Here is a 71444-nt window from a genome sequence, read left to right on the forward strand (position 1 = left end):
CGCAGGGGGAAGGGGGCTCATTTGTTTTTATGTTCTGTTTCTGTGCTACTCAGTTCCCAGGGAACACAAACTGCCTTCAGAGTCATCAGGGCCTGGTGGTGTAGAAGTGTTCTATAGACCAAGCGCATAAAGTCTTTACCGAAGCTGCCACGGTTCACTACTTGGAGCCAAGCCTGAGATCGATAACCTCAAAATCATGTAAAAGAGCTGGGTTAATCACAGAACTCCTAGATGGGAGGCTGAGGCAGGAGAACTGCACAGACCCCTTCTGGCCGGCTACCCTGGAGTACACTGCCGGGCAGAAATGAGAGATCCAGACACACAAAGGCAGCAAGGGAACCAGCTTGTGAAAGTTGTCCTCTGACTCTCACACAAGCACATGGCATGTGCTGTGCGCACACACACACACACACACACACACACACACACACACACTCACACGTGTGTACGTTAAAAAAGAATGAAATGAATAAGAACAAGCCTGTGGTGGTGCTCTTGTGTGTCAACTTGGTTAAGCCACAGTCTCTGTATAGGCTGCCATGCAGGTGCTTTTGAGATATGACTAACTGAGATCAATACATTTCCAGTAAAGCAGCTCATTCTGCGATGTGTGGGCTCATCCAGTGAGCTGCAGATCTCTAAAAGTGAGTCCCCTGAGGAAGAAGGGGACAGCCTGCATAGCAGCTCTGGACTCAGCATGAATAGATACGTGCACACCATAGATCCGCTAACCTCCACCCACACGAGCCAGTTCCTTAAGCCAGTCTCTGTCTCTCTGTCTTTCCATCTCTCTCTCTGCCTGTGTCTGTCTCTCAGTCTATCCCTGTGGATCTCTGTCTCTCTACATCTTTCTCTCTCTAACGGTTGTCTCTCTGTCTCTGTCAGGCTTTCTCTCAGTCTCTCTGTCTCTCTCCATGTATCTCTGTCTTTCTATCTCTCTCTGCATGCACATGCATGTGTGCTGTCTCCTTTCTCCATTTGCTTCTCTGTGGAGAACCTGGAGTCAGTTTTTTAAACAGACAACATACTCAAGCACACAGCAAGGCTGTAGATGGCAGATAGGTGCCTGGGAAGACGCTCGGCATCAGCTGTCATTTGCATTGGGGGAAACACCAGTGGCAGCTGCAGTCAGCGGAGCGAGGAGCTGCCCTGTCAACAAGACCAAAGGTGGAACGATCTTTCAGAGAGGAAGTCCACCAGGAATGTGAAGAATAATGAGGAGGTTGGTGGAGGGATGGGTTATAGATAGTCATGAACAAACTTCCAGAATGGTGGACATGTTCTCTGCCCTGACTGTGGCAAGGCTTTTACAGGTACAGACTTAGGTAAAGTTATGGAATCTCATTTCTTAGTCGGTGTCACTTACTATATATGCCACTGCACACCTAATGTCTAAGATCCCAAAGACTAAACAAACTCAACAATTGGTGAAGATGTGGATGGGGCATGTCGGACACCTTAGGTAGGCAGCGGGACTGTAAAAATATGGAACAATAGCCGTAGAATACAGTTCAGCCATTTCTTAAAATATTAAATATACACTTACCAAATAACCCCACCATTTCATCCCAGGTTTGGGTATTTTCCAAAAGAAATGAAATGCCTATAAAACATTTGATATGGACAACGAGGTACAGTACTGGCACATTCAACGTGCTAGCATTTGCAGCCTTGATAAATAGGCCTTGTGGGCAATGGAACTGTGACAGAGAACCCAGATGACTAATGGACACCCTAGGCAAGGCTCCAAACACAAACGTTTACTGAAAATATCCTCAAAATGCAATAAAAAACCATCTTCACATTAACAAATTAAAATGTATAGTCATACAAAGGCTCGCTCATGTACACGGCATCTTTGTTTGTAACACCATTTGGCAGTAAAAAGGAAATGTTAATGCTTGTAACAATATGGATGACTCACAAGAAAACCCTAAGGAGAGGATGCTATGGAGAGGCATGGCAATGAAAAAGGAATGGCAGTAAAATTCATTGACATAGAATGACAAGATAAGCAAACTCAGCCAAAGAACAGAACACAGATTGTTGGTTGACCGGGAACTGGAGGAGTAGTAAGGTGATTGGTGGAAGGTAAATAGTCATAAAGAAACTTCTAGGAGGAATAGAGAGGCAAAGATTAAAACAGACACAGAAGGAACACCCATTCAGAGCCTGCCCCACATGTGGCCCATACATATACAGCCATCCAATTAGACAAGATGGATGAAGCAAAGAAGTGCAGACCGACAGGAGCCGGATGTAGATCGCTCCTGAGAGACAACAGCCAGAATACAGCAAATACAGAGGCGAATGCCAACAGCAAACCACTGAACTGAGAACAGGACCCCGTTGAAGAAATCAGAGAAAGGACTGGAAGAGCTTGAAGGGGCTCGAGGCCCCATATGAACAACAATGCCAAGCAACCAGAGCTTCCAGGGACTAAGCCACTACCTAAAGACTATACATGGACTGACCCTGGACTCTGACCTCATAGGTAGCAATGAATAGCCTAGTAAGAGCACCAGTGGAAGGGGAAGCCCTTGGTCCTGCCAAGACTGAACCCCCAGTGAACTAGATTGTTGGGGGGAGGGCGGCAATGGGGGGAGGATGGGGAGGGGAACACCCATAAAGAAGGGGAGGGGGAGGGATTAGGGGGATGTTTGCCCAGAAACCGGGAAAGGGAATAACACTCGAAATGTAAATAAGAAATACTCAAGTTAATAAAAAAAAAAAGAAAGAAAGAAACTTCTAGGGAGCTGGAGAGATGGCTCAGCGGTTAAGAGCACTGACTGCTCTTCCTGAGGCCCTGAGTTCAAATCCCAGCAACCACATGGTGGCTCAGAACCTTCTGCAATGAGATTTGATGCCCTCTTCTTGTGTGTCTGAGGACAGCTATAGTATACTTATATATAATAAATAAATAAATCTTAAAAAAAAAAAGAAACTTCTAGAATGGTGGACATGTTCTGTCCTGACTGTGGCAATGCAGTCAGACTTAGAAAAAGATATAGAATATCACTCCTTAATGTATTGCCATGTATTATATGTAGACTACACTTAAGACCCTTCTGAAAACACGATACTTCAATTACTCATCCCATGTCTAACGGTTTGTGCTTGCACATTAACCAGTGCCTAAAGCTCATCATGAACTGTACGTGTCTGTTGAAACAACTGTCTTCTCTGAAAAAAATCATCCCACCCTCAGTTTTGTTGACACAACAGCTCCCCACCCCCTCCTCAACCCTTCCTTCAGTGACTGCATCATCTGCACATCAGAGCTTCCCTCTGGCCTGTTCCCTCCATTGCATGTGTGACATTCTGCAAGTCACATTCTTCACCTGAAACAAGGCCATTCAACATGGTTGCTATGTTGATTAAACGAACTAATATCTGGTCAACATTTCAAACAAGGGCCAGCAAGATGGTTCAGTGGGTAAAGGGGCTTGCTGCCAAGCCTTACAACCTGAGCTTGATATCTGAGACCCACTTGGTGGAAGGAGAGAACAAACTCCCACAAGTTGTTCTCTGACCTCAACACATAAACTGTCTCATACACATACACACACGCACATGCACACACACGCACACACACACACACGTGTGCACACACACTAAATAAAATATAATACATTTATAATAAAATATAAAATAAAACCAGGTCTCATTACTTATATTTGGGGGTTAATAACATTTTATTTGGGAGCTAGCGTTTGCATTTTTGAATCTTTGACAAAACATGTAAGGCTGTAGCCCCCTTCTTAACTGTGCCAACCAAAACTGTCTCCAGACAAGCCCAGTTATTCCCTAGACGGCTAAGTAATTAGGAACAATGACAACATTTGTTAACTTTCCAGTCTGTGGTTCTGAGACTCTTTCTCCCCAGCAGCCATCAGTGGCCACTGCACCACACCGAAACTATGTAAGCAAACCACTTCCCTCCCTACAGAACACCACTTGTCCTTGGACTCGGGTCAGTCTCTCTCCATGCCACTGCACCTCAGCACTTCCTGTCCCATTGTCACTTGGTTCTCAGGCCTCAAATGAACAGGCTGTCTTCACATCAGTGGGGTCTCCCACACGTCACCCAGAGTTGCCATATGAGCACCATTGGCCCCGCCTGTGTTCTGGTCTGTAGATGCCTTCTGGTGCTGTCTCCCACTCAAGGCCTTGGTCTCTATCCCTGGGATCCTGCAACAGTCAGCTCCTTTGGGATCATGTTCAGCAGTTAAAGAGCTTGTAGAAACCTGTGCTGACTGGCACACTTCATGGTAAGGATTAGAATGGATTTCCTCAATGATGGAACCTTTCTCCACAAATGAAAACATTTAGTTTTGCTCAACAAAAGTGGGAATTTAAAAAAAAAAAAAAAGGTGAAACTAAGAGGTTTTTTTTTATTTAATCCTGGATTTTTTTTTTTTTTTAACAATATAAAAATCCTAGCAGCCTGTGTATCCACTGAAGGTCTGACCTTGACAAATGTCAATGTTACCTTGTAGGTAAATGTTTGAAGTCTTTTGATAAGGTTTTGTGACATGTATAGAAATCACCTTGGGGGCTGGGGATTTAGCTCAGTGGTAGAGCGCTTACCTAGGAAGCGCAAGGCCCTGGGTTCGGTCCCCAGCTCCGGGGAAAAAAAAAAAAAAAAAGAAAAAAGAAATCACCTGAGGGGCTGGCTCAGCAGTTAAGAGCCCTCTTCTAGTGTGTCTGAAGACAGCTTCAGTGTACATATACATTAAATAAATAAATAAATAAATAAGTCGTGTGAGATCAAATTCTCACAAGGAATCAGAAGGCTCTGTTTTCTTGATCTGTATAAACTTGAGGGTCTCCACTATATTTTAAGAAAGACTATTACAGAGTCATCTGACCAGAAGGGATGTTCAGTGATTTACAGAACCAGCCAAGGTCAGAGCTCATATGGTTCAAGCTTCCAGGTCAATTCCACAAGCCACATCCACCGTCACAAGAAAATCACCTTTGCCTTGAAATAAAAGAAGATTCTATATGGAGGGAGAAAAGCAAGGGTCATTTGCTCTTGACAGCAAGACAGAGAGACAGGGTGGGAGGTTCGAGGACCAAAAAAAAAAAAAAAAAAAAGCTAAGCCAGGAACTGAAGAGCTGGCTCAGCAGGGAAGGGCCCTTGCTGCTCTTCCAAAGGACCCAAGTTTGAGTCCCACTTCCTGTCAGGCTAGGCAGGTCACAGCTTCCTCCTCAGGCACATGAGAACGCAGAGGCAGGCACTCACACATACATAGGACAATCTCCAATGTGTAAAGAAAAAGGCTAAGTTACGATTAAAGGCGGATGCTGCACTGGGGGAGTGTTTGGAAGAAGAAATGATGGACTCCTAAATATATCAATATGTTTTTATACACTTTAAAAAGATACTCTACTTCTATAACAGAAAATAAAGACAAAACATTCATGAAGAATGACAATTATACACAGATGTGTTTTTAAAAAAGCCAAACCTAGTTTATAAGTGACGAAATAGACAAAATTGAAGAAAAAAAAACCTATCTCCTCTTGAACTGCCAAAAATTATTTCGAATGTTTTCTAGCATTGCTCATGGAAGGACAGGAGCTGTGTTCCCTTGCACAGTGCTCGTCAAAATTAACACCAAATAACAGATATAAATGCCAAATCGCAGTCTATAATCCCAGGATGATTACAGTACCAGGGAGCCTTGGGCCTTCAAAAATAGAGACACTAAAATCAAGGCTATAATAGGAAAAGGGAGGAATAGAATAGAGTTTCAAATTGTCGCTTCAGAGTTATTTTCACTGCAGGGATTTCATAAAGGTACTTTTTATTCATCTAAGTACATGTTGTTGTTTCAAGCTACAAGTAACAAGTTTATTCAATAACTGTCATAAAAAATTACCTGCATAAAGATTATGCATGGGAAGCCTAATGCAGCTCTGTTATAAGGAAGAGAGAAAGGGGGAGCAGATTCAGAAAACCTACACACCCAAACACCCAAATACGATCTACCAAATAATGTTCATCCTAAGGGGACTGTTTGAGCTCAAACAAAATAAAATACTACTAGAAAAGTCTTAGATAGGTGTGGTTGCAAATTTATATATACAATATGTTTTTATGTGTGATGTGTGTGCACTGTGTATGTGTGTGGCTTATGCACATACATGTGTGCAGGTGCACATACTTAGGTACACAAGTGCACAGGCCAAAGAAGGATGCCGTCTTGCATCCTGCTCTACCACTCTCTGCCTTATTCCCAGGAGTCGAAGTCTCTCACTGACCCTAGAGCTAGGCTGTCAGCCAGCAAGCCCCAACGAGCATGCTCCTGCCCCAGAGTGCTGGGGTTACAGTGTTTGCAGACACATCTAACTCGTTTATGTAGGTGCTGGGGATCCGAACTCAGGACCTCGTGTTTATGCAGCTAGTTCTCTTAGCCACTAAGCTACCTTTACTTCACTGTCACAAATAATTTTTAAGTGAAATACTTTGACAATTTTAAAAATCATAAGCCAGGCATGGTAGTATATAACTTTAATCCCATCATTCAGGAGGCCGAGGCAGGTGCATCTCTGTGAGTTTGAAGCCAAGCTGGTCTCTCTCTCTCTCTCTCTCTCTCTCTCTCTCTCTCTCTCTCTCTCTCTCTCTCTCTCCCTCCCTCCCTCACTCCCTCCCTCCCTCTCTCTCTCTCTATATATGTATGTATGTATGTATAAATATATGTGTGTGTGTGTGTATGTATGTATGTATGTATGTATGTATGTATGTATGTATGTATGTATGTATTGTGGGCTAGAGAACTGTTAACTAAAAAACGCTTGCTGCTCTTGCCGAGGACCTGAGTTTGCTGCTTAGTGACATCAGGTGGTTCCCAACTACCTTATAACTCACACTCCGTGGGACCTGGCGCCCTCTTCTGGCCTCTGTATGCACCTGCACTCACATGACACAACCATACAGATAACACATAAATAAAAATAAAATAAATGTCAAAAACAATCATGAGGGACTGGAGAGATGGTACGAGCTCGATGGTACGAGCACTGGGGCTGATCTTTTAGGGGACTCGGGTTTGATTCCGGCATCTATGTGGCAGCTTATGACTGCCTAGAACTCCTGGGGGAACCTGACATCCTCGGACCTGCTCAGGCACCCGGCACACACATCTCACTCAGATATTCACATTCAGGCAAACTGAATGAACTGAATAAAAAGCTAAACCGTTTTTTAATTACAGTGAACAGAGATTTGGGGGGATATGTTTTATATGTTTCAGCCATGCAATATTATGTTTCAATGTTAAAAAAAAATACTTGTAGGTGGCAAGAGAGATGGCTTAGTGGTTGAGAGCACAAGCTACTCTTCCAAAAGATCCAAGTTCAACTCCCACATGGCAGCTCACAACAATCTGTAACTGCAGTTTCTGGAGAGCCAGGACTCGCTTCCAGCCTCCACAGGCACTGGGTGTACACGTGGTGCACAGACATGCATGCAGGCAAAATATCCACACGTATGAAAAGTATTTTAAATAAATACCCTCTCTTCTATAAAAGGAAGAGCAGGTCTAAAATGTAAGCATGTGGGTAAACATCGAAAGCCTGGAGATGCCAATCAGTCCCCAGGACCCACAGGGTGGAAAGAAATTGCAGTAAACTGTCCTCCAACCTTCACACTCACACCATGACATGCACATACACACACACACACACACACACACACACACACACACACACACACACGAAAAGAAAAAGAAAAGTTACATGCACCGGGAGTATCCTTGGAATGCCAGCCTTCTGAGGTGAACTTTTTTTTTTTTAAGATTTATTCATTTATTATATATAAGTACACTGTAGCTGTCTTCAGATACACCAGAGGAGAGCATCAGATCTCTTTACAGATGGTTGTGAGCCACCATGTGGTTGCTGGGAATTGAACTCAGGACCTCTGGAAGAGCAGTCGGGTGCTCTTAACCGCTGAGCCATCTCTCCAGCCCCTGAGGTGAACTTTTGCATGAATATTTTAATTTTTAAAAGTCAATCCTTTCCTTTACAGAAAACGCCCTCCCCCCTGGTGTTTTCATTGTTACCACCTCCCACCAATGACCTCTGGATGACAGCTGTAGAAAACCACCGTCCACCCTCTCACCACAGCTGTCCAGGCCCCACTTCTGCTTTTCTTGCTGATCAACAAGAGGCTATGTTTTCATAAACTGAGTTAAATCCATAAACAATAATGCATAAAAGGCCAACTTAAGGGGCTGAAGAGATGTCTCCACATACTTGAGAGCACGGTAGGCTCTTCCAGAGGACCCAGGTTCAAATTTCAGCACCCACGGGCCAGCTCACACCTATCTGTAACTCCAAGATCTGCCATCCTCACACAGGCATAACACATGCAGACAAAACACCAATGCATGTAAAATAAACAAATGGAAAACTCTTCATTAAAAGACAGCTTAAGGGGGTTGGGGATTTAGCTCAGTGGTAGAGCGCTTGCCTAGCAAGCGCAAGGCCCTGGGTTTGGTCCCCAGCTCCGGAAAAAAAAAAAAAAAAAAAAAGAATAAAAAAAAGACAGCTTAAAATTTCCATTACTCATTCACACTCCTGCAGCCGCTGCCCCCACAGCCCTCTGCCCCTTTATACCCTCAAGTCTGAGTTTTTCCATCTTCGCTTTGTATTAACTCTGAGGAGACTAATAGGAAGCAAATTACTAATATCAAAACAGGTCTTCAGGGTCTGGAGATAGAGGTCAGTCAGTAAAGTGCCTGTCGTGCAAAGGGAAGGACGGGAGAACGTCAGGATGCCGGGCACCTGTAATCCCAGGGCTGGGAAGACAGAGGCCTGTTGACCTTTGCGGCTCACTGGGCAGCCAGCCTAGCAACTCGGGAAGCTCCAGGTTCAGTGAGAGACCTTGTCAAAAAAGTAAGTGGAGAGCAACTGAGGAAGGCATCTGATGTCATCCTCTGGCCTCAACATGCGTGTGACATATCCAATGCATGTGTGCATGCGTGCACGCACATGCACACACACACACTCACACAGACACGTGTACACACACACATATGCTCACATAAACACCGTAACTCTGAGGACTCCCAATGTAGACTAGTCAGTATCCTGAATCACACAGCAAGCCCTGGTGTGTTTGGCTGGAATGACATGGCACTTAAGTCTGGATACCCAAGTGAGACGCTTTAGAGCTTAAAATTGACCAAAATGGCCACCATTCTCTTATTCGCCCTCATGTAGAGGTTTTGTTCCCTTTTATCTATAAGGACTTGACAGAATCACAGCTATAACAGGCTAGACCCACCCACCGTCTCAGCAAACACATACTCTCCAGCAGAATCTGGGGTCTTCCTTCACCACGCTCCATCGGCAGATGTCCTGATGGTCTCTAGAATATGTCATACCCTGTGCTACTTAAGACTACTGTTTTCTGTGCTGCCACCTTCTTCATGGCTTCCTTAGCCCCACACCAGGAGCCATTACCTCTGCACTGTAGCACGATGTCACCAGAATCTTTAGTTGGTGAACACAGTGAGGCTGGAGGCCTGAGCACTCTACTTCTAGGACCAACAAAGTTAGACTCTGTTAGATTCTCCAACAAACATAAATTAAAACTGTTGATATGAACAGTTAAAAACCAAAAGTGAGTCCTCAGCCGTATTTTCTTACTATCTACTAAATAATACTCCATAATGCTTATGTATACTAACCATTTAGCCATTTAAGAAGTCCAAGTTATGGGGCTGGGGATTTAGCTCAGTGGTAGAGCGCTTACCTAGGAAGCGCAAGGCCCTGGGTTCGGTCCCCAGCTCCGAAAAAAAGAACCAAAAAAAAAAAAAAAAAAGAAGTCCAAGTTATATATTTCCCAAAGCCCAGGGAATTCTTCCACATGAACGTAGAATGATTTACCAGCAGCCTACAAGCACCCAATTCCCAAGTCTTTGTTACTCAGTATATAAAAAAATTCATGGTATGTTTGTCTAAAATGCTATTTGCCACAGAAAACATTTATGTATGCTCTTCGAACCATCATAAAATTTAAGATTTAATCAAAATCAAACTAGTTGTTTTTAGCTTTCAGTTAGCATTGGAGACACCAAGATATTTTAGCCCTACCCTTCACCTCCCCACCCCTTAACTGTGTCCTTCCCCGGTACCGGCTTCAAAAAAAAAAAAAAGAAAAACAGTGTCAAAATATCAAAGGCATTATGGCTGAAGGTCATGACTTCAGAATGTCAAGACAACAGAAACAAAGTTTAAATCACTGGGAATTCTACCACCCCTGGAAAGACTCAACAGGTTCAACCGACATGCGGAAGACCCGGACGAAGAAATCGCAGCTACTTGCTTCCCACACTAATCTCATCTCACTCAACTAGACCACGATGAAGATGCTTTCCAAATCCTTTCATGCTGTAGCGTACAGAAATAATGACGGAATACCAAGCGCGCTGGGAGGAGAGTGACACACGGACATGACGTGACGTGGTGTTGCACTCAACTCCCAGCAACTGTGGTTACCAGCGACAGACCTGCACAAGGCAGTCCCTGCAATATTCCATCACGAATGGGGAGGGGCTCCGAGGCTCCGCCCCTAGCTGGGGAACCATGGCAGTTAAGAACCGTGGGGAGGGGAAGCCATATTTTTTCCGTTCTTTAGCCTCTGGTATCTCATGCCACAGTAAATCCCCGTGTAGCTCATGAGAGCAACCATGTTAAATTTGGTGGGTCACAAAAGAGCAACAAAGAAAGGAAAATAGGAGGGAATTGTTGAGGGGAGGGGTTCTGTCCCGGGTGGGAGTGGGATGAGCAAGGGTAATAGACGTGAAATATGACCGAACTGTATTATATTCACATATGAAGTTTATCAAGGAAGTGAGTAATTTTTAAAAGCATAGCTGGGTGTAGTGGCATATATGTTTAATCCTAGCACTCAGGAGGGGAAGACAGGCCATGAGATCCAGGGGCCAGCCTGGTCTACATAGTAAGTTCCAGACCAGCCAGGGCTACACAGTTGAGATTCTGTAGATAAACAGACAGACTAGATAGATGATAGATAGATAGATAGATAGATAGATAGATAGATAGATAGATAGATAGATAGGCAGACAGATAGATCAGACAGGCAGGCAGACAGGAGTCCCTAATTCCAACCTGCAGACTGACATGTAAACAATAAATCTATGGTTTTTTAGCTGGTTTAAAGTACACTGAACAAAAAACTCAGGATTGGAATTTCCACAGAATTAAAACCCATTCCACTTAAAGTACCTGTCCTTTCTTTCTGAACCTACATCCTCTGTTTTAAAATAAACCTATGAAACGGCAGTGGCAGCAGACAGTGTAACATCCTTCTTGGCAAAGTAGAGGCTGTGTTCTCTAAAGAATACCCAGATGCTGCACTTCTGCCTCCAGTAAGACCCAAAGCTGCATAAAACAAATACTGAAGACGAATGGGGGGGGGGGGGGGCGGCAGTGGCCCTAGGCCCAGAAGGACACCCAATCTTTGGAAGCTTGCATTTCCATCCTTCCATCCTTCCCCGTGTGCTCATGTCCCTACCAGTGGTTGCCAGCTCTCTCAAAGTTTCTGCTGGTTCTGAGTTACGTAGGTAAGATGATTGGCTACCCCATGAACTTATTTCACAGATCTTGCAAACAGAGTAATTAGGTAGAATTAGGTAGCCAAGTATCATTGAGCATCTAAGAAGAAAAAGAATATATAGAAAAAAGTGACCGAACAAAGTACAATGTGAAAGTATGACACAGGGGGTGGGAAGGGACTTAGTGGGTTGGGTGCTCACTGCGTGTGCAAGACTGTGGCCATGTGTGACTGTCCCCCACCCCCCCCCCCGTCATTGTGAGGGGTGGAACCAGGAGGACCCCTGGGGCTTGCTGACTGCCAGCCTAGCTCCAGATTCAGTGACAGATCCTGCATCAAGCCAATAAGGCAGAGAGTGACTGATAAAACAAGACACTGGCTGACATCGGTTGGCTTCTGCACATATTCATGGGCACTAACACAAACTACATACACGCACACACACCACACACACACACACACACACACACACACACACACACACCATATACTTTTTTTAAAAAGATACTCAACATTATACAAACCTGTAAGTAGACTGTTTCACATTTGTAGGCCACTCAAATGGAATTTATCTGAACTGCCCAGTACACAACTCAGAAGTCAGAGGCATCTCCTTCTCCACTCCAGTGGGTGAGAATGTTGGGTTCTCTTGAAGACGGAGCTTGATTAACCGTCCCTCATCTCATTAATAAAACATCGACTCCTTAGACCACACTGACACACACACACACACACACACACACACACACACACACACACTAACTTACCTGCTGCTTGATCCTCGTAAGATCAAAAGGAAGTAACTCTTCCTAAGAACACAGGCCAGGGCCCCCAGGTTCAATCCTGCAAGCTGCTTCCATTGCATAGTGGGCTAAGACATGGATCGTTCTGGAAGCGATTCGTAATGAATTATGCACGTTTGATGTGGGCGAGTGTAATGAAAGCCACAGCAACAAGAACATATTCCTAGAGTTCTACAACCCAAGTCATGTATGTGACCTGGATCCCATGAATCCTGCGGGTTACTCACAGGACGTTCGTTCGTGCTCAATTCCCCAATTCCTAGCGTGTGTTCTCCTGAGATGCCCTCGTTTGCTGTGTCCTAATCTAACAAACCCATGTGCAAAACTAAGCTCACTCAATAATCCAGACTATGACTGAGCAATACCTCAGATACTCCACTTCCAACTGCCCGGCTGAGTCAGCCTGCTTTCTAGTAGAAAACAGATATAAATCCTTACCTCTGCAGGGACTTTAGAAGACATCTTTGTCTACATCTTTACTGGTCTTACGTTTTAAAATGAAAGGCTCTGTTTAAATATCTACGATTCAATCTTCCTAAAAGATGCACGGCATAGAGCGATAAATCCATAACCCAATTGCTTTTGCCTTCATCAACGGATACAGAATAAAATATCTTTCCTTGCCATCGATCTGTTCCTTATGGCTTATCGATTTCTCTGCTGTCTCTACTGCTTTTTAGTTTTTGAAAACCGGGGGCTATCTGGATGAACCTGGGACACTCGTGCACAACCACGAGCGTGATCACAAGTGTGACCTATACTTAGTGTGACTGGCTATTACCTTTCCCTTTACAGCGTACACAGATAGGACCAGTTTTGCTGGGCTGAAGGGATGGCCCACTGGTTAAGAGCACCGACTGCTCTTCCAGAGGTCCTGAGTTCAATTCCCAGCAACCACATGGTGGCTCACAACCATCTGTAATGATGTCCTCTTCTGGTGTGTCTGAAGACAGATACAGTGTACTTATATATAATAAATAAATAAATCTTTTAAAAAAAAAAAAAAAGAGGGCTGGAGAGATGGCTCAGCGGTTAAGAGCACCCGACTGCTCTTCCAGAGGTCATGAGTTCAATTCCCAGCAACCACATGGTGGCTCACAACCATCTGTAAAGAGATCTGATGCCCTCTTCTGGTGTATCTGAAGACAGCTACAGTGTACTTATATATAATAAATAAATAAATCTAAAAAAAAAAAAAAAAAAAAAGACCAGTTTTGCTGGGCCTGATAGCTGGCAGACATCTTTAATCCCATCACTTGGGATGTAGATGAGGGCCAATCTATGAGCTCAAGGCCAGCTTGGTTTACACAGTAAGTTCCATGACAGCCAGGGTCATATAGTAAGACCCTGTCTTTAAAAAAGAAGAAGAAGAAAATGGTCAAAGATCTGTTTCTCTCTGTGTTTGTCAGCTTTTTTTCTGGTTGGTTTTGGTTTTTGAACAATACTGTTTTGTAGATGAGACCACTCAGGCATCTTACCTCTGTTAATTGCTGTTGGGGAAAGGTGGGTCTTTCTTGCTACACAGTACCATGGCTTCGGTGCTAGAGCAGACTACCCCTTGGTGCTGCTTCGGTCACCTCCTGAGTCGTCTTTAGGGGAAGTCCATCTAGTGATCCCAGGAATATAGCTTGAAGGAGAATCAGTACCTGGACCACCCACCAGTGAGAGGCCCCAAGAGCAGCAGACCCTGTGTGGCACACGTGCTGAGGTTCTTGAGCTGAAGTTACATTTAAACCAATGCTCACCTCACAGATTATTCTAAACCTTCACAGCCGGCACAGTACAGGGAACTCTTCTTAAGAGGAGCACAATACAATGTAACTAGTGGAGTCGGAACTGTCCGGCCTTTCTGCAGACTCACCTCAGGCCTGGCCATTCCACTAAATGTAATATGGGCTTTACAGCAGGATGACAGGCTCTATTAAACAAGATACAGAACAAAGGGCTAAGTCAGGAAGGTAGCCATTTGTTGACAAAGACAAGGCAGAGGACCAGAGTTTGGTTTTCAGCACCCTGTTGGACCCAAGGGATCTGCTGCCCTCTTCTGGATTCTGAGGGCACTGCACTCAGACACACATGAAAGGTGGCCTAGATTAGTTCTCACCCCTTTCACCTACCAGATATCCTGCATCAGATGATCACATTATGATTTGTAACTGTAGCAGAATTGCAGTTAGAATGTAGCAACGAAAATAATTTTATGACTGGGGCTCACCATGACATGACAAACTGCGTTAAGGGTCGGCAGTGTTGGGAAGGTTGAGAACCCCAGGATTAGATGAGACCTTAAGTCCACAGCTGTATGTGCCCACGGTTATTTCTGTTCTCTGACATGGCTTAGGCCAACACCCATGTTTTAGAAGACCAGACGAGGTGATACAGTTTGGAATAGGACTTCCATCTCAAACACTCGATTTGAGTCCAAGCTCCTGGTGTAGTGGCAAGTTCTCTCACCTGAACCTCGACTTTCAGCATCTGTGAAGTGAAGTTGATGATACCTGACTCAAAGAACTGTTAGAATGAACTTGAATGCCGTGGTCAGCGCACCAAGCTGTGTGCCTGAGGCACAGTAAGTAATGACGGCCACCTAGTACTACCGAGAGAGGCGGTTAACATCTACAATTTGGGAAGACGGTCTTCGCTGGTACTTGAGTCCTCAGGAAGGCTACAAATTCTAACGCAACAGTGGGTGCCAAGACATTGGGATTTGTAGACCGATACTAATGCCACACACACTGTCTGTCCACCCACAGTGACCGTGTGCTTTTCCCATCAGTTTGACTATTTGAACCATGCATACCATTAAGTAACAAGCAGTGGTTCTCAACCTGGCTAGTGCCATGAGTTCGTGTCCTGGTGAGCCCGAACCGGAAATGTATTTTTCTCGCTACTTTATAACTGTAGTTTTTTTCTATTGTTACGAATCATAAACATCTGACACGCAGGATTATCTGGTATTCGGCCTCTGTGAAAGGTTAAAAAAAAAAACAAAAAAACGACAATCTAGTCAAACTTTGCGTGCCTGTCTCTGTGCAGTGCCTTCAGGGTCCAGAAGAGGGCACCAGATCCCTTGGAGCTGGAACAATTGGTTGTGAGGTACCCAGCAAGGGTGCTAGAGAGCAAGCTCAGTCCTCTCTGCAGAGCAGTGTGCGCTGTTTATCGTTGAGCCATTTCTAGCCCCTTTACGTAGTCAGACATTTTTAGACTTATTCTTACGTGTTTGAGTGTTTGCCTGGACGCATGTCTGTGCACTACACACATGCAACAGCCAGAGGCCAGAAGAGGGTGTTGGATTCCCTGAGATTGGAGGTTGCCGGGATGGTTGTAAGCCACCATATATGGGTACTGGGAATCGAGCCCAGGTACTCTGGAAGAGGAGCCAGTGTGCTTCACCTCTGAGCCGTCTCTCCAGCCCCTCAGGCTTTTTATAAGATGTGAGAACCTGAAACTGACTTTGTGGCAGAAGTGCCACCAAAAACCTCCATGTATCTCCCTGAAAATGTCTAGGGAATACCACTCGGCCCACGTTCAAGTGTTCCTCAGATGAAGATACTGGATTACTCAAGTACACTACCTAGGGCTCTCTGCATGGGTAACTAGCAGACATTAGGACCATTCTAGTCTACGCATGCAATATAACTTGAGACCATTATGAAGGTCTCTCTCTCTCTCCCTCTCCCTCTCCCTCTCCCTCTCCCTCTCTCTCTCTCTCTCTCTCTCTCTCTCTCTCTCTCTCTCTCTCTCTCTGGTGGCTCTCAATGAGAGGCAGGCCACCCTTTCCCAGTTCTAAACAGCTTTTAGGAAATGTTTGTCAGAATGGCATGCCATCCAGGGGTCCTGACTAGCTAGACTGTGGAGTTAACATATTCACGCTGAAATCTCTTCTTGGCTACTTACCTAAGGGAATAGGCTAGTCTGGGCCTATAAACACGGCACAGAGACAGCCTGGTACATATTCTCTAGCCACTAGAGGCTGGGCACCGCCTACAGACCCGTGTGCTTACCTGAACTTCCTGAATGTGGTAGAGAGTGGTCTATCTCAGAGCTGCTAACTGGGTAGTGATGAGCCCAAATCTTACAAGCTAGGTCCTCACTCTACTCTCGTAAAGCAAAAGGAAAAAAAAAGTAAGTTTGCTCCCTGTTCGAAACACAGTTTAGTTCATCAACTGCACTTTGAGGAGTTAAGCCTTAGCCATACTACTTAAAAAACACCTTTCCCCAACAACTGAATGAATCAAAGAGAAGACGGTACCAAAAGGGTTGCATTTCAATAGAACTAGCTTTATTTATTATTCAAACAAAAGGAATGGCCTATAAGCAAGTGCAGATACGGACTGAGGGGGGTGGGCGTGGCCTGAAGCTTACAAAGGCGCCGCCGTCTCGCGACGGAAACAGCAGACTAGAAGGAACGGAATAGTGATGTCTCGTCTGCTGGAGGAGTCTGAAGATGCAAAGTTAACTGGAAAAAAGAATTTTTTTTTTCTTTAGAAAAGGTGCCGTGCCGAGTGGTCGGCGGGAGAGAGAGAGAGAGACGCTAAAGTGGCTTCTGAGAGCCAGGCTCTGCGGCTTGAGAACTGGCATCAACTCACGGGCTTCTCATTTTCCCCATTTTCTATAATTTTCCTCTTCTTTTCATCTGTCTTTTTCTTGAAGATGTTATTTCGGTAAAACTGAAGCTCTTTGATGCTTTCGCTAATGTCATCCAGTGCCCTACAAGCAAACACACCACACTGAAAAAAAAAAATGTCCCAAACCCCAGAGATGGAAAATCGTGACTTGTTACAAGTCACCCAGGGGCCAGGCAGCGGCCACAAGCTGGTGTGGAGAGGAGTGGATGCTGCTTGTTTTACGTTGTAAAAGTAGATCTGAGTGCAGAGGGCTGCGGTGGGTGGAAGATGGAGGGGATTTTAGCCACTTCCTTTCTAATGCTCTCTGCAAACCATTACTTAGCGTGTACTACGAATTCCTAAGAATATCTTGTACTAGACATATAATATTTCTCCAATGCAACCAACCGCATTCACGGAATACTTACCAGCAGCAGCCCAGGACCCAAAGTCTGGGAACCACTATGCAATAGTTGGGGACGCCCCCAAGCAGAATATACCTACATACACACCACAGCTCCTGACTCAGTCATCCTAATGAACGCCAATTACCCAGATCATACAGTACCTAGCCGTAAAGCAGGCTCTGCCTCCTCTCTTGTGGTAATCTGTGCTAGGACCAGTGGCAGCCTGCCTCCGCCTAACTGCCTTTCTTCTCCCACATGCTGTTTCTCAGCCGCTGAAGCCTGAGAAATCGGGTAACCGTGATTATCAAAAACGGTGTGCAAGTAAGTCAATACGCAGTGGTGGGCTAAGGGCCTCTTCTAGAGAATTCACTGCACAAACGTCAGTGCTGGAGTTAAGGTATTTTTAGGACCCACGGTAGGCAAAGCCTAGCCCAATCTTGGCATAAGTTTACCTGCAATGTGTCTACCATCTTGTGTGAGTGGCCACACTTCTTTGTGTAGAAATGTCTGCCTATTGTATTACGGAGGTTAAGTCTTCTTCAAATCTACTTAGGGACATAATGATAGGACAAATGTAGGTGACTGTCAGTCTCCTAAACTGGAAAGAAGCTGGTGAGATGGGTCAGTGGATAGACACCTCTGCCAAGCCTGACAACCGGGGTTCAACCCCCAGGCCCAGGACTGACTCCTACAAGTTGTTCTCTGTATCTTCACACATGTACCATGTATGTATACACACACACACACACACACACACACACACACACACACACACACCTTGTTTCTGATAAAGGCCCTAGAGCTGGCTTAGTATGCTACTGTTTGGGTCCACCCCTGTAAATACAGTAGGCCATTCTAGCTCAGGGACTGGCCTTTCTGTGATGTCTCAAACTGTACACTCCAGAGTAATAAACTAAGCAAATTGGTATTCAGTGTTATCAGCTAGGTAAATCAGGAAACCAAATGCTTCCCTCAGGCTGCCCTTACCAGTCAGCTCTTCTTTCTGAATGGCTGCAGATTTTAAGAGACGTGATATTTGCCTGGGGCTGCAAGCACAGACACACCGGAAGAGCAAAGTATCCAGGCAGGAAAAGAGTTTACAGAGTTCTAACTTCAGGTGGCCACGCCTGCCCGCGCTCCTCTGGGAGAAGAGAACCAACAGTGCTAGTCTTTCGACAAAGGTCACAAACTGTCTCACCTTACTTCCAAACCAAGTTTCAAGAACGTAGCGGACTATATGACTAAAGGTAAAACGACAAAAACCAAAAGGTCAAAGACTGAGAACAGATTCGAGAATTCTGACCAGCAATCTTGGGACTCAGTGTAAGAAAGTTTTCCTTCCTTCCACTACTCAGACTTATCCTTTGCCCAGTAAGGAAGACCAGAGAAGAGAGGTCATTGTTTGGAAGTCAGAATGGGCAGGGTTGAGTGTGTGTCACACTGGCGGACCCCTGGCAGGCCCCAATCTTACCTGTGAGAAGCAGCCTTCTTCGGTGCAAATTCATAATCTTCCGGATACCAGCGTCTACGCACAGTAAAAATTATAAACTCTCAAAGGAAGCCATCTCAAGCACGCCAAACAACCACCTTCAAGTCACTTATCTAACGGTTTCTGTTCGTTTGAGACAGGGTCTCAGGTAGCTCAGGCTGGCCCCCTGATCCTCAGCTCCACCACCACAGTACCCTAACGGGCATCTCGCCTGGTTCATGAGGGGCGGATAATGGACTACACCACTAAGCAGGCACTTAACCAACTGAGCTACATTCCCCAGCCTCTTCCAAAGCATTGACAACGGAGAAAGGCTCTTTCTCTCTTCACCCTAGGTACCTTCTTTAAACAAGCCTGCCAGTGTAGAGAATTCCTGAGTCTAACACCAACCCAGCCTTCACAGTTTCTGTCCTAGGGATCTAACTACTGGGCATCCCCACCCGAGCCTCTAGACACTTACAAGTGAATACCTGTATCGCTATCTGTATCTGACCACACATCCTCCACTCCCATCCGTGGGTGCAGCTCTCACTCTTAGCCTCTCCTCTTCTTTGGAAGAAGAACCTGAGCTGCTTCAGCTGGACAGACCCCCATCCACTGTCTCTTTCCTCCCTCGCCCAAGCATCAGGCGTCATGCCTGTCGACCTTATACATATCCCTCCCAAGAACCCAACGGCCATTTCTCCCACTAACAGTTCCATCCTGAGGTGATACATGAGCCTCTTTTCCTCCTCCCACTTTACTTGTCACCTTCTAAGCGGGACGATAACAACCTTCTCTCCCTCTTCCATTAAAACGCTCTCACGGGAGTTGCATCCTTATTGGACGCAATCAAACACCTTGAGCAGGCACACAAGCCCTTTATGGTCCAGCCTTGGTCTCACCTTTGCCAACCTCAAGCTTTCCACCTCAACATTAACAAACGACATGGAATTTTCTTTTTCTTAAAGAAGGGGTCTCATATAGCCCAGATGGCTTCCCAATCTTCCTGTCTCCATCTTCCCCAGGGTTGGAGTTACAGATGTGTACTGCTAGGCCCTTTATATGCAGTGCTAGGGCTCCTGCAGGCTAGGCACACACACTAGCTGTGTTCTATGCCAGCATCCCTGCACCTGCTTTGTCTTAGCTTTCGATTTCGTAGCACCCTCCTATCTCTGCTTGCATTCAGGAATGCTCATTCCTCATTCAAACCTCATTCAAAAGGCCGTGTACCAGATAAAACTTTCTGACTCCCCGTTCTGCTCCGGCCCACTAAGCTCCTCCTGGCCCCCTCCTATTCTGCATGAGTTCCCATTCCACAAGTCTTCGGGCAGTTTATTTTTAAGGTGTTTTTTACACCTCTGTCAACTCACTAGACCCTGAGCTACTCAAAGGAGTTTTTCATCCGGCAGGCGGGCCAACATACACATTCTCTGCTTTAACGAAATCTGTGTGGAAGACTTCTGACATTCTCCCAAACCTCGCCACACAGAATGCATACACAGCCGTAGAAAAGAGACTGGAATGAGGAAGACAAACACCCACTCGGCACCCTCAATGCTAGTTTGACTGTTTTCTGCAAGTTCTCGACTGAAACATGCTACGTGAGGCGACATAACGGATCCTAAATATAGCCCTTACCTGCACAGCTCTTTAACAGTGCTCACATCAATTATCCTATAGTGAAGATGTTTCATGAACTGGGGCATGTGTTTGTCAAGAAACTTCTTATCTGCATGAACTGAGTTCCCTAGAAAGACACGAAGCATACCGCGTCTGTGCATTTCTAACAGAACGATACAGACATTCATAGAGCACACTTGAAACGGAAGTCAACTCTTTCTTCCCCCCAAACAGTTCCTAAAAAGCATCTCTAGATGTCTCCATCAAGTCTGAGGACTTCGGGGTAGTTACAAATATGGATTCCCCCAGCAGGTTCTCAGTCTAGCTCACAGCAAACCCGGAAGCAGCCTCTCGTGGGCAGAATGAGTGTCTAGCACTCTGTGCACTGCAAGAGTTTAAATCTGTTGCTTTTCAAGTTCTTACTGGATGTGCAAACTTGGTCTCAGTATCACAGAATCCACACTGCTAGCGCTAAAAAGTTTACTGAACCATACAGTAGATAAACCTTTATTTTACATTCCAATATTTTTTGACAAGTCACATCTGCATTCATGCTTTCATACAGTGATTTATATTAGAAACACTGGGTTTTTTAAGTGAGAACTTTAAAATAGACATCAGCCGCATTGGCTAAGGAGGAAAAAAAAAAAACCCATACAATATATGCTCTCGTGTGTAATGCCAAAACTTTTCCTTGTAAAAGGTTAGTTACCACATTAATTTCCATACAGAGATGCGAGCACATCCCATAGAACATCCCCTTCCCTCTGACAACATCAACCCTTTAAAAATCCCACTGTAATAGATCTGGTCTCTTTAGAAAGTCAGTGTCATGGGAAGGGGCAAAAAAAAAAAAAGGTAGGTGAATGACTTTAGACTAACTAACCCGAGACGAAATAACCGGATAAAATATATATGAGCAGCGACTAACTTTGGGCTCAAAAACAGACACTTTAGGGTGCTCCAAACGTGGGCTGGGCCCCACACATATTCTTAAATGGGATTAACCATTTCCTATGCAGTAATAATGTGTATCATGTAAGAAAACGCCCTTACTCTCCGGAGCTGCTTGAGACGGACTTTAGGGAGGAGTTTGTTTTCAAGTGTCCAAAAGCAGCAAGAAAAATATAAGGGGACACCAAGGCGGCAGAGATTAACAATGACCAAACTCAACCTCTCTGTGCATCTGGCATTTTTTTTGTTTTGTTTTGTTTTGTTTTTTCCATAATAAAAACATGGGGGGTGGGGGGCTGAGTTCATATGTGTTTCTCAGATCGAGTTCCGAGCCTTGTCACCGATATACAAAAGCGGACGAGTATTCCGAATCAGGTGAGTGGAAGGCAAGGATGGCCTCGGCTGGTCTCTCTGGAACTTCAGTTTCTTGAACCACTACTATAGAAGGTTATCTACGAGATAGACATAGGATTGGATTTTACCTGCAAGTGGACAGAGCCCCGGAGGAGTCTGCTGTCGTACAAAGGACAGAAATTCATACTCTGCCTGCTGCAGTGTAACTGTACTCTCCTTCACGGCCTTGGTAAGACCAGACTGCAAGAGAGAATCCCCGGCCCCCACCACAAACACATGAAGTCAGTTTTCAAAGGTATCCAGAAATGAAACTTCATTTCTAAAACAGGTAAATGTTAACCACAGCTGGGCTGCTCTTGCGGGGGGGTGGGGTGGGGGAGGGGGCTCGAGTTTGAACTGAAACTGCCATCTTGGACACCACAATTTTGTGTCTTAAAGAAGCCAAACCGAATTAGGTTATGTTCCTGATTCATTAATATCATTTCCACAGTCAGGAAAGATGGCGCTCAAGAGTCCAAGGATAGAACCTCGGGCAAGAAACAGCTCCCAACAGGAGGGCGGTAGTCCCCCTTCTCTGAGGGTCGAGGTCTAACCTTATCCAAAAGACTGACTTGAGTAACACTCGGAACTCCACAATGCGCTCGCGACAGACTGAATGTAGAAGACAGGAAAAAAGAGGGCATTCAGGAGAAGGTGATCTCGAGAGGTCCCAGAGTGAAAAGAGAACAAGCAAGCGGCTGGCCTAAGCCACCGTCCTCTAACCCTTTTATAACACCATCCACCAAGGCCACAGGAGTCAAATGTGGAAGCAACAAGCTTGTGACTGATCCCCAAAGCAGCAATCTTGTTATTTGGTAATGTTACCTTCCCGTGATGCTCCTTGCACCAATCTGACATGCTGTCCAGCAACTCATCCGGCTGTTTGATAATCAGGTTGGGACCCTGTGGGTGGGAAAAGCCATTAAGTCATCGAGAACCAACAGAAGCTCGGCATGGTGGTGTACACCTTTAATCACTGCCCTCGAGAAGCTGAGCCCAATACGGATCTCTTTGAAGTTGAGGGCAGTCAACATAGCAAGCTCCAGGCCAGCCAGAGCTCCAGAGTGCGACCCTGTCTCAAAAAAGTCAACAGAAATAACCCTACTTTCAAATTGTGTTTATTCATGAGTGTACGGGGAGAGGGCATCTGTGCACATGCGTGTGAGCTCAGAGGACAACCTTCTGCAATGTTCTTCCTCAGGAGCCATCCGCCTGGGAACGAGGGCTTGCCGACTGGGCTAGCTAGCCCCCAAAGAGTCATCCATTTCTACTTCTCTGGGACTGGGATTACACAGGCACACTGACAGGCTGGCTTCTGGTTTAGGTGTGATGATCTTAACTCGGTCGGGGCTCTCGGCTCATACGGCAAGCACTTACTATGCTATCGCCGAGACACGTCGTTTTAAACACCCGTTTGTATCTGTATACAAAGTGTGAAGGAAACACAGAAGCTCTGAAGAAGAGAAGGCTGAGGAGGGGGATCAAAGAATCGCAGCAGACTGCTATATGCATGTGGCATATAAACTTACACTGTTGTTTTTAGTAGCTTTATATTTTAAAAGGAAATGTTTTTACGGAAATAATAGTAATAAGAGAAGATGGCCTTCTAATTTTCAGTTCAATTTACTTATTTCTTTTTTTTTTTTTTTTTTTTTTGTTCTTTTTTTCGGAGCTGGGGACCGAACCCAGGGCCTTGCGCTTCCTAGGCAAGCGCTCTACCACTGAGCTAAATCCCCAACCCCTACTTATTTCTTTAAAAAAAAAAAAACAAACAACTTTTTATTTTTAGATATGTATATTCTTGTGTGCCTGTGTACATGCGTGCTGGTGTCCTTGAAGGCCACAGAGCACGGACGGATGGAGTTACAGACAGCCGTGGAGCTGCCCGACATGTGTGCTGGGAACTGAACTCTGGTCCCTCTATAAGAGCAGTATACTACCTTAACTACTGAGCCATCTCTCTAGCCCTTAAATTTTATCTGTGCACCCCCTCCCCCAACCCCGCAGCCCAAGGCCTCTCGTACACAGTAACAGAACAGCTGTGGGAGTCAGCTCTTTCCATCCACCAAGCAGGTTCTGATACAAATCTCAGGCCATCAGTGTTGGTGGCAAGGGCCTCTCTGCCCACTGAGCCAGCTGCCCAGCCCTCTGGCCCAGGTAAGAAAACTATGAGTCTGTGAGGGAGCCTAACGAGTGGAGTTAAGCAAATGATTCTTGTTTCACCTTAAAAGGCAGAGGCCACAAGAAAGTCTACCTTTCCTTATCATGTGCTGACAGGATGCGAGAAATTAGTCGCCTGAACTCTCTACAGGGAGTACCTGCGACTTACTGCCAGGAATTACGACTGGTAAGGTGGCAAACACAGACTCCAATCAGTGAAAGGAATGCAAGCCTATAGATAATCAACACATCTTATATCTGTTCCTAAACTTTATTGTTCTTATTTATATGTAAGAATGTAAGTGCAACACACTGTGCTCTCTCTCGCTCTCTCTCTCTCTCTCTCTCTCTCTCTCTCTCTCTCTCTGTGTGTGTGTGTGTGTGTGTGTGTGTGTGTGTGTGTGTGTGTGTGTGCGCGCGCGCGCGCGCGCATGCGCAGGTCAGAGAACAACCTTTGGGAATCGGTCCTCTCCTCTCACCACGTAGCTCCTAAGGATCAAGTTGTCAGGCTTGGCAGTCAGTAAGCGCCTCTGCCTATCCCACTGAGCCGCTACAGCGTAAACTCTACAGCCAGTCTAGAACTGTACTAGAACAGGACAGCTGTCTAACACTGAATTGTAGCCAAGTACAAAATCAGACGTCCACAATCTTGGTGCAGAAATAAAAGCTACGTCTAAAAGAAAAAAAATCAAAGAACAGAACCACACACTATGAATCTACTGACCTCTTCTAGACTGCCCTTTAGCAAACTAAGACTCCGAATTAAGTTTGCCAAGCAGGATGCTTCTACCAGCAAACAACACCTTCCTCAGACTCTCCCATGAGAACAAAACATACTTCCCGTGCCCCTGACATCCCTTAAGTATTTTTCTTAACGCCCTTATCCTCACGTGACTTAAGCCTTTACACAAATACCCTATTCATGAGCAACTGTACGGACATACCCAAGTTCCCCGGGCACATATCAACCAACTGATCCTTTAAGCCGCATGTTGGGTCGTCCAGAGTCTAAAGGAAAACACTTCCTTGGCCAAGAGTAAGCAGGACTGATAAAACAAAGACACTTGACCGTTCTTCACCAAAAACTCCCAAGTCAGAAAAATAAGTAGGTAAACTGAAAGCTCGGGGCTTGATTTCCACGGGAAACTGTTGTAAGAAATAGTCTCACGGTTCTCAAGCGGATGAGAAGCCTGATGCTACCACAAGATGGGAATTCATCTCTAATTTTTTTTTCTTTTTTTTTTTTTTTTTAGGTTTTGCTGCTGTTTTGAGACAGAGTCTCACTGTATAGCCCCAAGATGACCCGGAACTTACTCTGCCAACTGACCTGGACTCAAAACTCACACTGATCACCCTGCTTCTACCTTCTAAAGAACTAAGATGCAAGGTGCATTACATCGTGTCCAGCTAAAAAACGCCTTATCCGGGGCTTAAAAGGTCCTTTTGCTTACCCGGGGACTAAAAAGAAGTCCTAACTGTAAACAGGAAATGTCTGCTGCTGCAGTGTCCACCAAGCTTATGCTCTGAGAACCTAATTTGTTAACTAGACTCTCCTCTCCACAGGCACACCTGCTCCATCTCTACAGGTTTTGCTGTTGTTTCTTTTGATTTCTATGTGTATGCGTGTGTCTGACACGGCAGACACATGGAGGCCAGGAGCCGTCAAGTCCTTTAGAGCTGGCGGTTTGGGGGCTTGTGAGACCTGGGTAGGAGGACACAAACTCTTTGACTTCATGACTGAATAGTACATGTGTCCACTGCTGAGCCATCTATCTCTCCATCCCACCATGTCACTCCGGCTGGCCTGGAACGAGCCATATAGACCAAGCTGGTCTCCCAAGCGCTAGGATCAAAGATGTGTGCCTGGCCTATTTTGTTTTTTAATGACTTCGGATACCCAGGATGCTATCAAGGTTAGGGATTGCATCTTTTGTATCTGATTTTGCATCTGATTGTATCAAGGTCAGGAAGGTCCTCTTTTAAAATGTTTCAGGAGCGCTTAAATGCAAACGCCAAAGGGTCTATTGTACTTTGTTCTGCTACCGTTAAAGGCAGCTTACACAGAGGGTTATCGTGGCTGATAAAAATCACCACGAGAACACATTCTAAAAGTGTGTTTATGGACGTTCTACAACCCTCACGCCAATGTGCAGGAACCACACGGTCTAGCTGAAAAGGCCATCAGCCACCTGGAACAATGGGTGTCATCTGTGAGGAGTGGACCAGCTCAGGCGGAAGCATCATCGGTCTGTAAGGAACACATGCAGATACTTTTTTTTTTTTCTTTAGCATTCCCTCAGCATTCCCTGATGTAAACACTGCTTCCACGCACGGGAATGACAACGGCAATCTAGAGGTGATTCAAAATACATGAGAAGCACTGCATCCCGTTCGAGGACACAGGTCAATGAGATTTTGGTCCCTACAGAGGAATCCTGGAACTAATCCCCTATGGCGTGGTGAAGGGGTGACTTATATATGGAATTAAAGCCGAAGTTGGGACATAAAGATGGGAAACTCTGGCAGAGGACACCAAGCATGATGGGGACACAGCTGGCTGAATACTGGTGGGACCGCTTGAGACTGCCTGGGCTTAGAGAGTAGTTTAACCCAGCTTCCCCAGTGCCTAGCCAAATGCTCTTGAGCAAGTCCCCCGAATCTCTTGTAACCCAACATCTTCAGGTATAAAATGATCATCATTAACGGAGCCTACCTATCATCAGGAGGACTAAGAATACATGTAAACCCTCCAAAACTATTGTAGCCCTGGGTGCGTGCATGTGTGTGCGTGCATGTGTGTGTGTGTATGTGTGTGTGTGTGTAAATTTCAACTGAAAACTTAACCCAGTTATGAAGTGGATTATGTTGATTCCAGTACCAACTCTAACGTATTATATTACATTGACCTGGTATATCTGGGTGGAGGTCAAGAGAGAAGACACATGGATGGCTCCACCCAGATGGCCTTAATCTACATGGTCCTCAATCTGCTAAATCTCTCAATTAGATTGGAAGAAGGCACCTTTAGATCCCCACTGCCCTTTAAGTGGTATGAATGTATTTACAAGGCATCACCTACTTCAGCCAAAATGTTAAGGTCAGAGTCAGTTATCAGACAAGCCATCTCAATAATCTGATCCTTCTCAATGTCCAATCCTGTCATCTGCAAAACACAAATAAACAGGCACATAGTACATGAAATGATCTTTTTCTTTTTTAACCTCTTCTGCCCAAGTTTATTTAATAAGAGATTCCTTTGTGCATACCCAGCTTACATTCTCTGATCAGTAATGGTGTTTCTGGACAGTACTCAGAGTACTAAGTTCTGAGTGCTCGGAAACTTCTAAAGGCACTTACTGCCAGCCTGCTACTGTCAAACACTATGTTTGTCCCGGGAACAGATGCAAAGTAAGCAGGACGAATACAGACAGCACTTGATTCCATAAAAGTAGGCTCACTAACGTTAGTTACCTCTCTGAGGTTTACAAAGGTTTCCTAAGTTTTCCCAATAAAAAAAGTTAACAACTAAACTCAGTTCATAAGGAGAAAACTGGGGCACAAGAGAGGCCTAGGTATGATTGCGTTAAAACTAAAAAGGCTTCTGTTCCCGGTGGACTTTGAGTAACTTGAATCTTCCAATGGGGCCTCAATTTTCTCTTTTATGGAATGAGGGGTAAGGCTGAGTCATCTCCTGAGTCCTCCCTTAAGCAACCTAGTCTTTTAAGGCTAGGAGGTGGGGACGGAGCAGGGCTCAGAGTCGCTGCCCCCACTCCCATCCACGATCCTGAACTCAGAGACACTAAAGCGTTACACAGATTCACATATGGGTAGAGGTCGAGGCTAGGGAGAGGGAAGACACATGGATGGCTCCACCCAGATGGAAAGAAACCCCACAGTCCAGCACAGTCCCAGAACCTCGCACAACTCCTAGCTCGGGGCTCCTGGGGCCGTGCTCACCTGTCGCACCTGACACCCAGATCCCTGCTGCTTCCCGGACAGGGGAGTCCCTCGGTCCCACGCGCGAATCTGCGCCCGCCTCCCCGCACCCTCCCCGCCCGGCCACACTCTCTCACCTCCAGGTCCACCCAGACCATTCGCTGAGCCATGCTCTCCCCTGCCGCCATGGCTGCGCTACCTTCGCTGACACCTCGCGCCCCGAACTGCCCGCGCCTACCACCCACGCCCCGCAACAGCCTGGCGCCCAGGGATACGCCTAGCATCACCCGGCACGAGCCGCCACGGCCCCAGCCCCGCCGGCCCAGCGCGCGCAGGCGCCACAGTCGCTAAACGTCGCAAACCCACGGGGAGGTGCCGGGAGAAGACTACAATCCCCGGCATGCTAGGTGTCAGCTCGCCCTCCACAGCTACGCTTGGCTACCGAAAGGGCTGATGGGAGTGGGAGTCCTTGGTTCAGCCTTCAGCTCCCCTCCCCCGCCACGTGTTTTCGGATGTTAAGGGACTCGCTTGTATTCCACGACTAAAGTTTGTCTGTTTCCAGGAGATTTCATTCCTGAGTTTTTATTAGTTCTAAGCCGCGAAGTTGAAGAGTTTTACTTTGAAAAAATATGGTTATATGTTTTAGAATTTTTTTAATGTACCTTTTTCTTATTGCTACCTTCTTCCCTTTTTTTTTTAACCTGCCCCTCCCTTCCACGTATTGAGTATATTTTTTATTTACTTGGAATCCGAGTAACGTGCTATTTTGAGCTACAAGGCCAATTCCGCCATCCTCGTCTGGAGTCCTTAAATGGTCTCTTGTCTGAAAGATGACTTCTTACATATCAGGTGTTCCATACATAAATGTTCCTTTCCCAGTATTGGCAGAAGCCTTGTCTCATATTCTAGGATGCCAGAACGTATAGACTGTGTTTCGGTTATTAGATCCTATACGTAGAGTGCTTGCCTAGGAAGCGCAAGGCCCTGGGTTCGGTCCCCAGCTCCGAAAAAAAGAACCAAAAAAAAAAAAAAAAAAAGATCCTATACTATACTATTCTACCTTTAAAACTTCTCAAGTTAAATCATGTCGTTGTATAATTTCTGCAGTCCACTAAAGCGAATTGGAATAGTTCTGCCTGTTCTATTCTCCACTCTGCTTTTGTCATTCACTCTGGTTTTAATAAACTGGTCCTTAATCTCCCACAATAGATATGGTTTTCATCACCTACGCTCCAAGGGGCCTCTGCATGGATCTTATATTTTAGCTCAGTAGCAAACACCTCTGCAAAGGGTAATTTTGTCACGAACGTGCTCAGTCTTGAATCATATACTCTGTGTCTTTTTCTGAAAGCTGTGTTGCCAGTAATTACAGAGCTTGTGGTTGGTGGCGTGGTTATTCCCACCGGGTGAGCTGGTTCTGTGAGACATTGTTGCCTAATCAGAGCTTTAGAGGCTGCTGCAACCTACAAGTGGATTTCAGCTATTCCACCGGCGACCTGCCAAGCTTGGCCAGAGAAACGGAAAGATCTTGGAAACGTGTGTCAAATTATATGTACAATCTTACTGCAGAATAGATATGTATATTATAACGGCATTACCTAATGGATCATACTGTGTTTAGTTTGTAATCATTTGTGGCCCTATTCATAGAAAGGAGAACTCTATTGGAGTATAGAAACTTCTTCTTCTTCTTTTTTTTTTTTTTCAAGACAATGAGACTACAGAACCAAGCTGGCCTGGAATTCTGCCTCCCAAGTGCTGTGATTAAAAGTGTGCAACGCCACACCTGACTATATAGAAACTTGAATCAGCTGGGCTCAGTCTCAGTCTAAAGCACTATTTCTTTACATTTTGAAAGAATAACATCTTTAGGCTGGAGAGATCGCTCAAAGGTTAAGAGTACTTGCTCTTCTTGCAAGGGATGAAACTCCAGTTCAGGGGACTGTGTTGCACTCCTCAGACCTTAGTGGGCACCAGTAAACACATACACACACACTCACGCTCACACACACTCTCACACACACACTCACTCACACTCACACACACACACACACTCACGCTCACACACACTCTCACACACACACTCACTCACACTCACACACACTCATTCACACACTCACACTCACACACACTCACACACTCACACACACTGCACAGATACAGATTTTTTTTAAAAAATTAAATCTTTGATGGTGGTGTTTAATAACTTGTATCCTGAAAAGCCATGCCTGTGACTTGTTTTAACAACGAATGGTTACATTTAACAATGAAAAATTATAGCTATGTAAATAGACACAGGAAACCCTGTCTCAATAATAAACAGAAATGATGTGTGGGAGTTTTGGAAAATTCCATGTTTATTCAGCTAGAATAATGTGTTCCTATTACAATGATAGGTACAGATTTAGTGATCTTACCATAAACAAACACTTATTTTTCCTAAATTCTAAAGAAATCTTAAAACAGAAAGTGGTAAAGGAAAATGGATGTAGATTTATGCACAGTTTTGTCCAAACAGGAGGAGTGGGCAAGTGTGCCAATGTCTTCTTCCCCACCATACTATGACCATTTTAGGCTTGTAGAAAGCTGTCATGTGACAAAGGCTAGAATGTTGTGACTTTAGCTGAGAGTTGGGTCCTTTCCTTGTTGGGGGAAGGGGATGAGTCAGGACCCATTAATTGTACCCACTGTCTGTTTTCTGCTACAGAAACAGTTTTGGTTTCTGTCTGGTTTATTTTTGTTTATTTGAAACAATGTCTCACTCATTATGCAGTACAGGCTGACCTCAAAATCATGACAGTCTTCCTGCCTCCCAAGTTCAGGGATTAGTTACGAGACAGTTTGGCTCGAGAAATGTTTTTTAATTCATATTTCCCCATATTCATTATTAAAAATAAGCATTTTAAAAAAGTATCTTGGGGCTGGGGATTTAGCTCAGTGGTAGAGCGCTTACCTAGGAAGCGCAAGGCCCTGGGTTCGGTCCCCAGCTCAAAAAAAAAAAAAAAAAAAAAAAAAAGTATCTTCAGACACACCTTGTATACATAACCAACTCAGTTTTTTAATGAAATCTGAAATGCATTTATGTCAACTAAGTTTAACAAACACATACCAAGTACTTAGCTTATACGGAGCGTTCTACTATGAAGCTTTGAGATTTGCATCTGGAAGTCCATCAAAGGCCAGAGTGTTTAAGGCTTGTCCCAGCATCATGTTGACAGCTTGTGAAAACTTTCACAGGTGGGACCTCATGATAGGTCTTCCACTCATTAGATGCATGCTCTTGAAGGGGACCAGTACTCTCCACTCTTTCTGCCTGCCGTGTTTTATCTCAGCCATGAGTTGTCTATAGAGTGTGGCTCCAATGCACACTCCCTGCCAACATGCACCGCCCTACCACAGGCCTGACCACAGTGACTCCGCCTGACCACAGACTTAGACGTCTAAAACTTCGCGCCCAAAACAAGCCATTCCCCAACACCAGTGGATTGTCTTGGGTGCTGTGTTACTCTAACGGAAAACTGACACAAACACTAAAAAACCAACTTACCAAGTTAGTTGATGCTCATTATACCAGACACAATAATTACTCAACGGATTAAAGAAAGGGGTTGTGTATTTGCTTTTAGGGTTTTGGAGAGGTTGTTGGGGAGTCAGGGTATGTCCATTCAAAGTTCAATAAATAACGTAGCTCGTCAGGGCCGGGAGGTCCTGGTGTCAGGAGCTTGAGGCAGCTGCTCGAGTTATATCCAAACTGAGGAAGAAGAGACTGGTCAGTCTAAGGTAGTTTTAATTTCTAAATTTAGGGTGCTTTGAATTTGGAGCTGTTTCTTTGATAGGTCTTTGATAGGGAAGGAAGTGACTACTTTGTGAAATGTGTTAGTACTGAGATAATGGAACAGAAGGAGAAAAAAAAGCTTTTGTCCTTGCCACCAGGAGTTGGCTCACCCCCATACCCCTTTTCTGACACAAAGAACAGTATGTTTGTTTTCCTAAAGGAAAGTGTAATGTTCACTGAATTTAAATTGAAGCAAGGTAATAAGGTATGTAAGGATTTTTTAATTATGCAAATTTGCTGAAGGGTATTATTTTTTTTTTGCCAGATACACAAAAGTTGCAAATAATCGCAACTCAAGACAACTTGAGTGACCATATTGTACAAAATGACCATATGTACAAGAAATAGAGGAGAAACGAGAACAAAGAAACACCGGGAATGTCGCTCAACTAAGAATGTGATTACCTGCTGGGAAATGGTAAGGAGCAGCCTAGAAGATACAAGAGTGGGTGTGGTATTTCTCAATAGAGACATTTTTTGGTTTTGAACCATGCAAGTATATTCTTTGTTCTAAGGGACTAAAAACCTTAAAAAACAAAACAAAACAAAACAAAAACCCACAAGTAGCCATATTTTAAAATAGAATCTCAGCACATCTTTGTAGATCAAAATCAGAATAAACAAAAATGTTACAGCGACTCCAATTTTGCATTTCATTTATTGGGACTCAGACGGCAATGGTTACTTAAGTAGCTAGAAATCTTTTAGAACCCCACAACCCTTTCAGCTATCATTTAGAGGAAAAATACTGAAATTACAAACCAAACCTCACTTTTTTGTTATTTTTGTTTCGTCAGTGTTTGTATGTATGGCACACAGGGATGGGAAATCAGAGGACAATGTTCGGAGGTCAGTTTTCTTCACCTTGTTTGGAGGTGCCGTCTCTCTCACTGTTTCTGCTTTGCTATGTACTCGAGTCATGCTGACCTTTGATCTTTCAGGCAGCTCTCCAGTCTCTGCCTACCCCGTCTCACTGAAGGGATGCTAGAATTACGGGTGGGTGCCACATTAGCTTCCTGCACGGAGCCATATTGGATTTGGGCCTAGCCGCTTTTTGACTGCATGGCTCAAAGTGGCTAGGTGACTTTGGGCTGTTTGGCCACAGAGACTCACCCCTTAAGATTGTTGAATGAAAGCCTCTCCCATGAATTTATGGCACAAGAAGATAACATTCAAGGGATGCCTCAGCTCCCTTAGCAGATACCTGTTACCTCCTGAATCAACACCCAGTGTCTCCACCGCCTGACCTCTTTGCCTCCAGCTATCACTACCTATATCCGCACCTCCCCCTCCTCTGTGTTTCACAAAGGACACTCCCCCTACCTGAAAGCCTTAAAAGCTGTAACATTCACCCCAATAAACGAGACCTTGACAACAGAATCTTGCTTGGTCTCCTTCTTCTCTCGCCCCCCATTTAGGCCCAAGGGTAGCGCCCCTTCGGGACCCTAAATAACTGGGTCCCCGCTGGCGGGGACAGCTTCCTTACATGGATTCCAGGGAATTAAAACTGAGGTCGTTAGACTTACGCTGCAAGCGCTTTAATCCATCTTTCTATCCCACCATTTATTTTACAAAAGTAAGCCAGGAGAGGTGGCTCTCAGTTCTAATCTCAGCTCCTGGGGAATGGAGGCAGAAGAATCTTGACTTCAAGGCCATCCATGGACACAAGGGTTCAAGGCTAACCTGGATCCTAGGAGACTTTATTTCAAAGGGGAAAAAAATTTCAAACAAGAAACCATAATATCAAAATAAATTACATCTCTTATGCTGTCGCACCTAATTAAAGCAAGCATGGAGGCGAAGAGCCTGATTTCTAGCATTAGACTGATTAGATAAGATCCACTCATTATATCATCTTTTCGGAAGGTACCAGATTTCTCTTCTAGAAAATGGTTGAAAGTAGCTTAGCATGCGGTTAACGGTTCAGTAATTGCTAGTTTCTAAAAAAGGAACTCACATTTACATATCAGTATACTAACACCCTAGCTACACATGGCAGCATGACTTTAGACTTGCCAACCATTTCTCCTGAGTAATATAAAACATGTTAAAGTATAACTATATAACGTTATGAAAGGTAGTATGATAAAACTTGCTTTGGTTTTAGCATCGTAAGCTGAGGACAAAATTGACATATTAGATTACATTATAGACATAGGATATAAAGAGCTTTAAATTATGCACACGGCAAAACCCAGATCATAATGAAAACTTCAAAATTGTGTAAATGTTCAGAAATTTATTGAGAAGTAACGAAAGAGGAGTGACTTATTTTTTGTTTTATTTTTGACAAATAGAAATGTGTTATATCGTGGTGTTTTAGTGTATGAATATGTTGTAGAGTAATCTAACAAGGAAAACTAGCAAATCTATCACCTTCACCACACTCACTTCTTTGTGACAAAACTTTTTTTTTTTTTCCGGAGCTGGGGACCGAACCCAGGGCCTTGCGCTTGCTAGGCAAGTGCTCTACCACTGAGCTAAATCCCCAACCCTGACAAAACTTTTTAAATATACATTAATATTAAGGTACTCATCTCACAAGGCGAGAGATCAGTAAGTCTTATTTCTCTAATTGAAACGTTCTGCTCTCTGTTGATTAGTAAAGGAACTCTGGCTGGCCCAAGTGAGCTTGACTGTGGCAGGCCTTGCCCTTCCCCCTGATTCTCTCTGCCTTGCTAGAAAACTGTTAGATTACGTTCTTAAAACTGCCCCCCAAGGTCTGTTCCCTTATTTGGCTAACCCCTCCTTCTGAGACTGAAGTCCAAGGTCCAGCTATCAAAGTATTAAAGTCCAGCCATCAAAACTGCTCACCTAAGTAACATGTCCAATTAAAATTAAACACTTCATCCACACATGGGGGTTCCCCTTTTACCTTTATAATCCATCATCTCCCGACAGGCCACATGTGTCTCCTCTCTATCCAGAGGTGGCCCTCTATCCCTCTCTAGAATAAAAACCCCTTCTCCCTGTTTCCTTCCCCTTCTCCCTTATCCTCAATTTCCTGTCTTTATCTCTTTGTGATGGTATGAATAGGTTTGGCCCTCATAGACTGAACGCTTGGCCCATGGTGAATGGCACTATTAGGAGGTGTGGCCTTGTTGGAGGAAGGTATGTCACTGTGGAAATGGGCTTTGAAGTCTCTGAAGCTCAAGCTATGCCCAGTGACACAGTTCCCTTCTGCAGCCTGCAGCTCAAGATATAGAGCTCTTGACTCCTCAACCACCATGTCTGCTTGCATGTTGCCACACTTCCCACCATTATAATAGATTGAACCTCTAAAACTGTAAGGCAGCCCCAGTTAAATGTTTGCCTTTATAGGAGTTGCCTTGGTCATCTCCCTTCATAGCAATGAAACCCTAAGACATTATTTCCTGCCCTTTGTCCCTCTGGCACAAATAAAATCTTTGAACTGAGAACTTAATCTTGAGGTATCCTAAGCAGATACTGTACCCTTACAGTTACAGGTTTGTTTTTAAGATTATTTTTATTTACCGGTATGTACGTTTGTATGTATGTTTGTGTGCCAAATGTATGTGGGTACCCACTGATGCCAAGAGCTGTAGTTACAGATGGTTGTGAGCTGCCCAATATAGTTGTCGAGAACCGAAACTCTAATCCTCTGGTAGGGCAAAACATATTCTTTATAACGAGTCTTCTCTCTAGCACCACTGGTTAGTTTTGTCAACCTGACACAATATAGAATCACCTAAGTAAATTTCAATAAAGGATTGTCTAGATCAGGGTGGGCCGTGGATATGTTTGTGATGGATTATACAGATTACATTAAGTGGGAAGACCTGCCCACTATGAGTGATACCATTCCTTAGGCAAGAAATCATGGTTTGTGTAAGAGCAGTGTTCTTGACTGTGAATATAGACTGTTTTACCTTCATTTTACCTTGACCTCCTTACAATGATAGACTGTAACCTGAATTGTGAGCTAGAACCTTTCCATCTACTTTTATCCAATTATCACAGCAATGGGGAACAAAGTTACACCGTATCCTCTAAGCAGGATCTCCCATTCCCTGTCAACTCCCTATCCCGGGTTCTTGCTGAGCATTTCCCACTGTGTGATCAACTCTTTGAAGAGAATATTGTAAATCATAGTACTCCAAAACTGAAGTCCAAAAAAATAAAAGCACTGGAAGTGGTCTGTATGTTAGTGCTGGGAGAGAAGCCAAGTGGGAAAGCTGCCTAACAGTATTTTCTGGATAGGGCATTCAATGGTGCCACAGTAGCTTTGCGCTATCTCAGCTTAGTTAAGATAGAATAAAGGTTTCCAGAGTTTTCCTCCTATAGTAGTTTCTATTTAGAGTTGGTATAGAATGGTAAGAAATTTGGGCCATTGTTCCTAACTCTGAGGAAAAGCTTAAATTCTTGGAATTCCTCAAGTTGTAGAGTATTTTCACTATTATCTTCAAAAATGTATGCTACTAAGGTGACTGGGTGGGACCTTCAAGATGGGACTCGGCCAGGATGCAAAGGTCAACCACATGATTATGTAGTTGGGGTTTTGAGATGCTTATTAGTCCAAACCTCCTGGGAGAGAAGGGGCCTGGAGACCGAGTTCAATCACGTAGTCAAAAATTCAATCGATGAGGACTACTTAATGGAACTATGATACAAGCACAGAGCCTGGACACATAGAACATCTCGGTATAGAAAGCAGACAAAGGAACTAATTAATGTTCACATGGCTCTATACCATAATTTATGTTGATAGCACTCTAGGCGTCCATCAAAGCAAATCTACAGAAGATGCTGTTGGATGGGCAACCTTACCAAAGTGTGAACTGATATGATTAAAAGTACACTGCTAACTCACATGCCCTTGATGTCAGTGATGCCAAAATAAAGGGACACATTCTTTTTGTGTATTTAATACATTAAAAGGAACATAGTATAAATGCTGTGGTATAAAGAGAATCCACATTTTTTTTCTCTGAATGAATTCTTAAAAACGATTTTTCAGTGAAAAGAACAACAGGATCTTGAAACATGGAAGTTTTGTTAAACAAAATTTCAAAATTATAATCCTTCCAGTGAAACATTTTGCCATTTTCTCTATGTATTAACATCTTTCTAAAAAATAATTTTCATCAACACTGTCATTTTATGTAAAAATATACATTGTATATATTGAGCTTCCTGAGTGACTAGTAATACATCAAATATAGCTTAATGAAAGAATTTTAAAGTTCTTAGAATGAACTAGTAAAAGATTTATAACATGTTCAATTGTGATAAAATTCAAGAGCATACCACAGAATTTGTACTTAAATTCTGAGTTAGAAAATATGATTTATCTCCAAGCAAAGCCAATAAACTGTCTTAAATAAACTATTAATAAACAGATTACTGAGAAGTTCCATTTTCTCATTTATTAACAAAATGCAGACAGCCATTTCAGACTACCAACTTAGATGTTTCCTATTATATACACCAAGTTGATTCATTACCAAGATATTTCTTGCAACACAAAAGGTGACATAAGTAAAATATTTGCTTTATAATACAACCCATCTACATACTCATCTTTCCCAGACTGTCTGAAATGACCAGAATGGTGCTCACTCTTTTGTATAAACCTTCCTCATCAGAACCCTGAGGTCAGGTGATTAAAGCAGCACACGAGGAGCCACGGTTCTCAGTTCTCTATGAACTGTTACTAGGTTTAAAAACATTTTTTTCAAAGACAGGTGGAAAATTGTGGGATTACTCTGTACAGTTTTTAGAAATATTTCTGCAACAACTTAGTTAAAAGGACCGAAAATGGCCCTGTAAACAATGTCCTTGGAATGCTTGTTAGTGTCGGGATGAGGGCCACTTTCCACCTCTACTACTGTCCCTTCTGTTATCATAATCATGGCTCCAGCCATCATGATTCCTGTCGTCATAGTAGAAATCCTCTCGGCCTCCTCTGTAATGATAATCAGACCCATGATCAGAGTAGCGCTGCTCACGGCTATAGTGTCTATCTGCTAGGTAGGGGTGAGAATTCTGTCTTTTACGCTGTGATGACACCGCATCTTGGCGCCACTGGGAGCTGGAAGACTGGTTAAAGGTGTGACCATGTGGTTGAACTGACGGTGAAAATCCCAACTGATCTGCATGTGGAGAACCAAATTTCCCAACATATGACATCTGTCTGAAAACACTGTTCATCTGAGGGAAGAAAAATGAAATATTAACTCTAAGCACCTCTTGATTGCAAAGCCAACATATGCACATTTAGTCAGTCAACAATATATAGAATAAAGGAAAATCAAAATCACCCTAGCCTAGATGCATCCCAAGCTGAACATAATTAAATGTGGCCCAATACTATAGTTTTGTCCACCTTGAGTGTCAAAACTCAGACATAACTGCGTTCTTCTAAGAACACAATTAAAGATATCACTTGAAATGACTATCCTATGAGTCGTTGTAACAAACACACAAAGAACTAGATCTTCACTAGCATGAGGAAAAGCTTTGTGAAGGTGGCATATGATCTCTGAGTGCTAAGACAATGTCTTTAACAAAGAAACTATTTCAAGGGCGAAGCATGCAGCAGAATGCAGACTGCGCTCTAAGAAAGAGAGCAGGAACAGCAGAAATAGGTTGTGCATCTTAGAAGCTGGTAAAAGTTGATAAAAGCTGGAGGAAAAGGTAGGCAGATCTCTGAGTTCAAGGTTAGCCTGATCTATACAAAGCTGCAGGATAGTAAGAGCTACATAATGAAACCCTGCCTCGAAAAAAGAAAAAACAAAAACACAGTTGATTTGGGTTTTAGGCTAGGTCTCATGATACTATAAAAACCACTTCAAGGAAGTTGGTCTAGAAGATGCATGTTCAATTAGTAAAACTGTAATGATCACACTAGTCTAAATATTCAACAAAATATTAAGAATTAAAATAAAAAGTTAATTTATGCCTAAAAATGTAAGTAATAAAACTGAGAAGTGAAAAGTTATCTGATACAATGGGAACACTTTAACCCAAGTATGACTTTGTCATAGCAACTAAATTAGGGGACCATGGGATCTGCCTACCACTGCTTGCCGCTGATAATCTTCTGGAGTTGAAAAGGACCTCTGGACCATCTGTGCTGGCGGAGTCACGTTACCCACCGTCCTTTCATAGCTGCAAAGACAAACCAAGAATGCTCGTCAGCCAGCAAATAGCAGCAGCCAGCTGCTTCTCAGTGCTGAGAATGACAGGAGAAACAGAGCTTCCATGAGTTATCTGACGGGGAGAGCTGGAGGAAAGACAAGACATACAATTTTAAGCTGGCTGATCAGTCAACTTAAAGACTGGAACAGTCTTTCTGAAAAGGAGACAGTGAAAGTGAAAAGTGAAGAGTATGATTACCTGGAGGCAGAACAGCCCCAACTGTGGGAAAGGCTAGTGCAGGGAAAGCAAACTAGGAGCCTAGGAGCCAAATATAGCTCTGTAACATGACCAGCACACATCTAAAGCATTAACGAGTTGACTTTATAGAAAAAAAGAGGCATTGGTCCTCAAGCTAATTAGTGCCATCGTTCAGACTGAGATCTTATTACCTAGCTATAAACAGAGTAAAAGAAACTATAAATTTTCCTTTTTTAAACTGGAGCAGTTATGTAGGTATTTCTGAGTCATTTAAGTGTAAAGGTCTGGACAAATAACCATTTATTTCATTGTCTTGGTGTTGACTAGACTACTCAAAGGTAAGAAAAATAAGGGTTCCCCTTTAGTTTCTGGGGGGAGGAGTGTCTCAGAGCAGATAATTTGTCCAGATGCTAACAATTTACTTTATGCCAGAATATTAAAATGATCCACTTTAGCCTATGAGTAAAGCTAAGGTGAGCTAGTATTCCTCCTCAGCCCTCCCAAGAAACTCTAAGGGTGGGAAATTTTTGATCCATTTAGCATACCTTTGACTATGTTATGTCAAAGTGGTTGAAGACACCTTTGTGCTCCAACTAGTTTAAGTGTTTGAACACCACTAATCAATTGAAGCTGGCAAAAGAGGAAGACTTTTTTGTACTATTGCTTTTGATAATTCCTCCTTCCAAGAGCTCCTTCACAGCAGCCATCCAATTCTCTCCAGCCTTGGCAATGCCTTCATCTAAAATGGCCTTGGCCCAACAGTCCTACAAGGTTGCTGCCTACAGTTCTTATTGGACTTTCACTATTGTCCCTTCTAATACATCCTCATTCTTCCCCCGTGACCAAGTAACTCTAAACCTGGAACTTCTTATCATCGTATTTAAAGCTTTCCTCTTCTTTAGGACAAACCTTGATTGTAGCCCTAGCCGCTTACTCAGCCTTTGTGGACTTCCTCAAACTCCCCCTCTGCCCTCACACACTGGCTTCTTTCAGTTCCTCATCCATCTGCATCATCTCTTGCTGTTAAAGCACTTTCTACTCCCCCTCTGAGGACTAATTACAGTAATTAAACAGGCAGTCACAGGCACATGTCTTCATGTAGACTGGAAGTGTACCATGTTGTGGCTTGATCATACCACCCAGGTGTGCCTCCACACACTACTCACACGCAGGTCAAACGTGGGCAAGTTAACTCCATTCCATACTTTCTGCAGCAGAAAGTCTCTAGAGGTAAGTAAATCCTACTTATATAGATGCCTCAAAAAGTAACTGATATCATACACGGAAAGGATCTGATGAGGTAATCAATACACAGCAGGTCTAAGTTTAATTTTTAAGTGAAAGCTATTTATGAATGGGCATATTATGGCTCTAAAGAATTTACAAACAAAACAAAATATATATATGTATGTATATATCAGCACCTAAAGCAAACAAAGGAGTTAAGTGAATACAGTGTGACCTCTAACCTTCAATAAGCTACAGGGACCTCAGAGGTCATTTCACTCATCTTTCCTTCCTTGCCCTGGATGGGAACAGAGAACTTAACTAAAGACTCCATGGCGGAGGCAGCTCTAGACCCCAGTTCACTATGTCAGTCCAGTAGTCACTTTGATGATCTTAAAAAGCAAGAAACAACAGTGATAAAGTTCCTACAGAGTTAATTTGAAACTTTAAAACTTTGGGGGGGTGGGTGGGGTAGAATATAGTTCCATTGTGGTAAATAACATTTTTTGTTTCAATTCCATCCATGTCCATGTGGGGAGGACCTGACTATGCATGTTACAAATGTACATATAAAAGTTGCCCTTAATTTAGTGCAAAAGAACCACATCACCTATCTGCCTCCAGGCTTCTTAGAAAACAAGCACTCCATTAAACTAGCACAGTCAACAGCAAAACCTCAGAGCCATTATGAAGGAAGCTATTCAATGGTGCGTTCTAAGGTCTTTACCTCAGAAATTTTCTTATTAATGGTTTTAATAGTGAATGAGAGACAGTACCTGTTAGGAGATGTGGACGTAGGGCTTAAGTTTCCCATATGGTGCTGGGGATATGACGTACTGGCGTCCTGAGAGAGGTGACTACTTCCTAAAATGAAGGAATTTCAAAATTTCTAATTGAAAACCAAAAAGCCCAACAACTTGAAATGTTTCCTCCAATCTAAACTACTCCAAAAGAGATTAACAGTTCAAAAGCAACACCAACTCCCCTCCAAACTAAAATCAAATCACTGTGAACTGCCTCACAGTTTCTTAAGTACATAATACCAGAAATGCAAAAAAAAGCACTTCAAACATGATACTACTTAATATCTGTTTCCCAGTCTGGCCATGGGAAACAGCAAAGTATAAAGTATTTTCATCATCATTAACTCCCCACTCCCAAACTTTAGAAGTCTGGTGTGGAGTTGATGCCTAGATCCAGTACTTGGGAGGTATACCAGGAGGATGGAGAGTTCAAAGCCATGCATGCCTTACACAGTGACTCTGAAGCTAGCCTAGAATACCCAAAACCCTGTCTCAAAAGACAAACCAGAATAGTAAATTGAAAGCAAAAGAAACCAAAAACCCTTCCCATAATACCACTATATCTGAGCCATTACCTGATCTAAACTGAATTTTGATAGGCCTCCCGAAAAGTTTGATTCCATTGAGAAGATTCATGGCGTAGGGAACAGACACTTCGTGTTTGAAATTCACAAATGCAAACTGCTTCAGTTTGCCATCTTTATCTTTTGGGATTTTCACCTTTATTACTGGCCCAGCCTGCAAAGAAAAATATTCAGAACTTAAACAAGGCAATTTCAGGAAGACATTTAAATTTCAGAAATAAAGGAGAATGCAAGCCTGTCATGGTGGCACATGCCTGTATTGTCAGATGTCAAGGGATGCAGGCAGGAGGACCAGCTCAAAGTCAGCCTCGGAGTCCCAGGGCTACCAAGGCTATAGAGACTGTCTCTCTGTCTCAAATACTATAAAGAAGAGAACACAAGTTGTAAACAAAAGGTATATAATCAACACCTCATCAAAAATAAAATGTCCCGACAAGGGCTGGACATCTACTTACTTCCCTTTTAGTAAATTATTCTAGTTCCGACTTGATATCGAGATTATTTGGGGAAAGTCTTTTTTACTACATTATTTATAATACTGACAAAGACTAGAAAGTACAATATAAAACCTACATCTTACATGACTGTGTGATGTCTTAACAAGACAACCAAGAGCTACCACTTTCCCACTACATGGAAACGAACACTTAGAAGGCAAAGTGGATTTTCTTCGACTACCAAAAAGAAAAAAAAAAGAAAAAAAAAAAGAACCAAAAACCTTCCGCACCTATTAATCAAATATAACCAGCTATTGAGTCATAAAGCAAGAAGGAACGAGATAGGTAGAATTATTCACACGTTTTAGATAAACATGCCAGTACTGCTCCCCTACGTTATGTTTATGGAGATTTTAAAACACTTTAATGTCTGCAATTTCACACGGAAGTTAAGCGGAAATGGAATCGGAAACTCCACCTGTGCGATGAAGCAAAGGCCAATTAACTCAATTAAGGGAAGGCAAGGTACGTAGGAAAACGGGAAAGCAATACTGAGGTTCCACCTCGGATCCCTGGACTTCACCGGGGTGGAGACGCAGATGTCCCCATCATCAGACGTCACTTTTGGCCCGAACGTCCCGGAATTCCGGCCTGGCGCGCTCCGCTCCTTGTCCGAGCCCGTGAATGCCACAGCCGCCCTAGGACCGCGCCCGCCCCTTACCTGGTGGAACAGCTCGAAGAGGAGCTCCTCCGTCACCTTCGTCTCCAGGTTACCCACGAACAGAGTGCGGTCGGCCTCCGCGGCCGCCGCCCCCATCTCCGCGCCGTTCCAGTCTCAGGCCTAGGCGGTCTGCTCGCGGCCCACCGACCCTAGTGCGCACTCTCAGAAACACCCACGTCCTCTCGTTCAGACGTCACGACGTAAACGCCCGTCCTGCGCAAGCGCAGGCAAAACACGCATGCGCACGGGACAAGATCCCGTTTCCGGCGGCTCCTCCTTCCGCCGTTGCACGAAAAATGGCGGCTGGGATCGGTAACGGTTGCGTCCGACGCGGGCTGGAGTGATCTGCGGTGCTGCCGAGGGCCCAGTTTGATCGACGTACGTCTAGCAAACACTGCAGGCGGTGTTTGAAGATGGCCCAGAACTCGGTGTCGCTGTCCGCCGGCGATCAAGCCAACAGGATGGCCCACCGATCCTCCCAAGGAGATCTCAACCCGTCGGCCATGGCTTGGGCGATGGTCTCCGGAGACAGCTTCCTGGTTACTAGACTTGATCCGAATCAGCCAGGACCTCGGCCACCAGCGCGACCCAGCGTTCGGACCGACAGACGTCGAGTGCCCGTCGGTGGCCGCAGCCGTAGCCGAAGCCGCCAAGGCAGATTCTCGCCCTACCCGATCCCAGGCGTCAAACTCGACCTCTTAAGAAGTGTGCTGCAGCAGCGTCTTGTTGCGTTAGGATCTGCTCTCGCAACCCGAATCTCAGCGTAGAGCAAATGCCTCCCCTCACTTAGCTTGCAAACAAGGCCTTTCCAAAATCATTTCTTGGTGTAACGGCAGTTTGATTTTTACTGACGTACTTTCACCGATGTGGGCGGTTATTATAGGCTATCAAAAGTTAACCGGGCATAGTAACACATTTTTAATCTCAGTACTCGGGAAGCAGTCTCTGAGTTACAGGATAGCCCGTGTTACATAATTGAGGGGCTTAATATCCATCCATATGGGGCCAAGACGAATGTAGGAAGGGTTTTCTTAGGTAATCACAAAGCTAAGTGATTGGGTTTTCTTAGGTAGTCACAAAACTGATTATTTGAGTGATGTAGAGTCTCTAATAGTGTAGACTTGCCTGGATGGTCTTGAACTCATTCTCGCACCTGGGCCTCCCAGGTGCTGGGATTTACAGGCCCGAGCCGTACACCAGGATTGAGTAACAGTTACTCAAGGTGGAATCCAACTGTATCTGAGTTCCACAATCCTCCCTGATTACTTTGAGACGTCAAATTCAAGCTTTTGTAACTATCTTCCTCTTTACCCCTGACTACCCTTGAATTCATGTTGAGAACAAATGTCCTTTATCAGTTGCTTTATCTTTACACCTTTCCTCACCACCTAACTATACACCCCTTCTGCGTTCTTTCTTGTTTTTCTTTACAAGTCTACAGATTCCCAGTCTTGGGATGTCTCATTTTGTACCTCTGACAAGACTGCCTCTACCTCCCACGTGCTGATATTAAAGGCATGCTCCAAAAGGCCTGACCAGACTCAATTTTAACACACTAAAAGAAAGTACTCTAACAAGTTCAGCCAAATGTGCAGCCTACTTTTCCAAAGACTTCAAATGGACATTTGCAGGTGTCATACTATTTAATCAACTCCCAACTTCATTAGCGTGAATCTACTGTCACAAAAATATGCTAGTGGGACCTAAGTCTAATCACTGTCACTGTCATTTGTTTTCTGCTCACCGTGATCATTTGACATCTTTTGTCTTCACTCTTTCAATCTAAGAATGGTTTTATAAAACTACTGAAAGGGCCTCGCTGTGTTGCCCAGGTTGGTCTAGAACTGGAAATCCTACCTAAGCCTCCCCAGTGATGGGTGTGTACCCAGCAGCAGATGAACTTAACACATCAAGAGCCAGAGTGTGTTCTGAATGGAGAAGCTAATGTGTAGCAGCCACACTAGACCTTTCACTTAGTAATGCCATTCTATATTGGTTGTGATGGCTTCCCATGATAACTGTTTAGTTCTCTAAGTGGCTGGTCATTCCTAGGCTAATATTTTTCTCTTAACCATGTATTCCCCAAAGTGGTATTGGGAGAAAGTTTGTGGAATTTTTGTTTTCAGACCCCTGTCTCTTCAGACTTAAAATGAGATAAAGATATGCTACACTGACTGTTAGACCACATCTGCAGATGAAAATTAATATAGTGGATATATAGTGAGAAGACTGGAAATTGTGACCAGGGAAGATACCGACAATATTAGCTACTTCCGATTAAGCGTGTTACTGTGCTAGAGCCCGTTGCCCAGTAGGTTGAGCTGACAATTATTCTGTGCTTCCTGTTGCCTGCACCAGGCACTTAAGTGAGCAAGGTCCATAGGTGGCTTTGCTCACATGGAGCTTTATAGTACGTCACTTGATTGTCACACCAGCCTGTAAGAAAGACATACTTAATTTTTTTGCAGGGGCAGTCCAAAAGTGAGGTGGGTTCTCCAAGGTCTTTCAGCTGAGATTCTTTGAACCTTACCCACTTCACAGTAGTTACTATCCCTGATATCTAAAAGGAAATTAGCAGAGCTTTAATCAGAACAAACGATTGAGAAAGGAAGTCCACATATATACTATGAGCTTTAGACTGCAGAGAGATAGTGAAGTGAAGCTGGAAAAATAGTGTAGTCCTGAAACACAGATGTTGAATGTTGAGAAACACCACCTCCAAAGTCAGTCAGCTGCCAGAGTTCAGAAGAGGCTGAGTCTTTTTATCTAATGCTTTAAGTGTAAATAGGGCTCAAGGAAATCTGTCTTGCCATTTAACCTCCAAGTCGGTACTAAAAAGTTTTTTCCTTCAAGTTGGACATTGGGAGTAAGGATTAAAAAGTCTTAGATAAAAATGGTTAGTACCTCAGCAAATGAGACTAGCTTGAAGGAAGGTGCTAATTAAAGACAACACTAGGCTCAAGTACTCAGCACCCCAAAAACCTAAAAGTGCATATGTGCAAGGGAGGACCCAGAGGGAGTGGGCTTCATTTCTGTTCTGGAATGTATATGGTCATCAGGGGTAGGCTCTGGTTGACTGATAGTGTAACAAGTTTATTGTGTTTGCTTTGGAAGGAAGAGAGCCTTCACATAAACTTTATTTTAAGTGAAAGTCAATGGATATCCAAATCTTTGTTCTCAGTATGTGCAGAAGTGTCAAGGTTACCATGTGTCACCTATACTGTACCCTGGAAGTAGGAACTAGCATAAACCTTTGAAGTTACCCCAAGTGGACAAGTAAATGTTCCCAAGAACAGACTACTCAGTTGGGGCACAAAGTGAGTGTCCTTACAGTATTGGTAGTAGCACGTGCTGATCCTAAAATGGGTTCTAAGAGTTAGCACGGAAAGTTAGCACCTGGGGTTAAGCAGCTGGATAGCTTGTGTTGAAGTGGGCTCCTAGGGGTTGGGGATTTGGCTCAGTGGTAGAGCACTTGCCTAGGAACTGCAAGGCCCTGGGTTCGGTCCCCAGCTCCGGAAAAAAGAAAAAAAAAAGTGGGCTCCTTATTAGCATTTCTCTAGAGAATTAAAATTCTTAGAATATTGAGGATATTAAAAGGAGACTCGTGGAGCCATTGAGAGGAAAAAAGCTTGCAGAGAGCCCGGATGACCTTAGTACCACTCCTGTCTCCCTGATCTCTACTCAACAGCATGTGCACATGCACACACACACAGTAACAAAAGTGACTGATTGAGGACTTAGTGCTAGGTGGTATTAAAAGAGCTATTGAAGAAGGAAAAGAGGGGCAGGAAGGAAGAGGGGAGAGAAATCCAAAAAGAGTGATCGGAAGACCCCACTATCTTTCCAGCCAAATCTCAAGCATTCAGTTCATTTTTCCAGACCCCTTTAAGCTACTTCTTTAGTCTTCCCAATTTCTGTTTTTTTAATAAAAAAAAAAAAAAAGCACCTATGCCTGATGTCTTAGTCAACCAAATGCATAATTTTGAACCTGGCTCCTCCACTGATGCACTGACATTTCCTGTCCACTTTGACTTGCATGGTCTTCCTCAGCTGATCAACATTACGCATATTTGTTGTGTCCCACTGATGGCTTCCATCACCTGACATGTATTTAACTGGACTCATGGTGACTTCCTTCCTCTCACACTCCTATCCCTTCTTCCTTCTCTTGTCTCTTCATAGCTACTCAGTGTTTTTCAAGTCCTTCACTAGAAATAAATGCTACTACCTTGGAAATTATATAAGGACAATGACTTTTTTAATGACCTTAGGAAGCTCAAGTGTGCTGTAGCACATTAAAAGTTCAGATAACTTAGAGGAAGCACCATTTATCTTCATCTGAAGCAGTGTTTGACAGATAATCTGTTCACTGAATTTTTGCATACTTCCTTCCCAGAGAGATACTCTTCTGCAAGAAAACGGAAGACACTGCTAAAGATTTGGTGAACCCCACTTTCTCATATATTGAAAATCAGTTTATAGAGTGGGGCAGATTTTTTTAAGTTTCTAGAGAGTTCTTGAGCAAATAGTTTGCTTGTCAAGGTACAGAAACCTAAGCCGTTCTGTACAGGATTGACCTATACCTGTCAGTGTCCTGTTGGATAGGAGGGAATGGACAATAAATGGGCAGCTGTAGACCCCAATACGGGATCAAGACTGGTGTCACTAATGACGATGCCACTTCATGCAGAAAGCGAAGTACGGTCGTTTTTCGAGGATACTGTGATTTTTATGAATAATGCTTTAGTTGGATTCTTCCCTTGGAATATCTGAGGGCAGGACTCCTTTAATAAGCAGAAAAACATTAGCCTTTGCGTTCCCAAAGACCTGAGAGTTCATAAAACATGGTGACTAAGAACTTTCACAATCCAAGATACATACATAGGCTTTCTATGATCTCACAAATCTGTGTTGTCGGACCTTATAGTTCCCCTGGGTGGTTGTTCACGTCTGCCATATACCAACTTCACCCTTTTCCTCCCAAATTTAATAAAGATTCTTTACATTTTTTACAACCAATTTTAAACAGGTTGAACAGGAAAATAAAGTCTATGGATTTGCAGGAGTGGAAAGGTGTTAAGGATTTGATACTGTGTTTACCAAGCACCCATTTACTCTCCATCTTTGTTTTTTTCTTTGTCTTGGAGCCTACCCTACATTCAATTATTTGTTATAATCCTACACCCGATTGCAGGGACAAATACAATCTGTTCTGTTTCATTTAATGTAGGTTTTCTGGGGACTTCAAGATTATTTCATTCATTGTGTGTGTGTGTGTGTGTGTGTGTGTGTGTGTGTGTGTGTGTGTGTATGTGCGCGCGCACGCCAAGAGAAGGTAGTGATTGCTTGATGAATAAACGTCATAGACAGGCTATTTGTCCTTGGAATCTAAATTGAAGAAGGAACATTCCAAGAAGGCAAGGGCAGTATTTTTTCTTTTTATCTTGTTTACTTGAGCAACACTTGAGTACCATAGCAGCTGTGTGGAGATCAGAGAACAACTATTCAAGTCAATTCTGTCATGCAAATGGGTTCTAGAGATGGAACTTCGAGTCATTGGGCCTGGTAGCAAGTACCACTTACCTGCCAAGCCATCTTTTGAGCCATCAGGACAGGACTCGTTAGCATTTTGTTTTAAGATCTTACTGAAGTAGATGTATATAACAGTAAGGCACATTGTGCTTTAAAACTTGCTTCAATTTTCAATCACCCTGCTTCTGGGACTATAATAGAAATTTAGATCCTAATCCAAGATTTCAGCACTTAGGTGTATGAATATTTGATGCATTTAACATTTTCCCTATTTAATAATTAAAGACTATGGCAGCACGTAGAACATGCCCTGATTAGATGATTGGTGCAGGCTGTGATCACCTACTCCATTCTGTGTTTTTGCTAGCCACTTCACAGAGGCTGCTGTATTCAGTCACAATTGTCCTGTGATGAGTTGGCAAATTTTTCTTTGTAAAGATCCAGTTAGGAAAGATTTCAGAAATTGTGAGCCAAGAAGCAGAGTTAAGGCCTGGGTAGGTGTAGAAACAAAAAGACTAAACACATAGCAAATCTTCCCAGTCTTTAACAATTAGAGTCTAATGTTTAGTGCCAACCCCAGTGATTTGCCATGCTTTATACATCGATCCAGATGCTGACTTCCCATGGTCAGATAAGGAAGGACATGTGAGGTTGTAAATTGCACTACTTAACAAGACAGTGAGGTGTGCACCTCTTACTTGCCTAGATAATATTCACAAGACTAAGCCAAGCAACTGTTAGAAAAGGGTTCCTGATTTTGTTCAAAGTGCTCCCCTTCCTCTCTCACTTAGAATTTGTTTACTGTTTCTGTCTCTCCCATAGTATGTTTTTTGTTATCCTTTTCATATGATTTCTGATCTAATGAGTTTTCAGACCTCCACAATTTAAGCTTATTTTCCCCAGTAGGATGAGGAAAACTTACATTAGAAAGAACAAATTTCCCAAATTTTATCCTGTTAAAGTTCAAAATATAAGAGTAATCAAGGGACTGGAAAGATGGCTCCGTGGTCTTAAGAGGCCTTGCTATGTAAGCATGAGGACCTGATTTCAAACCCCCAACAACCACATAAAGCTGAGTATGGCTACACGGGGCTGTACACCCAGCACTGGTGAGCAACGGCAGGTGGATCACCGGAGCATGCTGACTAGCTGGCCTAGCTAAAACCCAGCTTCAGGTTCAGTGAGAGGCTCTGTCTCCAGGCAACAATGCAGAGAGCAGTGAGGAAGACACCTGGCATCTTCCTGTGGCCTCCACCTGCACATATCTGAGGAACTGAATCCAGCTCATTGTAATTCTAAAGAGACGATGGAATTCTTGATGGGAGCAGTGGATAGCATTTCACTTAACAAGTTCAAAGTTGTGTTCCTTATATCATCAAATCAGCAGCAAACCCTCATCTGTTAACACAGAATTTTAATGAGGTTTTATGTATTTCATCTTTGAAAATGTCTTCTCATACAGATAGATACTGCCAAACACTGATAAGAATCTCTGAGCATATGGTTTTAATTGAGTATATTCATTGCTTGGAAGGCACTTAGACAATACTATTAAACTCTTCTCTTGATATTTGCCTTTCAGCCTGTCATTACATTGCAAATTAATTGCTTCCAATTGACATTTAGGTGGAAGCCCCTCAATTGCACAGTTAAATGACTTGAAATATGAAAAAAAGGAAAAAGCACTCTCATCTTGATCCATAAGATGCTGTTAGATTCTAGTCAGAGAAGAGAAAATAAGTCTACTGAAAATGTGTGTGGCTATAGGGAATGTCACTTGCTCTGACAACCCAAGAAGGGTTGAACAGTTTGTGTGTCTGTATGCAGTTATGCATACTGCATGCATGCAGGGAGCAGCACAGGCCAGAAGAGGTTGTCAGACTCCCTGGAACTGAGTTAGCTGCAGTTGTGAGCTGCTCTATGTCAGTGCTGGGGACCTAACCTGGATCCTATGAGCCATGTCTCCAGCCCTAAGACTGATAGTTACTGTTGAAATAACTAGGTTGTCTTCTCAGTTTGGTGTGTAAGTGCAGCTTGACTGATTAGCTTTACCTTAGAGACACACTGAGTTCCGTAGCAGTGACTTCTTTCTAAAGCCAGTCATAGCTCCAAGGCACTGGTTGAGGGTAGTTCTTCCCATTACTTAAAATATACAGACCATTCTTAGCTTGGAAGGCTGTTAAAACTGGCAGAGGGCTGTATTTAGCCTTTGGTAGTTCTCTGCTACACTGCCCAAAGGCACAAAATGATTCAGTGTAGAGTAAGGGTTGAAATTAATCAGGCGTCCTGGGCTCAAAGCTAATTCCCTTGGTGACTGTGCGAAGCAACTTAGCATCCCAGAGTAGCCAGAAGCCAAGCCATCATGGGTTTCTCTCCTGACATCCTCTTCTCTTTAAAAGATGAACCATACAGTACTCACTACGTGCAAAAAGGGATAAGCAAAATGCAGCCAGAGTCCATGCAGTCTCTTTAGCCTTCTGTGTAAAGAAAATACCCTACGATTCAAATGCCCTCTCTTCAACGTGCTGTGGTGGTAAGCAGCCCGCATCTCCTCCAGATGCACACACATAACCATTGTGTGAACTTGTCTCTCATTCCCTTCCTTATTTTCAACTCACATTCACTCTAAGCATGTCCCCAAGTGTAATATAAAGTGTTTCACCTGCTTTAGAACAACATATGTAACGCTATTCCGCACATATTCTCTACTCACCTATTTTCTTGACTCCATTTTGCCAGCACATATTTAAACAAAAACTACACCTGAATGCCTTTTGACGGGACATGAATTTTCCATTGCCTCTCCCTTACTACTACGGCACGTTTCAGTTACCTGCCTAACCCCTCAGCCATTTGTGCTTGCCACCCCTCACTTGCCATCCCACGTAGACACCCGAATGTTTCCGAACATTTGGTCATGGGAATTTCATCAGTGGTACAAGCACATTCTTGCTATATACAATTAAAAACTGGATATGAAATTTTTTTTTTGGTTCTTTTTTTCGGAGCTGGGGACCGAACCCAGGGCCTTGCGCTTCCTAGGTAAGTGCATGAAATTTTATTATGTAATTATATCTACATTCTGTGTTGGCAAAAGCCAATCTGTGATTGCTTAAGGATGGAGTTTGAATGGGAAAAAAATTAAAATTTTATGAAGAATGAGAACTACATTGGATTGTGATGATTATTACATGAGCATATACCACAGTCATAACCCATCAAACAATACAATTTAAATAAATGCATTTATTATAAATAAATTACATTTTAATAAAATCAGAAGATAGACATCATTTAATCTGAGGAGTTGGAGTCTTAGCTACATGGGATGAACAAATGAGGTCCCTCAGCTTATCAAACACTTGTGCCAAGCTGACCCAGAAAACATCTATCCAGTATAGCACATAGTATGGTATATAGTATAGCATGTCTGTGCTCAGGGCTCCTGTGAGCATTTCAAATTGCCAGCATTCTGCCTTTTGTACCAGCTTCTTATTTGGCATGAAAGTGTTCCAAAGAATCTGATCATATTTGTAAGTTCTTAGAAACAGTTTCTTAACATATGGAGCCCAAAGATTACATCCTGGAATGCAGAATAATGATCTTCTGTGCCATAAACTCATATTAGGTTATTCCCCACCTCAACATCTCTCAGGACACATTTCCTTCACATCTAGTGTCCATTAAAGGTCTCTCTGTGGTCAAAGTCAAGAGTTGGCAATCATAGGCAACAATTTAAGTATTTTGTAATCAACTATTTTCCTCTCTGGTAACTATGTAACTAAGGCAATGAAATCAATGAAATTGATTTGTGAGTTATCTAGTCTTGTTGGCTAACTGCATTTCACATAGAAATTGGTATTCTCCAGCCACTCCACTGTCCGAGGCCACCTCACAGAGACTTTTCAGATTGTTTTTCGTGTGGTTTATTCTGGAAAATCTGCCAAATTAGAACATACCAGCAATTTTGAAAAGAATCCAGTATGTTGATGTGGGAAGACTGTGCATATAAATTCTTTAATTATCTCTCCTTTGGCTTAAATTTAGCTTTGTGGAGTGAGAACAGATCTGCACTTGCTCCATTGCCATAATATTGGGTGGCAGCTCCAACTTGGCTCTTGTCTGGGACGGAGCTCAGAGCAATACAACAGCACTGTGATGTGGACACAGTTTCTCTGCTGAAGCCATCCATTTTAATAAAGTAAAGGTCTAACCCATCGAGCCTGGTTGAATACAGCTGTTGCATTGATCTCTCCTGGCGCTACAGTTTCTGAGTTCATTTCCTTAATCACATTTTCCATACGGGTAAAAGCATGAAGCTGCTTGGTATCTTCCAGCGTGCATGCATTCTAATTTCAGAATTTAATCAAATGGAACTGGCTCCTTGACAGAGTAAACAGAGCAAAATACTGTATCCAGACCAGCTGCTAAGCTACCAGCCTGAATTTATTTTTCCTTGCTTTGCTAAATGCATCTTGAATTTTCGAAAACATAGTCCAGGTTTTAAAAATTTAGCATTCTTTGGATCAAGACAAGTCACCTCTAATATCCCACCACAAATACACCCATTAAATTGCAAAAGTCAGGTAGCCAAGCTAATCCTTTCTCGCGTGCTCATGGCCACAGAAGAAAACAGACTCCATTTTTCCCCTATTGATCACAGCAGTTGTGTACATAAGACCCTTACAATTTGGGCTAATCTAATCCCCAGCAGGGCAAACATTAAATAAACAAGCAAGCAAACCAAGAGGGAACAGATAAAATTTCTAGGGTAAAAAGTACATAATCTTATGAACACAAAATTTAGTGAATAATTTCAGAGAGCCTGGGCATCACACACACACACACACACACACACACACACACACACACACACACACACACACACAAAACATGCTATTCCAAACACAGAAGTCCCTCTCTCAGTATCAAATTCAAACATTTGTTCACAATAAACCGAAGGGATCATGACCATTTGTCCTCATTTTATAGGTACTTTCATAAAACTTGGTTTTTCCATAAATATGTATTTTTTTCTTTTTTTTTTTTTTTCGGAGCTGGGGACCGAACTCAGGGCCTTGCACTTGCTAGGCAAGTGCTCTACCACCGAGCTAAATCCCCAACCCATAAATATGTATTTTTAAGTTACAGGTTTGTTTGTTTTATTTTGTTGTTGTTGTTGTTGTTGAGACCCAGAGTCTGTGGTGGTTTAAATAAGAAATGCCCCTCACAGGATTAGGTATTTGAACCCTTGGTTTCAAGTTGATGGCTCTCTTTGGGGCGTTTAGGGGTATGGAACTGCTAGAGGAAGTACATCCCTGGGGGGGGCTTTGTGAATATGCAGCCCTGTTGTAGTTCCATTTGGCCCTCCATGCTTCAAGTCTGGAGTTGAAGATATTAACCCTTAGCTTCCTGTCCTGCTGCCGTGCCTTCTGCCTACTGCTTTTCTGTTCCACCATGGTAGATTCTCAATCATCTAGAACCATAAGCCAAAATAAACTCTTTCTTCCATAAGTTGCTATTGGTCATGGCAGTTTATCACAGCAAACATAACTGATACAGGGCCTTGTGTACCCAGGCTGACTTCCAACTCATTATATAGCCAAGGATGGCATTGAACCTCTGATCCTCTTGCTTCCACCTCTGATGTGCTTGGTATTACAGGTGTGCACCACCACACCCCACATACCACAGTGCTGGGGAATCAAAGCCAGGACTTTGTGCATATTAGGCAAGCACTACACCGAACTACGTGAACTGTACATCTGCAGCCACTGAGGACATGTAGTTCAAAGACTGACACATGACAGCTCTCTTCTTATATGGTGTCCCTTGTTTAGACATTGATATCTTCTTTAGTCAAATGAAATATAGCTAAGAGATTCAAATGAGTGTCAAACGTACTGTCTGAAAATACATAGTTTATCTTAAAGATAAGACCTTAATACAGGCTGGGGAGATGGCTCAGTGGTTAAGAGCCCTGGCTGCTCTTCCTAAAGGTCCTGAGTTCAATTCCCAGCAACCACATGGTGGCTCACAACCATCTATAGTGGAATCTGATGCCCTCTTCTGGTGTGTCTGAAGACAGCTACAGTGTACTTACATATAATAAATAAATATTTTTAAAGAGGCCTTAATACAAGTCCAAGAGCATTCTGATTAGTTAAGATATGCTTACTCAGACATTTTAGTATATGCTTTGGGGTGTGTGTGTGTGTGTGTGTGTGTGTGTGTGTGTGTGTGCATGTGTGTGTGTGTGCATGTGCTTCAATACACATGACCTCCATTCATTGTGGGTTCTGGATATTGAACTCAAGTTGTTATATTTGTATGGCAAACACCTTTTTCTTTTTAATTTAAAAAGTAAATCACTAAATCATCCTGTTCTATTCTGTACCATGACATTTTGTCTTTTCTTTCTTTTTTTTGACAGTCACAGGAGTAACATGTGATTGTATCAGTTATAATGGATTGAGAATAGGCTCCCACTGTCTTCACTTAAAGAGATCCCTTCAAGGGTTCAGGATCTCAGCACATGAAAGCCAGGAGCTGGAGAACATCAACCTCTTCTATGATGCTCTTTTTAAGAGACTAATTTATTTATGTGGGTCTGTCTGTGTATGTTGTAGTCATGTGTTCACAGAAGTCATATGACTGTCAGATTCCTTGGTGTCTGCTGGATACTCGATTGGTTACATAAGTACTGGGATCCAAACTCTGGTCTTCAAGATTGCTAGCCAGCATTCTTAACCACTGAGCTTTCTCTATAACACCTATGATGATTCCTATACTGAACCATGGGAGGTCCTAGACCATAGCCTGGGCAATTAAAACAGAATTGTTTCTCTCAACAACACCACTGTTTCCAAATTCTTCATCTACAGGATGTGGACATTAATTAACATATGTTATATCTTTCCATTTTTATGGACAGTCTATGAGAAATAAGTTTGCTTCACTCTATTTTCCACGACTGTAACAAAATACCCAAAGGTTATCAATTTATGAAAAATTATTCATTCAATTATTTATTTGTTTATTGCAACTGTGAAGGCTTGGAAGTCTAGCACCAAGATCCTGATATGTCATGACACAGAGAACCGTCACACAGCTAAAGGCCACGCATGTAAGCTCAGGCTTGTCTAATCAAACGACGTCACAAATCCCATACTTTGTCTACATTGATCCAAACTGCAACATCCAGTGCCTGTGATAGTTTAGTTCCTAGCACTTGAACTTGGGAGTGGTGGGTAACACAGTGTCTGTATCTCCATCTGATAGAGCAGGAAACTAAGTCAGGAAGTATTCAGCCTATCTGAGGTGCCATGCTGGCCTCCACACAGGACTCATTCCAGGCACCGCCTTGTGACTGCTACAGCCCTTTCCTATATTCTTGCCTAGGTATCGAACAATCGGAAAGTGTGAACCAGAAAGGCAGTTGATCTCTTCCTCTCCTGGGCCAGCAAGATGGCTCAGATACCAATGCATTTGCAAACCTCCATAACTTGGTTTGATCCCAGGGGCTCCACATGGTAGGAGAAAACCAATTCCTCTTTACACGGCCATGCATACACCCACAAAATAAATAAATAAACATAAAAATTGTTTAAAGATCTTCCTCTCCCTTCTTAGAGAAGTAAAAGTTGCTCACCTCAAAGACAGGTCAAGCTGTCCTAAGTAGGGGGTACATTGGTTACTTTTCTGTGGTAAAACAGCATGACCAAGGGTACTTAAAGGAATGTATCTTTATTTACAGTTCCAGAGGAATGGGAGTCCATGGTGGCAGGGAGGTGTGGCGATAAGTTGTAGGTACCTTTGCTGGGGCAGAGAGCTGTGAGATCAAGTCTGGATCAAAAGCATATAGTGAAGAGTCAACCAGAAGATAAAACTCCTGACCCCCTCATAATGTACTTCCTCCAGCATGGCTGCACCTACCCATAACCTCCTCAAACAGCATCACCAACCGGGAACCAAGTGTTCAAATGCTCCTCGAGGGCACATGGTCATTCAGAACACCACAGGAGGATAAGCTGGTCTCTAGAAAAATCAGACCGAAAGCTGGCACACAGACAGCACATAAGAGGTTGAACAGATAGAAGCTCGTGTAGTAGCACATGTGTATTGTCTCAGCTACTTGGGAGTTGGAGGCAGGAAGCTCACTTGAGCTCAGCGTCAACATAACATGGACCACGTAACAAGACCTGCCTCAAGAAAGCAGAAATTAGGGAAAAAGGAAAGAAATCCATTTCTAAAACTGCTTAGAAACTGGGCCTCACTTTGTGTGACCCTATAAGTCCATGAGCTGCTTGTGGATCAGAGGGAGTTTCTGTTCCCTGCTTGATTGATAAGGCATAGCAGTGGCAAAGAGCTCAGGGCAGAGTTCTGCCTTTGCTGATAGGTAGGAGATAGACAGGAATGGTGGAACTGAGAGAAGGACATTCTGCAGACAGCCCACTTCCTGTTTCCTGTCTGAGCTGCGGTCCGGTGCGTTGTCAAATACTGGCTTTCATATTTAAAGCCTCCGTTTTTCTAAGCCACAGACAGCCAGGAGTGCTTGTAGATCTCACAAAAGAGATAGGAGCTGACTGGAAAAATCTACACATTTCAGATGTGATGTCTCCTTCCTGATATATGAAACTAAGGTGCCGGGACATCCCACGCATGTGAACTAAGGAGTGGGCTACATCCACACTTCCTGTCTTAGTTATGGCTTCTACTGCTAAGATAAAACACATGATGAAATCCAAGCTGAGTAGGAAAGAGATTTTTTATTTTGGCTTACACTTCCACATCACTGCTGGTCATTGAAGGAAGTCAGGGCAGGAACTCAGCAAAGGCAGGAATCTGGAGGCAGGAGCTGATGCAGAAGCCACGGAGGGGTGCTGCTTACTCACTTGCTCCTTGTGCTTGCTCAGCCTGGTTTCCCATAACACTCAGACCACCAGCCCAAGGATGGCACTGCCCACAATGGGCTGGGCCTTCCTCCATCAATCACTAATTTTAAAAATGCCCTAGAAGCTTGGCTGCAGCTCAATCTTATGGAGGCATTTTCCCAACTGAGGCTCCCTGCTCTCAGATGACTCTAGCTTGGGTCAAGTTGACACAAAACGACCCCGTACATTCTCCTTACGGGTTCTTTCAGAGGATTGTGGGAGAAAAAAGATCCTAAAGGGAAGTTTTCTTCCATATGTTTTGGGAGTGGAAAAAGGGTCACCTTACCTCTTGAATATTCCAATCACCTCATGAATATTCATAAAAAGCAACCTTACCATCTATAACACAAAACCCATTGTGCTGTTTCCCCTCCCCTTTGAGACAGTTTACTCTGTTTAGGTGTGTGCTTTACTTTGCTAAACCTCTGCTTCATCTTTGTCTCTTGACTGAATCCTTTCCTTTATGAAAACAAGAACCTAGAAGACTCCAGCGGTAATGGCTGCATCCAGAACGCATATTTTGTCACGTCCCTTTGCAGCCTCATGTTGCAGAAGCAGTTGGAAAAGATACTCTCTTTGCCCTGCTCAGTGATTAACAGGAAATCTTGATGAGGCAATAAAATGAGAACAGAGGAGAAGCAAAAATCTGAAGCTAAAATACATTTCCTAGTGAAGTTGCAGCCCGGGAAGGGAAGGGGCTCCAGATGCTTTCGGCTATGTTTCTCCCCAGCTCTGGGGACCAAGTGCAGTAAAATAGTAGGAGTCTACTCAGACTCCACGTGGGGAAAACAAGAGTCCCAATCCTAGTCTGTCGTTTTAGTGCAGTACTCTGTGTGAGCCCACCAGGAGTTGAAAGTACCCATCATGACTGATCAGCTTAGGTAATAATGAAAACTGAGCGAGACCTCGCTTCCAAGGCTCCGTGCATCTTAAGAAAGAGCCTCGTTGGGGGCTGGAGAGATGGTTCTGTGGTTATGAGCATTTGCTGCTCTTGCAGATGATTGTAATTCAGTTTCTAGAATCCATGTCAGGCAGCTCACAACAGCCTCTAACTCCAGTTCTGGGGGATTCTATTCCCTCTTTGGGTGGCGCGCGCACGCGCGCGCGCACACACACACACACACACACACACACACACACACACACACACACACAAAAGATTCCAGAACCTGGAAGGCAGAAGTAGGCAGATCTCTTCAAGGTCAATCTAGTCTACTCTACATATTGAGTCCCAGGCCAGCCAGGGGTACATAGACTCTGTCTCAAAAAGCCAAAAAAAAAATTTTTTTTTTAAATTTTATAAAAAACAAAACATTACTAAGAAATAGAGGGGAATACGCTTTAAAACTCTGAGCGTTAAATGCCAAAGTGTTGGCTGTCCAGGAGCAAAGTAGACTCTATTGGGAGTGGGCTTAGCAGCCCTGGGGTCAGAAGCAGATATGCCCACACTTTTCACTTCCGTCCCCGTGTGCCCTGTGAGCTGGCTAATGCTTTCTCAATCATCTGCTTGCTGTCAAGTTAGGAGCTACCCCTGCTTTTCACATTCTTGGTTGTTAGGAGAAATCTGGACAGGCTGTAATGAGGGAAACTGGGAGATTCTCTAGACAGCTACTGTTTAATTGCTTGGATTGTGTCTGCGTATGCTCAGGTGTGTGACTGCCTGGAGCACTGTCAAGGTTCTTGCTCTGAAGCAAAGGGTGGGCCCCGGGCACAGTCCAGTTCCCTCCAGCTGCTCCACAATGCATTCCACGTAAGTACTGACTGCCCTCTCATTAGTCTGGCTACAGGATAAGCAAGGCATCGGAGTGTAGCCACATAGGTTTTGTGACATTTTTTCCCAAGACTCCCCAAAGAGGAGAAGAGCTGTTAATAGGAAATCGGGCTTGATATCAAACACCCAGAGGGCACCGAGTGTTTGCTCTTACAAAATTTAAGCACAGTAGACAGTAGTGAAGTGAAATGAGTGACCTCGCTGGATATCGGGCTGTTTTTTTATTTCCTTTTTTCTTTTCTTTCCCCCCCCACAGCTGTTGGTTCCATTTGACTCTCAATCATGTAGCAGCCATAATATTTTTGTAAAATTGAAAATGTACAGTTTCTAAGGAAGTGTTACACACGTGATTTTCCTTAGCTTCTGATATTTCTATGAGATACTCTCAAATAGGAAAAGATGAACATTCCCAGATCCCAAAACACAATAGCTAAAGCAAACAAAATTTTCCCTTCAATTAACCCAGGACTTTTGAATTCCCTTCCTTCCTCCCCTTTTCTTCTTCTTCTTCTTCCTCCTCCTCCTTCTCCTCCTCCTCCTCTTTCTCCTCCTCCTCCTCCTCCTCTTCCTCTTCCTCTTCCTCTTCTTCTTCTTCTTCTTCTTCTCCTTCTCCTTCTCCTTCTCCTTCTCCTTCTCCTCCTCCTTCTCCTCCTCCTTCTTCCTCTTCCTCTCCTTCCCCTTTTCTTTCTCCTTTCACTTCCTCCTCATTCTCTCTGTGTCTCTGTCTCTGTATGTTTCTGTCTGTCACTCTTGTATCTGTCTCTCTGTCTCCGTCTCTGTCTCTCCCTCTCCCTCTCTCCATTGCTCTCACTCCATTCACCCAGGTATTTAAGTATCTATCAACAAGATCTTTTGTATCTTAGGCTGGTCTGAAACTTGCCACTGTAGTCCAAGACGATGTTGAACTTCCGATCTACGGGAGCCTCTGTCTCCCAACTGTTGGGTTTACAGATCAGCGTGCCCAATTTTTGAGGTGCTGGAAAGGAAACCCAGGGCCTTGTGCAGGCTCAAGCAGGCACTGTGCCAACTGAGCTGCATCTCTAGCAACATCGTCCAATGTCAAGTGAGTGCCTGGTGTTTATTGTAACCAGCATGTTAAGGTTTGAATCTTAAATGGCCTCCCAGGACACATGTATTGAACACTTTGTCGCCTGCTGGTAGTGCTACTAGGAGGCGGGGTCTAGTGAATGAAGTAGGTGGTGGAGAACACCTTCTGGAAGGGTTTATTGGGGCACCCTTCTTTTCTCTCTCCCTCTCTCTCTCTCTCCCTCTCTCTCTCCCTCTCTCTCTCCCTCTCCCTCCCCCCCCTCTCTCTTTCTCTCTCTCTCTGCTTCGTGGGGGTCAAGGTGAGTAGTTTTGCTTTGCCATATACTCTCTGCCATGAACATTTATCTCACCATCAGCTCAGCGGCAATGGACAAAGGACAAGGCTACCTTAGACATTTTGTCAAGCAAGAGAAAGGTCAGTAGTATCCATTAAAAAGGGAAGAGCATGGGGTTGGGGATTTAGCTCAGTGGTAGAGCGCTTGCCTAGGAAGCGCAAGGCCCTGGGTTCGGTCCCCAGCTCCGGAAAAAAAAAAGGGGGGGAAGAGCATATAGCTTCTTTGTTCTGGTCTTAAGATGCTGGAATGGTGATATAATATATTGTCACTGCCACACTACACAAAGACAGTATCAGGTTGACATAGAGATAAAGGCTTTCCTTGTGTTCTCTTTCTTGTCTTCTCAGGATTATCTTTCTCTGCCAAGCCAATTTTTTTCCTCTGTGACCATCCTATTATCTCCATGGTTTCTATTATTTTGGAATTCTTTATGTCCATCACTGCTTCCACACCATGATCAGTCTATGGAGAATAAGCATTCAATGAACTTAGAAGAAGACCCAAATGGAAGCAATTGTATTTGGGTCTCTTTTTTTTTTTTAAGATTTATTTATTTAATGTATATGAGCACACCGTAGCTATCTACAGACACACCAGAAGAGGGCATCGGATCTCATTTCAGATGGTTGTGAGCCACCATGTGGTTGCTGGGAATTGAACTCAGGACCTCTGGAAGAGCAGTCAGTGCTCTTAATCACTGAGCCATCTCTCCAGTCCCCTTGGGTCTCTTTTTTATTGGCACACAACTGCTGTCTTAGTTAGGGTTTCCACTGCTGTGAAGAGACACCATGACCAAGGCAACTCTTATAAGGACATTGTTTAATTGGGGCTGGCTTACAGGTTCAGAGGTTCAGTCCATCATCATCTAGGCAGGAGCATGGCAGCATCCAGGCAGGCAATGGTGCAGGAGGAGCTGAGAGTTCTACATCTTGATCTGAAGCCTCCAGGAGAAGACTAACTTCCAGGCAGCTAGAAGGAGACTCTCAAAGCCCACATCCACAGTGTACCCTTCCTCCAACAAGATCACAACCACTCCAACAAGGCCATACCTCCTAATAGTGCCACTCTCCAGGCCAAGCATATTCAAATCACCATCACTGCCACCTCCCTCCCACTGGGACTCCTTCAAGACATCAGTGACTCCTTGTGATGTGACTCAGATGTTTCCAAGTATCCTCAGACTGCCGGCTACAGCACCAGGGATCCTTAAGATTCCAATTTAAATCTTGTTCACTCTTGGTTAAAATTTCATGAGAGTATTTTAGTTCTGTACAAAAATCCCAGCTCCAAGCCTTTCTGTGATGGGAGGAGGGGGTCAATTGTCTGATAAGTGTGATTATATTTCAGGCCAGATGCTGCCCTACTGTCTGGTATTCCCTTGGTGTTTCCATTCTCCCCACATTTATTCCAAGATCTGAGTCCTTTCTGTAGTACTTTTGAGTAGGTGCCTCACAGTGGGTTGTGACCCGTGTTTTATGGTTTGGATCGTAAATCCCCACCCCATCCCAGAACACATGTGTTGATCATACTTGCCCCCCCCCAAATAATAGCAGACCATATGTGGTGCCAAAGAAAACCAACCCAGTTGCCAGTATCCAAGGCCTTGTATATCCTGAGCTCTTCGCTGCCAGCAGTTAGGGTACAGAAATCCCTTCTCTGTTGCTTTACTCATTATGAGATTCTCCCAGCAGGAGTTATTGATCCTCAGGGTGAAACTAGGCCCTGTAAGATGTCTGTTAGCTCTAAACGGTTCTCAGGTTGTGTGCATGACCTTAAGTTGCGTGAGCCTTGGGAAGAACATGGGCTGCACAGGCATGTGATGATCCAAAGCAGAAAACACCCATCCCCCTTGACCTCTCACCTTGTATTAAAATTTCCAGGCCATACCTTGTCTGTAGGTTGGCTCTTTTGATGTGTTCTTCCACTTTGGGTGGGTCTCAGCTCAGAGTGTATCTGATCCCTAAACATGGGGATGATTTGACTCCTTTCTCTTGGCTAAGAGAACATAAGGCATGAGGTAAGGTTACAAAACCCTACTCAAATCCATATCCATATCTCCATTATAGACCATCACCTCATCCAAGTTCAGGATCTCTGGCTTGGTGATCTATTCTTTCACTATTCAGTGTTACAGATCCATGGTCTCAGCAGCTCTTCAAACAGACAAAGGAAGTATTTATGCACAATCTGGGTGGCTGCAGAAATTAGCAAGTAGTGTAATCACCTGTCTTTATGGAAAGATGGTCGTCTGTCCCTCCCCCAAACGGCCACCCAAATAAAACCTTTCATTCAAGCCAAATCCCTCGACTCACAGAAATACAGAGAGCAACTGTCCCAGCAGTGTTAGCATTACATCAGAGGGGGAAATTATAGAAGAGTATTTTTAGTATATTAGGGTCAGGGATGGGTGATTCAAAGCAAGCCCTAGCAGACATGGGAGCAGAACTAGCCTCAGGAAAGGCGCAGAGGACTACCCAAAGCAAAAAGCTTTACATGAGCGCTGACCAGCAAGCTCCTGTCTTGGCAGTGTACCAACCAAGTGAAGCTGTGTAACAAAACTAGCTTTCAGAAATGAGAGAGCCCAGCCTCTATTCCTTGTCCTTCGATGGGCAAAGCACTCACTTACAAGTGGAACTGCGGGTTGTCCCGTAGGCGTTAGACACCACAAATGTTTATCTCATCTTCTTGGCTAGATTCAAAGCTTCTTCAGGTCAGGATATATGTCTACAACCTTCTAACTGGACAGTACCCAGCTCCACAATACAGGCAAAAACTTGCCCCCTCGATAAACCATCAATTGTCTCATCTCTGAGGTCTTTTGTGACTCCTGACTTTCAGACCAGCGAGATGGTGGTTCTGTGGGTACAGGCACGGGCAGCCAAGCCTGATGACCTGAGGTTAACCTGAGGTTAATCCCCAGAACTCACACACATGGTGGAGGAGAAAACATTCCTGAAAGTCAAGTTAACTTCCAAACATGTCCTCTCTCTATGTCTCTGTCCCTGTCTCTGTCTCTCTTTAACACACACACACACACACACACACACACACACACACACACAGAGAGAGAGAGAGAGAGAGAGAGAGAGAGAGAGAGAGAGAGAGAGAGAGAGAACGTAAGAAGAATAAACGAATAAAAGCACATCTCTTTCCTAATGCCCCTTGGGAGCATTGTGTCTCATGGCAAGATGGCACCTCTTTCTTCATGCCCTTACATTTCTCAGGAAAGGAAGCAACCCCTGCTAAAACAAACAACGTGAATTGTTGTAAAAAAAAACACTTTTGTGCTTTGAAAGGGGCTTGGTTAATACAATGATTCATCGAAATTGATTTATCCCACGAGAGGCAGTTGATACTCACAAGGGCAAAAATGGGTTTCATTTCAGGAACCGAAGGAATGTTGGCCTTTTGGAGACACCAAGCCTTGAGTTCTCCCTTACTGGGGAGCTGGGCCTTGGGGGGTGGATACCGGACAGAATGAGGGATCCCATAGGGAATTTAGGTGTCTGGAGAAGAAAAGAACAATGTTAATGGGAGACTGTGTCCCTGGCTACACTTAAGGGAAAGTGGAGGAGTGTCCTGCTTCTGCTTCACTCCATGAGCTTCATCCAATTAGCCTGTGAGCCTGCCTGTTCCTTGGCAAGGAGGGTGAGCTCCACGAGGGTAGGCCAAGGCTACCGCTTGCTAATGTCCGACAGGGTGACACCTCTTCACAGGGAGACGATTTGAACAGACTGTCTACAGGACCGAGTGTTTCCGTCGATAAGGAGAGAATCTGCCTTCCCACCAACTACAGCACAAGTGGGCGTATTTGTGGTTCAGGTGTCCAAAACTTTGCAGAGTGACTGCACCCCCACCCCACCCCCGCGCCCCGCCGCCCCTGCTGTGTCTCTCTCTGCAGTCTGATTTTGGCACGTGTAGAGATTAGCTGCTCTGTAATCCCCTCTTATCTCCTTCATTAGGGGTCTCCTCCAAATGTCTTCTCAAGCTCTGCTTTCGTCCGATCATTTTTAACAGATCCCAGTCTCAGGTCCAACTTTCCCTCAGGCAGTTGCCTTAATTGGTGATTTGGCTGCATTGGGTTTTGTCTTCTAACCTGCCAGTTTCCTTCATTTGGAGCAAATTCTGTCAAATGAATGAGTGCCCACAGCACAATTACCAAGCACAAAACAAAAGTGCAAATGTGCATTAGCTTACCGGGGTAGCGCCTAGTATATATTAAAAAAAAAAAAAAAAAAAAAAAGCCAGAAAGAAAGAGACAAGGGTATGAGATTGACAAGAGACCAGGGCGTTCATTTTTTCATTCGATTTTATTGCTGCAATATCCCATTGATGGCCTGCAGCTCTCACGGCATCAGCTCCCTGCAATGACGCTAATGAAGAAACGCTGCTTTTGTTCGTTCTTTAGCCAACTGAGCTCCGCTTTAATGGGAATATGGCGCGTTCCCTCCTCTTCACGCCGTTATGAACTGTGTCTCTGGGGCGCCTCTGATGCATACAGTGCTCATCTCCCCTTGGAATCTCTCTGATTAGATGGTAAATACACTTCCTGTCAATAAATTCGGCGTTCCAGATATTTCAAATTATGAGCAGAAACAAGGATTATTCTTCCAGCTGGAGGAAAGGCAAACCCAAGGGGGACCCTGATCTCTTTATTGTGTGCCTCGTTTCTCTGCCCCGTGGACTCTGCTCATTCCTTTTTAATTATTTCTCAGTCATTTTCTTCAGTCTGCTTTTGATTAAGGATCCCACACTTATGGCCATTTTCTGATGTCATTTACATGCGCCTGGCTTCTCAATAGTGTCTGGGCTTAAGCAGAAAGTTGGTCTGACACCAGCCAGAATGTCCGCTATGGTGGGATTTCCCATGGGGCTCATTTTGTTTCTCATCTGGTCTCTTCAGACCCCTTCTGTGGGTCCAGAATCCAGACTTCAAAGATTCCGATATAAATAAGGCAAAGTTTAAACTTCCAGAACCACCAAGGCATGGCACATGGTGTTTACAATTCAGACTGAAGACCCCTACCACTGCTCCACCCTGACACAAAGTTCTGGGGTAGTTTCAAACCAACTGAGACATAACCTTAAACAGAGTGACATTAGGAAGATCTCCACGATCCAAAAACAAAGGGAATCTTTTCTGGGGACTAGGGAGCAAACTGACTCTTCCCCGGTTTTGTGAGTGTTTTTAGAGGACAAGAGACAGATTTTTATGTTACTGCACGTAAATGAATCTCTACCACACAAAAACATCATGTAGTGTTGGGAACTACATGAAAATTGGTAAATAGATTAACGCATTTCTTTTTAATTGGGGGAAAAGAGAAACAACATTTTTAAAATAAAAAAATTTTCTTTTACATTCAAGTAAAATCATTGTGTATGGACGAGTAGCAGAGGCTAGCTGACTTTATCATTGTGATTACTACTGACTTTGTTAGCAGTTCAAATCAGCAAACATTTATTGAGGTGTTGGTATAAAAGATGGAAGGAAAATAAATGGCATGACCCTTGATTAGGAAGAGTGGCTGTGATAGGAACAGACATACAGGAGGCTGCCATGAAGTAAGGACGAGGTGGCCAAGCTCTAACTAGGCAACCTAAAAGGAGCAAGCAATTCTGACGTGTGATATTGGTTTTAAAAGAAGGAATTAAAGGGGCTGGAGAGATGGCTCAGCAGTTAAGAGCACGGGCTGCTCGCCCAGAGCTCCTGACCACCTATAAAGGGATCTGATGCCCTTTTCTGCCATGCAGGTGTACATGCAGAGTACTTAGATATTTTAAAAAGTACATTTAAAATGGAATTAAGGATGGGTTATATTTCCCTCCTTGCTGTGAACAAACTCCTGACAAGAAGCAACTAAAGGAAGGCTGGCTTCCTTTTGGCTCACAGCCGTCATGGCGGGTAAGGTGTGGCTGTGAGAGGGTGAAGCAGCTTCTCACGCTGCCATTGTGATGAGGAAGTTAATCGAGAGTAATGTTTCTGTTCAGGTCATTTCTCCCTTCAACTTTTTTTTTTTAATTTAGTGGAGAGTCACAATCCATGGAATGACCACTCATGATAGCCGTCCAGTGAAATCTTTCTGGAAACTGCAGCACAAAAACACCAAGAGGCAAGTCTCCTGGGTGATTCTAAATCTAAACAAGCTGACATTACAGACTAGACATCACAAGGTACACAGAGGGTTTCAGTTGAAGGACCCTAGGGGCTTTCGCCAGCCTTACACCCACCACCGCAGGTTAAGCCTCAGGTCAAGACTAGGCCAGGTACCAGTTTCCCGCCTCAGGTCAAGGCTAGGCCAAGTTCCATTCTCTACCCACCGTTCTCGCAAGAGGAGCAGGAACATTCTTGAAAAACCGCAGAATGTACTAAGTGATAGTCACCTGACTCTCTGGTCCCAGATAGAGTTTTCAAATGCATGTCATATGCTTGCTAGCCAATAGATTCAAAGGTCGATATGCTTAGCCAATAAGTTTAAACTGTAACCTTGCTGATGTAACCTGTACCCCTAAAAAGTATAAACACTGCTTGTGATAGCCATTAGGGGTCAACTTCTAGTCACTCACCATGAGGGGCTGATTGAAGGTCGACCCTAACACACTGGAAAAATAAACCTCTTGAATTTGCATCGAACTCTGTTCTCGTGTCTCACTTGGGGGTGGGGGGTCTCCCAGTAGTTAAGACTCACTTCGAGTCTTACACAGTTGCTTCTGTAGGATGTAGGAACTGTACAACTGAAGCCATATGGGTAAGAAGTGAGCCTGTATTTTCGGGGAACAAAGAGAAGTCTTAGCCTGGAACAGAGGGTTGTAAATGGGAGGATGAGAGACGTCTAGGACAACAAGCTTTGGATGGACTTGGGTACCATGTTATTTCTTTATGTTTTATGGAGATGATACAGTGGGCTGAGAAACCCAATAGACTAAGTCTACCCATCTCTATTCTGACATTTTGTAGCTTTCTCTACCTTCTTTTCATAAAATGGAGGAAAATTAGCTACCACTTAAAATTTTTGTGAAGATCAGACCATGAGAAAGAAATTAACAAATATATATTTGCTAATTTATATATAATTATATTAAATATAATTTTATATTTAACTTATAAATATCATATATTTATGTTTGTTAGTTTATATATTCAAAATAAGCTCTCCAGACAAGGAAGCTACTATAATGTGTTTTAAAATTATAGATGGATTATTCTGACACATACTAAAAATTTAATTGGGGTTGGGCACTGGTGGTGCACACCTTTAATCCCAGCACTTTGAGAGCCATAGGCAGATCTCTGTGAGTTCAAGCCTAGCTTAGTCTAGAAAGTGAGTTCCAGGGCAGCCAGGGCTACATGGAAAAACCATGTCTTGAAAAACAAAACAAACCAAAAATTAATTGGGGATACTGTAAGGCTCAAAGTGAGTATTAACTACCAGGAGACTCCCCCAAGTGAGACATGGGAATAGACTTTGATGCAAAAGCAAGAGGTTTATTTTTCCAGCATGTTGGGGTCCACCCTCAACCAGCCCCTTGTGGTGAGTGACTAGAAGTTGACCCAAATGGCTGTAATAAGCAGTTTTTATACTTTTTATGGGTACAGGTTACATCAGCAAGGTTACAGTTTAAACTTATTGGCTAAGCATATTGACCATTGAATCTATTGGCTAGCTAGCATATGACATGCATTCAAACTCTATCTGGAACCAGAGGGTCAGGTGACTGTCAGTACATTCTGCGGTTTTTCGAGAATGCCCCTGCTCCTCCCAAGTACTGTGGGTGGAGAATGGAACGGGGCCTAGTCTTGACCTGAGGCGGGAAACTGGTACTTGCTCTAGTGTTGACCTGAGTTGGTGGGTGTAAGGCTGTCAAAAGCCCGTAGGGTCCTTAACAGGAACCCCATATTTTCTACCAGGCCAAGCTTCTTAATAGCTCTTACACTTCAGTAAGAACGAGGGTTCTTCAATACAAGAAAGGTGCAGAAACAGAGGAAGAGGTGAAAGAAGAAATAATGAAGTTATTAAAACTCCCAAGGTATTATGGAGAAATTTAAAGGAGAAACTCAGTTTGGTAGGCAATACATGAGGTAGGTATCTTTTGAGACAAATTCCTATATGTAACTTCAAGGTGACCTTTCCTTTTAAAAATTGTTTTAGAATCATGTAAGAGTGTTTTGCTTCCATGTATGTATATGAACCAAATCCTTCCTGATGTCTGTGGAGGTCAGAAGAGGGCATCAGGTCACTTGGAACTGGAGTTACAGGTATTTGGGAGCCAGGGCGTTGAATCTAGGTACTCTTCAAGTGCAAAAAGAGCTTTTAACATTTGAGCTTCCTCTTCAACCCCACCCTGTGGCAGTTTGACTAAATATGGTTCCTAGAGGCTCACAGGGAGTGGCATTATTTGAGAGGATTAGGAAGTGTGGCCTTGTTGGAGTAGGTGTGGCCTTATTGAAGTGTGTCACTGGGGAATGGGCTTTGAGACTTCAGAAGCTCAAGCCAGGCCCAGTGACTCTCTCTTCCAGCTGCCTGCCATCCAAATATAAAACCCTCAGCTACCATTCCAGTATTATGCCTGTGTGCTGTCATGCTTCCTGCTGTGACAATAATGGACTAAACCTCAGCCCCAATTAAGTGTTTTCCCTTTTGGCATCTCTTCACAGTGATGGAAACCCTAACTAAGACATACTCCTATGCACCTCTCCATATACCATCCCCATCCTTTTTCATAGCTAAAACTCTCTGGAATCTTGCCAGTCATCTTTCACTGATCTGAAAGTTGCAAGGAGAAAGACTCCTCGACCCAAATCATCATGGGTAAATGAATTAAAGCAAGGAATTAATTAAAACAAGCTCTCTCTCTCTCTCTCTCTCTCTCTCTCTCTCTCTCTCTCTCCCCTTGGCCCTTGGGGTGTGTGTGTGTGTGTGTGTGTGTGTGTGTGTGTGTGTGTGTGTACACGAACTGCCTCCCCCTAAGGTGTGGTTCAAGAGGTCAGCATTGGATGTGGGAAAGCAAGGATTTTTTTTTAGCTCAGAGATAGGGGGTTTCCAAATGGAGGATTTGGCAAGCAAATAGTCAAGGTTCCAAAAATAAAGCATAACAAGGTAGTAATAACAACTATAACAGGTGGTCATAATCAGACTTTTGAAACAAAGGTAGGGTTGCAAGATGGTCATAACAACTTTTTGAAACAAAAACATACTTGACCCTTCCTGGAACAGGCAGCACAGAACAATTTGCAGTTAAGGTTACAGGTGGGGCATAGCCCAATCCTCAAGAAACAGATTTAATCATAAACAGGAATGAACCTAGTCTGTCTTTATTACAAAATGGCTTTCAAGCCTAAGATGGCAACATGCTGGTTCAACATCCTTCCCTTCTTATGTGTTTCTGTCAAATCTTTGACAGGATCATAATATCCTTTATCTGGGGAAAAACTAAATTTGCAATGCATTGAAAGATTCATGGGTCATTTTTAAATTATACCTGTTTGGTTAGCACAGAAAAAATTAAGATAACGATGTAACCTTAGCATACCAATAAATATTATAGGTAACCATTTTGTCACCTCTACCAGAGAGTTTCCTTTTGACTAATATTCCAGCCTCTGTTAAGGATAAGGGGCAGTGTATTCTCTTTTGTAACTACTTCCTCAAATTAGGATACCATTGTCAGGGCTCAGGAAGGCTAAAATGTTAGTCAAAGGCCAGGAGGGGATTAGGGCCGTGGGGTATTATCAGGAGCATTTGGTTTGCTGACCCAGCTTAAGAGACGGAACAATCACTCCGGCTGTACTGCTTTATATCAGGCTTTAGCGAATTGAGGGACTTCCAGTTTCGTAGGACTACCCGGGGCTAGCACGGGGTAGATCATTTTTAGAGCAGAGTGTAGTCTGCAGCTGGTTTCTGAATAGTGTCTACTAGCCAAGTGGAACTCTCCCAGGGTAGATATGTACCGAACCGAAGTTAGAGTTAAAGAACTTAAGGGAAGCCTTCACACTGGGAGCTTTCACTTCAGAAATAAGCAATGGGCGCTGAAGCGCAGATTGTGGGTCGACAGGAGTATTTACTGGGGTTTGTTTGACCGGAGAGAAGTGGTCTAGATCTTACGACTTTCTCAACACTCTGAATCTTAGATTGTCCTTGTTTATAATTTGTACTGAAATACACATTGTAAAAAAGTGGCTAACAGGTATCTGTGGAGTAGCTGGAGTAGACTCATGTCTTTGAGTCAAAGCAAGAGCTATGGATTTGAGTTAAAAATTATAAACATTTTTTTCTGTCCAGAGGTCTAAATATATAGATTAGACAGAGATTATTTTAGCGAGATGAGAAACTTCTTTAAGTTTATATTTAGAAGATAATCAGAGTAAATTTAAACTATTGGGCTTATGACTGATAATAGTAGCCAATGCTTTACCAGTCTACCAGAACTTCACTGACTGATGTTAAAACTTTAAATTTTTGAAATCTTAGTTAAAAAAAATAAAGAAACTTGTATTTACATATTTAATTATCTTTTTAGATCTCATAACTTATTTTGCAATTTAAATTGTTTTTATACCTCTATAACTTATGTAAAGCCTTAAACATTTTTATCCAATTATTTACCATTAGACATACATAAAGGATTACTCACTGAGAGCAATCTTTGCAAAGCAAGTTCCGTTAAATAGTAAAATTTACATCTGAAACCTGTTTATCCTTTAACATGAAGTCTGTTAGTAAGGCAACCCTGCCTGTGAGTTTGCCTTTTTCTTCAGGTGACCTAATAACTCTAGAAAAGTAAGGTCGTTTTTTATTATTTTGTCTTTTTTTTTTTTTTCTTTTCCCGAAGCTGAGGACTGAACCCAGGGTCTTGCGCTTGCTAGGCAATCACTCTACCACTGAGCTAAATCCCCAAACCCTAAGGTCATTTTTTAT

General features: G+C 43.5%; 3 protein-coding genes across 8 annotated transcripts; 1 reads left to right on the top strand and 2 right to left on the bottom strand.

Moving 5' to 3' along the window:
• Window positions 1-16656: 16656 nt before the first annotated feature.
• Rexo2 (RNA exonuclease 2) lies at window positions 16657-28379 on the bottom strand. Of its 3 annotated transcripts, XM_006243001.5 has the most exons (8): window positions 28082-28341; window positions 27088-27171; window positions 22674-22751; window positions 21938-22049; window positions 20520-20628; window positions 18882-18935; window positions 16986-17106; window positions 16657-16855 (listed from the first exon to the last, which is right to left on the bottom strand). In XM_006243001.5, exons 1-8 carry the CDS (start codon window positions 28226-28228, stop codon window positions 16796-16798), a joined length of 765 nt encoding a protein of 254 aa, XP_006243063.1. In that variant the 5' UTR covers window positions 28229-28341; the 3' UTR covers window positions 16657-16795. The 3 variants fall into 3 exon arrangements, with proteins under 3 accessions (XP_006243063.1, NP_001008327.1, XP_038936989.1); NM_001008326.2 differs by having other exon boundaries at window positions 16657-17106; window positions 28082-28379; XM_039081061.2 differs by lacking the exons at window positions 16657-16855; window positions 16986-17106; window positions 18882-18935; window positions 20520-20628; window positions 21938-22049 and adding an exon at window positions 20993-21907 and having other exon boundaries at window positions 28082-28326.
• An 8270-nt stretch (window positions 28380-36649) lies between these two features.
• Rbm7 (RNA binding motif protein 7) lies at window positions 36650-43070 on the bottom strand. 4 transcript variants are annotated; one of them, NM_001401005.1, is made up of 5 exons: window positions 42911-43070; window positions 41744-41906; window positions 41142-41229; window positions 38820-38910; window positions 36650-37950 (listed from the first exon to the last, which is right to left on the bottom strand). In NM_001401005.1, the coding sequence occupies exons 1-5, from the start codon at window positions 43004-43006 to the stop codon at window positions 37591-37593; spliced, it is 798 nt and encodes a 265-aa protein (NP_001387934.1). In that variant the 5' UTR covers window positions 43007-43070; the 3' UTR covers window positions 36650-37590. The 4 variants fall into 4 exon arrangements, with proteins under 4 accessions (NP_001387934.1, NP_001101613.2, XP_038937370.1 ...); NM_001108143.2 differs by lacking the exon at window positions 42911-43070 and adding an exon at window positions 42007-42250 and having other exon boundaries at window positions 37152-37950; XM_039081442.2 differs by having other exon boundaries at window positions 37844-37950; window positions 38816-38910; window positions 42911-43050.
• Window positions 43071-43311: 241 nt separating this feature from the next.
• C8h11orf71 (similar to human chromosome 11 open reading frame 71) lies at window positions 43312-43726 on the top strand. Its single transcript, NM_001109293.1, has one exon. The coding sequence runs from the start codon at window positions 43324-43326 to the stop codon at window positions 43675-43677; it is 354 nt and encodes a 117-aa protein (NP_001102763.1). The 5' UTR covers window positions 43312-43323; the 3' UTR covers window positions 43678-43726.
• Window positions 43727-71444: the final 27718 nt, after the last annotated feature.

The sequence above is a fragment of the Rattus norvegicus genome, chromosome 8 (genome assembly GCF_036323735.1).
Source record: "Rattus norvegicus strain BN/NHsdMcwi chromosome 8, GRCr8, whole genome shotgun sequence".
Taxonomy (NCBI): Eukaryota; Metazoa; Chordata; class Mammalia; order Rodentia; family Muridae; genus Rattus; species Rattus norvegicus.

Bases quoted from the DNA above. Each gene is read 5' to 3' on its own strand.
- Rexo2 (XM_006243001.5), bottom strand. From the start codon at position 28,228: ATGCTAGGCGTATCCCTGGGCGCCAGGCTGTTGCGGGGCGTGGGTGGT. The intron at 22,752-27,087 runs GTAGGTGATGCC...TCCCACCCACAG, and splicing joins ACCTTAACATTTTGGCTGAA to GGTCCCAACCTGATTATCAA. The intron at 20,629-21,937 runs GTAAAATCCAAT...GTGTCTTTCTAG, and splicing joins GGGGCTCTGTCCACTTGCAG to GGAACTCAGTTCATGCAGAT.
- Rbm7 (NM_001401005.1), bottom strand. From the start codon at position 43,006: ATGGGGGCGGCGGCCGCGGAGGCCGACCGCACTCTGTTCGTGGGTAAC. The intron at 41,907-42,910 runs GTAAGGGGCGGG...TTTTCTTTGCAG, and splicing joins TCTTCGAGCTGTTCCACCAG to GCTGGGCCAGTAATAAAGGT. The intron at 41,230-41,743 runs GTAATGGCTCAG...CCTTCATTTTAG, and splicing joins CAAAATTCAGTTTAGATCAG to GAAGTAGTCACCTCTCTCAG.
- C8h11orf71 (NM_001109293.1), top strand. From the start codon at position 43,324: ATGGCCCAGAACTCGGTGTCGCTGTCCGCCGGCGATCAAGCCAACAGG.